This window comes from Nuphar pumila, chromosome 10, assembly GCF_984573655.1.
Source record: "Nuphar pumila chromosome 10, dmNupPumi1.hap1.1, whole genome shotgun sequence".
NCBI lineage: Eukaryota > Viridiplantae > Streptophyta > Magnoliopsida > Nymphaeales > Nymphaeaceae > Nuphar > Nuphar pumila.
In genome coordinates this window covers 3,093,021-3,165,109 of record NC_143258.1, presented here as the reverse complement: position 1 = coordinate 3,165,109, position 72,089 = coordinate 3,093,021, and the positions used below count along the sequence as shown (strand labels likewise).

The 72,089-nt window shown below is 37.9% G+C and overlaps 2 protein-coding genes, 1 long non-coding RNA gene and 1 pseudogene across 3 annotated transcripts; 3 read left to right on the top strand and 1 right to left on the bottom strand.

Moving 5' to 3' along the window:
* Window positions 1–16,291: 16,291 nt before the first annotated feature.
* Window positions 16,292–19,479, top strand: LOC149823271 (uncharacterized). The gene is made up of 2 exons (XR_016435165.1): window positions 16,292–16,423; window positions 19,292–19,479. It is a non-coding gene; the product is annotated as an uncharacterized LOC149823271 (long non-coding RNA).
* An 11,981-nt stretch (window positions 19,480–31,460) lies between these two features.
* LOC149823270 (pumilio homolog 1-like) lies at window positions 31,461–54,301 on the top strand. Its single transcript, XM_090018740.1, has 9 exons — window positions 31,461–32,375; window positions 33,824–35,388; window positions 35,479–35,620; window positions 35,705–35,812; window positions 46,669–46,881; window positions 47,002–47,112; window positions 50,389–50,583; window positions 52,773–52,947; window positions 53,836–54,301. Exons 1-9 carry the CDS (start codon window positions 31,755–31,757, stop codon window positions 53,871–53,873), a joined length of 3,168 nt encoding a protein of 1,055 aa, XP_089874866.1. The 5' UTR covers window positions 31,461–31,754; the 3' UTR covers window positions 53,874–54,301.
* A 3,168-nt stretch (window positions 54,302–57,469) lies between these two features.
* On the bottom strand, window positions 57,470–61,759 carry LOC149823269 (uncharacterized). Its single transcript, XM_090018743.1, has 3 exons — window positions 61,383–61,759; window positions 61,079–61,267; window positions 57,470–57,978 (listed from the first exon to the last, which is right to left on the bottom strand). The coding sequence occupies exons 1-2, from the start codon at window positions 61,749–61,751 to the stop codon at window positions 61,094–61,096; spliced, it is 543 nt and encodes a 180-aa protein (XP_089874869.1). The 5' UTR covers window positions 61,752–61,759; the 3' UTR covers window positions 57,470–57,978; window positions 61,079–61,093.
* A 948-nt stretch (window positions 61,760–62,707) lies between these two features.
* On the top strand, window positions 62,708–67,031 carry LOC149823268 (uncharacterized; annotated as a pseudogene).
* The last annotated feature ends 5,058 nt before the right edge of the window (window positions 67,032–72,089 follow it).

The following is a 72,089-nucleotide window of genomic DNA, read 5'->3' as shown; positions in this document are numbered from 1 at the left end:
GATCCAACATGCCATATGAAGGATAACCCTAACAAAGTTTTTTCATGATGCAAACAAAATGCATTATTTGAGGTTGGTCACCAAAAACCTTCTCTTCAAAAAAAATATGAAGGATAAACCTCACAAAGTTTTTCATGATGCAAACAAAATGCATTATTTGATGTTGTTGGTCACCAAGAAATTATGCATTTATGTTGCCCAACTGTGAGTGTTAGGTGGCCGATGCCATCTGATTGGATGCCCATTTTCATTTTCTGTCAAAAAAATAATAATAAATTAACATGCATTCCCAAGTCACCAAGTGATATTCTCCCATCAGTCGAGTTTGGCTGGTCCTGGAATTTCATAAAATTGACAAGTTTGATTTTTTTTTTTTAGGATTTTTTGCAAAATGGTCCTCACCTTGTTGGCCATTTGCAAAAATAGCTCCTGCCTTATGACATTTTGTAAATTGGTCCCTACCTTTTCTACCGTTGGTGCAGAATAGTCCCTTAGTTAAGTTGCTGTCAACTTAACTGTGGTTAGTTCTTGGCCATGGTTAAATTTATGGTAAAAGGTCGATAATTCCCTCAATAAACTGATTTAGGGCATAATACTCCTAATGCCCTAACCTTCTCCCTTCCATCTAACAACTCTCAGCCACACTTCGGCAGCTCTCAGGCATCATTTTCGGGTAGGTCCTCGACACTTCTTGATAGCTCTAAGGTAGAGCTGGTAAAGGAGCCAATTGAGCCAAGCTTGGGCTGCTAGGGCTAAGCTCATTAAGGTATACCCCTGCTCGAACTAGGCTCATAAGCTCGCCATGAGTCGAACCAAGCCCGAGCTCATTACAAGCCAATCACGAGCTGGCTTGTTTTTCAAAAAAAATGATTTTAAGTTATTTTTATAGATTGATAATACAATACATATTATACATGTATAATACATATATAATATTGCATATTGTATATATAATTTATGTATAAAATATATAGTACATACATATATAATATGTAAAACAAGCCTATACCAGCCGAGCTGAGCCTGTCATTTACCTAAACGAGCTGGCTCATAGCTGGGCTCGCCGTGCTCAATTTCTGAGAAGAGCCAAGCTGAGACGGGCTGAGGGCTGTGCTTTAAAGGAGTAATTATGATTTAGCTTTACTTATCACTGGGACTTGTAAACATGTTAAATGGGCTGTGCTTGAATGTTCGAGCTCAGCTTCTTTAGGCTGAACCTCAGCTTGAGCTCATGGCAAGCTGAGCCAAGGATGGTTCAAGTAATTGGCTCTTTTCTTTTGAAATTATATTATATATATGCTTCGGGTGTACCTACTCCCACATACTAGAATGTACTCAACATAGTTTATTTGATAGGAATCATGCTTTGGATAATGTTTTTTGGAATTTTTACATCATGAAAGTTTGATACATTGTGAGCCGTCCATTTTTAAAGGCCTTAAAAAACATACATGTATGTTATAATCACATGATCCAAAACTTGTTTTCTACTAAATAATGCTTATAGATCATATCTATAGGCTGATCAACAAAAAAAAGTCTAAAAAAATTGAAAATCTAAAGCTTTTATTAGGTGGGAGTAGGTACCCAGGAGCACTTTATCATTTACCAATATATATATATATATATATATGTGAAGAGAGAGAGAAATTGGTTGGTGTGCATCAGATAATATGTGCACTCGTGCACCGGGGTCAGAAAGCATCTCTCACTCAATTCAACCCTATGATATGTTGAGCATACTTTGTTTGCAAGGAATCAAACTTCCAATTATGCTTTTCATAAATAAAATCATGGTTTCTTCAAGGTGTGAAATTTTGACAAATTATAATCTGTTGATACCTTTGAAAATCCTGCCTAAGCATTGCAATGATATGGTCCAAAGCTTGTTTTTTATTAAACAAAACGTGTAAATCACACATGTAGGGTTGGATTTGGTGAGCGAAATGTTGTTCTTTGTCCCGGTGCACGATGAGTGTGCACGTCTAGTCAGCTAAATTAAACAGGAAAATATTTTCTCACTTTATTTTTTTTTTCAATTTTTTACTGTTTTTTTTAAGAAACTATCCTTTCACATGTTTTACTTAATGGAGTTAGCTTTTGAATCATCCGATTATGACAGGTAGGTAGATTTTTATAACTTCTACATTTGAATCCCTTTTTTTTTACAACAGCTGACGATGTAAATCAACAGCTGTTTAAATCAACAGCTGACGATGCATGATAACTTCTCAACTCATAAAATCCCTTTTTTTTTACAGAAAAAACACCTTTAAAAAGCTGATTCTAAACATTTGAATACTCTAAGCACATCAATAAGACTCAATTGGTTCAAACCAACCTGTGCCTATGACTTATAAAAGCAGATAACGAGAGTGGGTCCTGTAAAAAGTTGGGTGAGATTAAGCAATCTCATCTAGCGTTTACAACCACAAAACCCACCCCCATTGTACTGTAGCTCAGTACAAGTGAGCCGAAAGTAATTCAACATTACTACTCATGAAGATCAACAAAATGTTGAACCCATGAACTGAACAAGAGCAAAAGCCAAAACAAGTAAATTGGAGCCGCTTGCCCAGATTGCGACAAAAGATAGGTAGCATCAGCAGAAGGGAGTGGAAGATCACTAAGATGCATACTCAAGATCACATAAACATCTACCAAGATTTTATGCACCAGGTTTTGAATGTTAACTGGAATATGACGAAAATGAACATCGTTTTGCGCCATCCAAACAAACCACCAAGAAGTAAGCAACCACGTCCACCAGATGAACCTCCACCTCTTGTTGCGCCTAATACAAACCGACCCCAAGATCAGATCTAGCGCAAAGGACTCATCCTTAATAAGTGAGACCCACAGAAGGGTGGGGTTTGTGGTTGTAAATACAATCTCAATAATAACATGGTGTCATTGTCTAATGAACCCTAATTGAATTGATTCTTGAGCTGCTCATCACATATCCCATCGCTACTTATCACACCAACCGGGGGGGGGGCACTCCGTGTTGGATCATATTTCGGATCACACAGTTTCACAATCGTCAACATGATATAAAACACGAAATAAATCAAGAAATAGATCAGTGTAATTAACATGATTAACAGGCGACCGAAACAGTAACAGGGAGCAAGCATGGCATTTACCGCATCAGACCAAAATCCAGACGGCAGCATAACAAACATATGCACAGAACATAAAGCAAACAACAGGAACATGTTTAGTTTATGTATCAGGCTAAGGCGTACGAAAGTACTCCCCTTAGAGAAGATTCGCCTCCACATACTGTGCAGATCAGGGTCCGGCATCCTTCCCCCAGGATACAATAGCCACGACGAACCGAACGGTGCACTCCGACGGATCGTCCTTCGAAAACAGCCTCTTCGAACCACAGTTGCAGAACAACCCCTTTCGGGATAACTCACAGGAAAAAGAGAGAGAGAGAAGGGAAATCGCAGAATGCTTCTTCAGAAATCGTCTGTCTCAGTCTCTCCGTAACCCCACCCCTGACCACGCTTTTATAACCCACGAACGGTTATGAAACGTGGAAGGAGCCCGTTACGGAATCCGAGGGGACGTGATCCGTTAACGGTCTTCAAAAGATCGAGACCCGTTACGGAATCCGAAGCGTCATAACGGGCACGGAGTACGAGGAGTCGTGACCCGTTATCCATTCCCATAACTCGTTACTGAATCCAAATCCAAAGAAACTTTGGGTAAAAAGATACTTGTCTTGATTGGATATGGCCCTAAAGAACCCGAACCCGGCACGGCACGGCGGGCGGGCGCGCGCGCGTGTGTGGTGGTCATCCCACTCTATTGTTCTCAAGAACAAGTGTATGAGTTCTCAAGTGGCTTATAAATCCCACAGAAAACTCAAGCACAAGCAATGTGGGACTATTCCACCTTATCAAAACCACTTCTTTCAAAACAGCCCAGTTTCTCCTTTGAATTCTCTCTACCATCCTTCTTACACCTAACACTCCGCTTGTTTGGTAGGAGGAGTTTTTGCATGTCAGCTTGTGTTGGCGATGTTGCAAGTTCAAAACCCAATGATATGGTTGTATAACTGATGGGGGTCTGCCTAACCCTAGCTTGCCTATAGAAAAAAAACACTAGTTAGACCACCCGTCCTAACAAACGGGATCCATGATCCAATACTCGAAAACCTGAAGAACCAAAAGAGGACACAACATCCACGATCCAATATTCTAATCCAATAATGAAGCTAAAAAAAAGAAGAAAACACTATATAACCCTGTCTCAAAAGCCACAAGATATAAATAAATCCAAGAAATAAGCAATAGTCATCAGTCTGAGAAGGGGAGGGTGACTGATTGTAATACCATCCATAAAACTCAAAAAGAGAGTATGTAGGATTTTAAAAAAAAATGCAAGAACAGAGCTCATCTGAAAACTTCCAGTCAAGGGGGTTTATGTTTGGTACAAACGATTGTACCTACAATCTAGTTTGAATCTCTCCATGCGCGTTGTTTCCATACAATCTAATCTCATAGATATGTTCAACATACTTTATTTAGTAGGAACCGACTCTTGGATCATGTTTTTTTCTGACGAAAAAACATGTTTTTTATGAGACAGTAAAATTGATGCCTTCATAGCAGTTAATGTTTGGATCTCTGAAAAAACCTGTATACAAATCGGATTCCAGTGATCTAAAAGTCAGTTCCCACTAAACAAAAACTGTAGCACATTTATGGTGTTAGTTGTAAGAAAAAAACTCAGGCATAAGATTCCACCTCCATTTACTAAGTAGTTTGCACATACAAACGACTGTAGCAAATATTAACCCATATAGGCCACTGCAACTCTAGCACGTTATGGCAACCATGACAAATGCAATTAAATCCAAAAAAATAGTACAAAAGGTTGTCATGGCTCCTCAACGAGAGACCTACTTCAACATTTAAAATAATAAAACATAATAATTTGGATTGTACTACCAAAATACCATAAAAGTTGCACCAAAAACTTTATCTTATATTATAGATCACAAAAAAATGAACAATTGCAAAATCATACATGGGCAACAGTAATTTTATACAGCAAAAGAGCACCACCATTTTAAAAGCCATCATCTTTATATAACACAGTCGTTGTAATCTTCAGACTGGTTTGAAATCAACATAGTCCCAAGCACAGCGTAAAGATGAGGGAAGTGCTGCAGTTTTTGATGCCCAAGGTTGAAAGTTCTTGGCACTGTTCACTTACTGTGATCAAATGAATGCACAAGAAAGTAGGACTGTAGATATAAAGTTTTTGTTGGGTTTTTCTCCTTATTCTGATTGGCCGCACTCCAAGCCCTATTTGTTGCAGTCTCTTTCAAGTGTGTCGCCCGATCTTGTTGAGGATGGTTTTGTATTCGTTGGACAACGATTTGTAAAAGTCCTTCTCAGCTGAATGACGATTCGGCTGTTCAGAGTTTTGTAGATCAGCGATTTGTGGTTTGGGTTTGAAGTTGGGTAAGTCGACTTCGTATTCGCTAGAATAGCGATTTGTGGTTATCGCTGGAGATAGCGATTTATAGTTATCGCTGGAATAGCGATTTGTGGTTATCACTGGAATATCGATTTGTCATATTCGCTGGAATAATGATTTGTGGTATCACTGGATAGTGATTTGGTTATCGCGGGATAGCGATCTGTGCTATCAGCAGGACAGCGATTTGGAGTATCGCTGGAATTCGGATCGTGAAATCACCGCATGGCGATTTGTGGTCATCGCTGGATAGCGATTTGTGGTCATCGCTGGATAGCGAATTGTGGCATCGCTGGATAGCGATTTGTGGCATCGCAGCATGGTGATTTGCGAGTATTGCTGAAATAGCAATTGACGCTCCTGGCGCTTCGTAAGTTGTGCACGATGTTTAGCCTTTTCGCATTTATTGTTGGTCTCATCCTCTACTTAAGGGATGAATGAGCGAGAAAACAGAGCATCGTCGGGTGCACGCAGAACATTAGAGAGAAAGTGTGAGGAACACTTTTAGGGCACCGAAAGGGTGCGGAGAGAGCAAGGGTAAGAAGTGTTGTTACACTTCTTTCAGGACAACTTCGTCAAGTTGGTTCTTCAGATCATTTGTTCTTTATTCTTCAGTGAGGTATATCATCTTGTTTATTTGTTACACCTCGTGTGTTTATAAGGCTTATGTTTTTTGGTCACCTTGTAATATTTGCAAGAAGATAGTGGAAGGTGCTGACCTATCGGTCACCGTGGACGTACCTCAGTTGAGAGGGAACCACGTAAATCGTTGTATGTTGTTTTTGTTTCCGCTGTTGGTTTGGATTCTTTTCTCTTCCACTGTCATTATCGTTTTGTTTTCATCGATTCACACTTGTGGGGAAGACTCGATCCGTCAGTTTGTTTCCGCTTATATCCCCAATAGTTTTCACACTACATCAAAAAAAAGTGCAAATATCCCACTGTTTGTTCCAATCTTTTTCTCTAATGAAAATAGTAAATCAACATTACTGACTTGCAAAAAAGAAAATGATGGTGTTAACCTCTATAACAAATATAGCGAGATTTATAAAAAATATCGCGATAATATCATGAGAAATTGCCTGGAAGTTTAAAATGGCAATTTCTCCCGAGATTTTAAAACCATGACAAATATCGCGATATTTACGATTTTAGCATATATTTATCATGAGATTTTTATTTTCAAATGTGTTTTATTTATATTTTCTTATAAAAAATATTTTTTATATTTTTTAATTTATTTTTTATTGCCGAGATTTTGCCAGTAAAAGTGTGAGATTTATGAAAATTTCAAAATCTCGCGAGTTTTTGACTCCAGAGATTTTGCCATTTTTAACTTTTGTCACTATGGTGTCAACCAAGTAGGGATGTAAACGGTTTGGGTGCAATCGAAATCTGAGTTTATGAAGAGGGTTTGTAGCTAAATCTGAATTCCGGATTTGGTATTAAGTTTTGCATTCAAACTGAACCCGAATTCGACTAAAGACCCGATTAAGTGTAAATACTGAGTTTTAAGTTAGTTGGATCCAGGTTTGGTTTTATCTTTTTCCATTCCAATTTGAATCATGCTTTTAACCTGATTAGGCCAAACCCTATTAAGTTGGATTTGGTAATGCCTAGATCTGACCCGAACCCGAACCCGAACCGTTTACATTCCTACAACCAAGTGGCTTGAATTATTACCCACGTACATATTTTGATGCAAAAAAAATGAGAAAGTTGCATTATCAGGTTGGTCAGGGGTAGGGGTGGCAATCGTGTCGGGTTGGCGGGTCAGCATACCTCAACCCGACCCGTTTAATAAATGGGTAACCCGACACGACCCGCCAACCCATTTAATAAATGGGTTGGGTCGGGTAAACGGGTTCTCAGGTTCGCGGGTCTGGTTGGCGGGTTGGCAGACTGGTTGGCGGGTTGGTGGGTCGTCCCACCCGCCTAACCCGTTTATTAAACGGGTCAGCCGGGTTGGCGGGTTGGCATACCCCCAACCCGAACCCGACCTGTTTAATAAACAGGTTACGCGGGTCGACCCGTTTATTAAACGGGTTGGCTTAAGCCCAACCCGAACCCGCCTAAGAGGCGGGTTGGCGGGTCGTGTCAGGTTTTGCCACCCCTAGTCAGGGGTCCTAACTTCCGTGTTTTACGTTGTGCCGGCAGAACGACCGTAGGTAGGATAGACTGAGACAGCGCAACCAGGTCTTTGTGTCGGGTGCGGTTTTTTCGGGTTATGAATAAAAAAAAAGTTGCATTACACCCTCCATACTCAAGATATCCAACAATTTTGAAAAGGACAGACCAACCCTTTAGAAACATGAAGGAATTTTTTAAAAGTTTTCAACTCTCTCAGTCCTTAAGAAGTAGTATATAGGTTAGAATTGAATCAGGGTGGTTCGGCCCAAAAAAGTTAGGCCCAACATAACGTACATTGCATTGACTGTGAAGAAGAAGCAACGTACCTATGGCTAGGTCCATTTCCAGAAATGGATATTGATTATAGAATGCAGATTTTGATCTAAATCAGAATGTTACAGAATTACCTATAAAATATATTTAATTAACTGAATCGGGTTTGACATTGCCTTTTTTTTCCATCCAACACCGTCCAAACCAAGTTCGATCCATTGACATCCCTACAGTGACCTTGGAGAAGGGATTTAGACAGACGAAACTTGGGTCAGCTGGGGCAGGTTCGGATCCATGAAGGCTTCGGGGATCTTACATGGATCGGTGTTTCCTGATTTAATTGAGCGAATCCGGAGTTAAGCTAATTCATTGAGTTCAATCCACTTTTTCTGATATAGATGCAGGCCTAGGTCCAGGTGAGCTGTGGATCCAACTTGAACTGAATCAATAAAATAACTTATTGCACCCACCAGCCGTATCCAGCTGCAAAGTTATGGGTTTGGTCTGGGAACATGGTCCAATCCACTGACTCTCCCACCCTCAGAATAAGTTGATCTTGGATCTGGACACCCCTGGACCTGGCCTGAACCAAACCCGTTTCCTAGGCCATGACATCAACATGACCAATTGCCACTGACTCGGCCAAGTCATACCAGTCTTGACCAAGCTAACCCTGTGCAGACCTTATGGGTGTCAGGATACAGCCACATCCAGAAAAGAGGGATATATCCAGATATTGCATTTGTCTCCAAAATTCAATATCTCATCTCCTCCCACTTATGTGGATAAGTAGCCATCCAAACCCCAAAAGCATATTTCAAAGACATTGAAATGTACAGATTCCATTAAAAAAACAAGAAGAAAAAGAAACTGCTAGTTTCAACAACTCTCGTTCCTTACACTTCTTCCCAGATGCTTAGCCTGTTGTAAGTGCCTTATTCACTGCATTAGCTATCAACCTTGTGTCTAGGGATGGCAGTGGACCGGGGGAAAGCGGGGCCCCGCCCCGCCTTGTTTGGACCGGGGATGAAGGGTATGAAACGGTGATGGAGGCGGGGACGAAGGTTAAAATCCATCCCCGTCCGGGGGTGGAGGCGGGGATGGATGTGCAATTTTCCCCGCCCCGCCCCGTCCCCGCCACGATCCCCGCCCCAACCCCGCCCAGACCACTTTTCTCCACAATATCCCTGCCCCGCCCCGCCTCATCCCCGTTTGAACCGGGGATGGAGGACATGAAACGGGGATGAAGGCGGGGGTGGAGGATAAAATCCATCCCCGCCAGGGAGGCGGGGCGGGGGTGGAGGATAAAATCTTGAGGCGGGGCGGGGGTGGAGACCTTGTCCCCCTCCCCGCCCCCATCCCTACTTGTGTCAGAAAATAGGCTGATTTTTTTCTTCTTTTTACAGGTTTGAATTGGAAAATAGGGATCCAAACTAGGGATGGCAGGGGACAGGGGCGGAGGCCGGGGACAAGGTCTCCACCCCAGTCCTGTCTCAAAATTTTGCCCTTCATCCAGCCTTCATCACTACACGGGTTTTGATTTTAACCTCCATCTCCGCTTCCATCCCTGTTTCATGTCCTCCACCCCTGGCCCAAACGAGGTGGGGTCCTGTTTCTCCCCAGTCCACTGCCATCCATAAAGGTATTTTAGTTATTTTACTAACAGGGATCGTGGATGGGGATGGGATGGGATGGGGTGGGGTGGGGCGGGGCGAGTGAAAGTGTAAGTCCATCCCTGCCTCCATCCCCGCATGGGTTGTGATTTTAACCTTCATCCCCGCTTCCATCCCCTTTTCATGTCCTCCATCACCCGTCCAAATGGAGTGAGGCACGGCGGGGCCCCGGTCCACTGCCATCCCTAAACCAACCATGCATTGAACAGAAAGTAAGATGGAAGATCAAGTAATATTGTATATAATTTGATTCATTGATCATATTCAATCCCCATGAGTCAGGATTAAATGCAAACACGATGTCCAGTGGGATTTCACTACAAGAAAATTGTTAATTAGCGACGGAAATTAGCGACGGATTTTTTCCGTTGCTAATTAGCGACAGATTAGCTATAGATAGAATCTGTCGTTAATTCGCGACGGATTAGCGAGGAAACAAATTTTATCGCTAATCTGTCGCTACTTAGCGACGGATTAGCGACTAAATTTTTTGTCGCTGCTTTTTATTACAAGAACACCATTTTAGCGATGGATTTAGAGAGGGAACTCTGTCATCGCTAATCCGTCACTAATTAGCGACGGAGTAGCGACAGAATATATTCCGTCGCGGTTTTTGTATTTTGATTTAGCGACGGCTTAGCGACGGAATGTTTCCGTCGCTAAATATCGCGTAAATCCCTAATCCCATCCCTCTTTCTCTTTTTCCTGTTTCGCTGTATTGCGCCCGCCCGCCGTCCTCTCCCTCCCGCCGCCCGTCGGCTCTCGCCACCGTCCGGCCGCCGCCGCCTCGCCGACGATCCTCGCTGTCGACCTCCCTGCTTGGCTAGCGGCTGCGCCAGGGACCCCGAGCACCGGCGACCCGCCGCCGACCTCTTCTGTTCCTCCCTGTGGCTGCTGCCGGGAGGTGTTGTCTCCCCTTCGCCGGCGACTCGCAACCGGCGTCCTCAGCCGCCGACGACCGACGATCCTCCCTGCAGCCACCTCTTCGCCTCCGCTCTGAGTTCCGGCGACCCAGTGGCCCCCGAGCTTCGCTCCAGGTCTCCCCCTCTCTGCTGTCGACTGCGCCGGCCACCGGCGACCTCGCCAGCCGCCGCTCCCCGTGCTTTCCGGCAGGGGGGTCGACCCCCTGCGTTTCCGGCAGGGGGGTCGACCCCCTGCCGGAAAGGCATGGCAGGGGGTCAACCCCCCATGCCGGAACTGCCTTTCCGGCAGGGGGTTTAACCCCCTTCCCTGCCGGAAAGGCAGGTGGTTTAACTGGCTAGGTTGAGATTTAAAATTCAAAAAAAAAATTTAATTATAAAAAAAAAATTCAAATCGAAATCAACTGGCTAGGTTGAGATTTAATCAACTGTGGTTAGTTAGAGTATTTCATAAATTTTTATCAATTTGTTAGTTTGTTCTAGTTAGAGTAGTTCATAAATTTTTATCAATTTGTTAGTTTGTTAATGTCTACTGGTAGTTAGTTTTACTTCAATTTGTTTTCTTGAAATCTGGTTAGTTAGAGTATTTCAATCTATTAGTCTTTTATAATTATATTTTTCTTAGATAGATTGGTATTTAATGTTCTCACAATCAGTTAGTTAGATTAGGGCTATTTGAATTCTTTATGATAGTGGTGGTTAAACGGAGTTCACATCTTTTCTAGTAAACTAATTGATTGATTTACTATTCCTTTGCTAAGTAGTTCAGATTAGAAATTGTCTATGACTTTATATTAGTCGACTGGTTCAACATGTTATAGCTGGTTTGTTAAATTAGCATCTTCTAGTTAGATTTGGCTTAACATATATACTATTTTTCTTTTCTCTTCTTTCAATTAGTTAGAGTTGTTTTAATTTGTTTTAATTTTTTTAGTTAGTGTTTCATCTTGTTTCATGATTAGTTAGTTTGTTACTTAATTTGTTTTGTTTTTTTGCAGATTTTTCAACGGAACCAACTCGTGTTCGGCCACCTGTGGTAAGTAAATGACAAAAACAATGCAAATCGGGTAAATACCCGTGGTGAGTAAGTGATGCAAACGTATCACATGTTATTTAATTTATTGAATGCAGCACTTTATTGTTCACACACTCACTTAGTTGTTGATATCTAGGACTGCTTTGTTGGAGTTCGGAGATCATGCTGAGCATGATTTTAATGTAGAAATATGGAAGTGTTCTTATTTTTGGAGTACGGAGTCCATGCTAAGCATGGTAGTAGTTAGTGAGATATTGAAGTGTGTTTGCTGCAGGTACATGTTTGCCATTTATTTGATATGAATGATTATGATGTATTGCAATGTTTGATGTAATTGTATTTATGCTTGCATGTAGTTACTTTCAATTTGATTTTGACTTTCATGTGAAATTTTATAATAAAAGCATGCTTCAAATGATTGTATCATGTCATTAATAGTTTGCACATGAAAATATTAAGTTATCAATGCATGCATCAAAATTCTTGTTATTGTTTGACATAGTATATTGCATGATAAATTTGATATTTTCTTCATCGTAGCATTCTGATTGTTTTTTTCTTAATTCGTTAGGATACTATTCGTAACATCATACGACAGAATGACTGCAAACCGTGAATGGATGTACCGTAGGATAGTGGACAATGAGTTATCGCATGAATATATGGATGGTGTCGATAGTTTTATTGAATTTGCAACGGCGAGTGTCAGTACGGTAGATCCCACAGGTCGGATTAGGTGTCCCTGCAAGATTTGTAAGAATAATCGATTTGTAGAACCTCATGGCGTTAGACATCACCTATACAGGAAGGGTTTTGTGAGTGATTATCAGAACTGGATGTTTCATGGAGAAGAATTTAGAAACGATTTTGATGCACGGGTGAATGTGGTGCACAATAATCCATATACGAATTTGATATTTGATGCTGCAGGAACAGAACTGGGTTCTGCTATGAGTTCTAGTGATGTAAGAACTGTCGTAGAGGAAGAATCACCAAACGATGCAGCTAGTAGATTTTATGATTTACTTAAAGATGCTGATGAGCCACTTTGGAACGGTTGTGAGAGTCACACTATCTTGTCTGCAGTTCTTCAACTAATGAATTTGAAGTCCGAGTATAATTTGAGTCAATCATGTTTTGACCGTTTGTGCATGATTGTGAAGAGTATGTTGCCTAAAGATGAGAAATTGCCATAAAATTTCTATTGTGCGAAAGTTATGGTCAACGCTCTAGGTATGGGTTACAAAAAGATTGATGCTTGTCCAAATCACTGCATGTTGTATTTCAAGGAGCAGGAAAACGACATATCATGCCCGTCATGTGGGCATCCTCGGTTCAAGCCAAAGACAAGAGGCAATGGTAGCACGAGATCAAAGGAAGTTTCATACAAGTCGCTCCGCTACTTTCCTATCACTCCTAGATTGCAGCGATTGTATATGTCTTCAAAGACAGCTAAACACATGAGATGGCATGCAAATAAAGTTCAACACGATGAAAACAAGATCACGCATCCTGTTGACGCTGAAGCTTGGAAGCACTTTGATCGTACTCATCAGAACTTCGCAATGGAAGTGCGAAATGTTAGACTCGGTCTATATACAGATGGATTTAATCCATTTGGGGGTAGATCAACTCCATACTCATGCTGGCCAGTATTTGTAACTCCATACAACCTTCCACCAAGCTTGTGTATGAAACGTCCAAATCTTTTCTTGTCTCTGTTGATCCCTGGTCCGACCTCACCTGGCCAAAATCTTGATGTATATCTAAGGCCATTGATTGATGAATTAAAAGTACTGTGGGATGACGGTGTTACCACGTATGATGCCCACAAAAAACAAAATTTCAACATGAAGGCCGCTGTTCTATGGACAATCAGTGACTTCCCTGCATATGGTATGTTATCTGGTTGGAGCACACATGGGAGGTTGGCTTGTCCGTACTGCATGGAGGATTCCAAAGCTTTTAGATTGAGGCATGGAAGGAAGCCTTGCTGGTTTGATTGCCATCGTCGATTTCTACCCAGCGATCATCCATTCCGACGTCAAAAGAATGCATTTACAGCAGGCACAACTGAAATGGAAGGTTCATCCTCAAGATTGTCTGGCATAAAGATTTTAAGAAGATTGCGATACTTTCCAGATGTATTAACAGATGCCCGCAGTCCTACACCCTTCCGTGGATTTGGAAAGGAACACAATTGGACGAAAAAATCTATTTTTTGGGAACTACTGTATTGGCCGACCCTATTGATACGACATAATTTGGATGTGATGCATGTAGAGAAAAATGTGTTTGATAATGTGTTCAATACAGTAATGAATATTAAAGGAAAAACGAAGGATAATCCGAAGGCCCGTATGAATTTAAAATTAATATGTAAAAGACCAGAATTGAAACTCAAAGAGTATAATGGCAAAGTACTGAAACCAAAGGCGAAGTACGTGCTCGGACCTGATCAAATAAAACATGTATGTCAATGGTTGAGACAACTGAGATTTCCAGATGGATATGTCTCTAACATTGCTCGGGCTGTGAAGATTGACGATGGACAGTTATATGGGTTGAAGAGCCATGATTGTCATATCTTTATGCAACGATTGATACCCCTAGCATTCCATGATATGTTAGACAAACCTATATGGGGGGTATTGTCTGAGTTGAGCGGATTTTTCAGAACATTGTGCGCATCGGAGGTCATTGTATCAGATGTAAAGAATCTCGAGGACTCTGTCATCACCACTGTTTGTCTGTTAGAAAAGATATTTACGCCAGCATTTTTCGATGTTATGGAACATTTGATCATACATTTGCCATATGAACTAAGGGTTGGTGGCCCTGTGCAATATCGATGGATGTACCCATTTGAAAGGTATATGTTTTTTTATATTTGTCTCTTTAATGACAGATATTTAAAATTTGAAATGTATATTCTTGTCAGATGCATGTTCGACCTAAAAAAAAAGGTTCGTAATAAAGCAAGAGTAGAAGGCTCTATTTGTGAGGCGTACACTTTAGAAGAGATTTCAAATTTCTCATCTATGTACTTCGAACCTCATATTTCAACACGTTACACATGCCCGCCCCGTAACGATGATGGAGAACAAGTAACTGTAGCTGACAAGCTGTCGATATTTCAACGACTTGGGCATGCATTTGGTAGTTGTCGATCAAGGCTATTGACAGATCGAGAGCAAGATGCAGCACACATCTATATTCTTTTTAATTGCTCAGCGATCGACCCATACATCGAGTAAGTATATGTATATGCAACTCAATTATAAATCCTTTTATGTTCTATATGTGGATACATGACTCGGTAATATAAGTATTTGTGGTTTGCAGACGATTTGATCTAGAGTTGCGAAACGAAGTTTCACATCTCACTGATGCAGAAGTACAAAAAAAAAGTGAAACTAAGTTTATGGAGTGGTTGAAACAGTTGGTAAAGAAGCTAACATAAATTTTGTACTTATAAACAACACTAAGTTACTTAATTGATCGTGATCACAATCATTGTTTATGTTTGTGCGTAGGTTCGCAATGGTGATGTTAAAGATCAAGGAATATGTGATTTAGAAAATGGTCCGACCAAAGTTGTGCAATGCTACAACGGGTATATCGTAAATGGTTATCGATTCCATACAAAAGACTACGGTATAAACAAATCAACGATAAATAGTGGTGTGTGTGTCAAGGGTAGCAGCTACGGTGAAAATGAACATGATTACTACGGTGTTATAGAGAAAATAATGGAGTTGACTTACTTAGGCATGAATAACAGGGTTACAGTATTCAAGTGTCATTGGTTTGATCCAACTGCAACAAGACTCGACAAAGCTTCAGGCATTGTGGAGGTGAATCATAAATCCAGGTTTGGAACATATGAACCATTCATATTAGCCTCGCAAGCTCAACAAGTTTATTATACTTCATATCCGAGTATAAAAAAGTCAGATAGAAATGAATGGTGGGCAGTTTGCAAGGTGAAATCCAAACTATACCCCGAGTATGATCAGTTACAGGAAGACGAGTTAGCTGAAGACAGTGATTACTATCAATCAGATGATGTCTGTGACTTCGCTTATGGTCACGATGTTGCGCATGATATGCATGTCATATCTCCATTGGCTGATGAAACATTCATAGAGGAATGTGATCCAAATGATGTACCAAGTGGATGGGCAAACAATAAAGAAGAAGAAGAAGAAGAAGAAGAAGAAAGTCAAACTAGTGACGAGGAAGAATTCTCAAGCTAGTGAGCAAAATCTTATACTACAAACCTCTATTTAAATGCATTGTAATACTTGATGTGAGTTGTATTGCAATACTTGGTGTGAATGATTAAAAGTTTTATTTCAATGTATTGTAATACTTGATACGAATGATTCGAATGCATTGTAATACTTGATGTGAATGATTTCAATTATCTGAATGTATTATAATTTATGCAATTAACGAATGATTTGAATTAGTGCAATACTTGATGTCAATGATTTGAATTATTTGAATGCATTGCAATGCTTGATGTGAATGACTTGAATGCATTGTAATACTTGATGTGAATTATTTGAATGTATTGTATGACATATGTTATTTGTTAGAATATGGTTCGTGGAGGTTATAGTGGTCGCTCATCCAGTAGTAGCCAGGCTCAACCTTCATCTTCACGGGCTCCTGTGATAGGTATATCATATAACTAATTAGATGCTTGATTAGTTCAAATGCACATTCTGAGAACTTGGTGTGTATTTTTTTACAGATGATGTTGCGCCTGTACACGACCCACCTACACCAGTTGATCGCACAAGTCAACAGCCAACACAGGAAACAGGGTCTTCTCAGGCTGGCACAAGAAGACTCATTCGAATAGTGTATATCGATAATCGACCGTAAGTATTTTGTTTTCAATTATTGCATATCTTTTAAATATTTTATATTGATATTTACTGTGTAACAATTCATGTGCAGCACGAGGTTTGAGCCACAAGAAGTAGTACGGAAGATTAAGAATTCACTTCTTCAACATCTACCAGGACCAGTTGCTCAATGGAAATAGTACCCAAAGGAGGTGTTAGACAGATTGTGGTCCTCATTTATGGTATACAGTTGTTCCTCATAGTTAATGTGTTTTATATTTAATTTATTTAAGCAATGTCTACTAACTTTCTGAAAATATTTGTAGGCTTCGAATCGCTTTGCAACTACGGTGGAAGAAAATGATGCAAGGAAGGTGTGGCAGAAGGTGGCTGCCAATCGATTTGCAGACATGCTGCACACTATGAAGACTGCAGCAAAAAAAGCATCTGGCGTAGTAGATGATCCATTACTGTGGAAGGGCCATGGTCCTATTACTATCAGGAGAGATTACTGGGATGAAATGTGCGATATGTGGGCGGGAGATGCATTTAAAAATTGCTCTACGAAGGCTTCACAAAATCGATCGAAGATGCCCGAAGCCCATCTACACATAGGTGGATCTAAGACATTTGGGAGCCACCTAAAGAAAATGGTAACTCATCAATATATAATATTAATTTTATAAGTATTGTTGCAAATTTGTGTACTAAATCTTTTGTCATTTAACTTCGCAGGAAGCAGAAAAAGGAGGCAGTGTACCATATAAGGATGTGTTTGTAGAAACACATAAACGGAAGACCACGGGAGTCTTCATATCAGAGAAGGCGAGAACGACAACGGTATGTATTAATTCTATTAATAATCATTGCAATATATATGCAAGTCATCATAATGTTATCATTAATTATTAATGAATACTTTAAACATTATTTTGTAGGAGGCATATGAGCAACAGATGGTAGAGCGATATGGCGAAGACGCTACTCAGCATCCATCATTTGATCCTACAGCATGGGTGACTGCAGCAGGTGAACCCAAAAAAGGTCGCGTGTTCGGGTTTGGGAGTAATATGAACACTTCACCAGTTATTGGTTCTTCTAGTTACGGCTCACCGACTTCTTGCGCCGACATAAGCTCCAAGCAGCCGACTATTCTTTCCGGTGATGATGTACGCGAGATCATTAATGAATCACTGAATAACTACTTCCAATACACCGTCGCCCCCTTTCTCCGAAATGAGATCAAGGCCGCTGTTCAGGATAGGAGATCTTCGATTCCAGGTCCCTCTCAGGTATAATCACATATATAGTTTTTTTGACTGTCTTAAAGCACATCTGAGCATGGTAGAATCACATATAGAGTTTTTCTAGATGCCTTAGAACACATATGAACATGCTATAATCACATATTCAATTTTTTTACTGCCTTAGCACACATATGAGCATGATAGAATCACATATAAAGTTGTTTTGCCTGCCTTAGAGCACATATGAGCATGCTATATTCACATATTCAATTTTTTTACTGCCTTAGCACACATACGAGCATGATCGAATCACATATATAGTTTTTTGCCTGCCTTAAAGCACATCTGAGCATGGTAGAATCACATATAGAGTTTTTTTATATGCCTTAGAACACATATTTAGTTTTTTATTGCATTAGAACACATAAGCATGCTATAATCACATATTCAGTTTTTTTACTGCCTAAGAACACATATGAGCATATTATAATCACATATTCTGATTTTTGACTGCCTTAGCACACATATGAGCATGCTATAATAACATATAGAGTTTTTTAACTGCCTTAGAACACATATGAACATGTTATATATCATTTATGATAGAATCACATATAAAATTTTTGGTTTTGCCTGCCTTAGAGCACATATGAGCATGCTATATTCACATATTCAATTTTTTTACTGCCTTAGCACACATACGAGCATGATCGAATCACATATATAGTTTTTTGCTTGCCTTAAAGCACATCTGAGCATGGTAGAATCACATATAAAGTTTTTTTATATGCCTTAGAACACATATGAACATGCTATAATCACATATTCAATTTTTTTACTGCCTTAGCACAAATATGAGCATGATAGAATCACATATAAAGTTGCTTTGCCTGCCTTAGAGCACATATGAGCATGCTATATTCACATATTCAATTTTTTTACTGCCTTAGCACACATACGAGCATGATCGAATCACATATATAGTTTTTTGCCTGCCTTAAAGCACATCTGAGCATGGTAGAATCACATATAGAGTTTTTTTATATGCCTTAGAACACATATTTAGTTTTTTATTGCATTAGAACACATAAGCATGCTATAATCACATATTCAGTTTTTTTACTGCCTAAGAACACATATGAGCATATTATAATCACATATTCTGATTTTTGACTGCCTTAGCACACATATGAGCATGCTATAATAACATATAGAGTTTTTTAACTGCCTTAGAACACATATGAACATGTTATATATCATTTATGATAGAATCACATATAAAATTTTTGGCTTTGCCTGCCTTAGAGCACATATGAGCATGCTATATTCACATATTCAATTTTTTTACTACCTTAGCACACATACGAGCATGATCGAATCACATATATAGTTTTTTGCTTGCCTTAAAGCACATCTGAGCATGGTAGAATCACATATAAAGTTTTTTTATATGCCTTAGAACACATATGAACATGCTATAATCACATATTCAATTTTTTGCCTGCCTTAGCACACATATGAGCATGATAGAATCACATATAGAGTTTTTTTATTGCCTTAGATCACACATGAGCACATGATAGAATCACATATAGTGTGTAATTTATTTCATTATATTTTGTTTATCAATACTGACTGTTCTTTTCTTGTGTAGGCTGCTAGCGATAATCAGGGTAGTGGAGCTGAAGGGACAGATAAAGACAATGAACAAGAAGACGCACAAAATCTTGGCGATGATTAGAGGACTGTGTTGAAGAAGTTCTATTTTTTTTATTTTTCCTAATTGTAATTGTTGAATTGTAAATAATTAAACTTCTTAGTTTTAAGGTGGAACGATTAATTATTATAGATACTTGTTATATGAATTTTTTTGTGTGGTTTGTTTTTTATTTACAAGAAATATAAATTGTACAGGAAATATAAATTGTACAGTTCTTGGTAATTAATTTTTAAATAATTTTTTTTGATTTTTTTTCGTTTTTGCGACGGATTAGCGACGGAATTATTCCGTCGCCAGTTAGCGTCGAAATATTCGCGACGTAAGCATACTGTCGCCACGTTGTCGCTAATCCGTCGCTAACATGGTTAGCGACGAAATGTGGTCGTCGCTAATCTACTGCTTTGTTGTAGTGTTTAGATCAGGTCATTTGTCACATGATTTAAGAGCTGGTTCTTATAAAACCAAGTATGTTGATCACATCAGGACTATCAGATTTAAATGAAAAGAATAAAAAAAAAATCATCAAATACTCAGCTCATACAATAGTTCTCACATTATATATATATATATATATATAGAGAGAGAGAGAGAGAGAGTAATGTGTTCCTTAAGCCCCTTCTTTCGTTAGGTCTCGCTAGGCCCCTTCAAAAATCATAGTTTTAAGTTTTTTTTTTCACACGCCTAACCCCCCAGATGTGATCTATAGGTTTGGTTTAGTGGGAACCAACTTTTGGATCGCCAAAATCTGGCCTGTATACAGGTTTTTCCAGTGATCCAAAATCAATGGCTATGAAGGTACCAATTTTTCATAGCTCATAAAAACATGTATTTTCGTTGAAAAAACATGATCCAAGAGTCGATTCTAACTAAATCGATCATGCTAAACACATCTAATAGTTCAGATCTATCATAAAACTTTTAAAACCTACAGGGCAGAACAAGAAATGGGGCCTAATATATTGAGTTCTCATATAGAGATATATATGTGTGTGAGAAACTCGTAACTTGAATTAAATGTTGGATGTCGAAAGCACGTCCAATGTTGATCTCAGACGACCGCCACTAATTGTCTGAGTGAAAAAATGACAATTAGTGGTGGTTGACCGCTGCTAATTGTCATGTTTCAATTAAAAAAAAACGTCATTGATCTGCCAGTGATCAACGATAGATATTTGTTTGATAACATTGGACAATTTGCTCGTCTACTGTTATATACCCATAAAAGTGGACGGGCTTATTATCAAAGGATGCTTGTTAGTTGATTTTCAACAAATTAGGATCATTAGTGATGGTCACGGTGCTAATGACCTGTGCAAAAAAACAAGAATTAATGACGGTCATGAAACAGGTTAAAAAAAGTAACCATTGTTCCGTGTGGGATTAGTGGTAGAGAAGCGTTCAACAACAATGAACACTATGCATCCACTGTTAATATATATATATATATATATATATATATATATATATATATATATATATATATATATATATATATATAGATAGATAGATAGATATAGAGAGAGAGAGAGAGTAGGTACCTAGCAAAGTTAGGAACTTACCATGAGTGAATGAGGGTTTTCGGGGAATTTTTCATAAATTTGACCCTGCAGATGTGTTAGACATGATCGATTTGCTAGAAAATGACACTTAGATCATGTTTTTCAATGAATATGCAATTTTTTTTAGCTTGAATTTTTATATAAATTATAAATTATTGATTTTAAAACCTTATAAAAGCCTACCCACATGTCAATCTAAAAGTCCATTCCTATTAAATCAATCATGTACAACACATCTGTATGGTTAGATTTGAGGGAAAAAACAAGTGAAACAACACATTGGTTTTGTGCAATGTGATTCTTTCTGATCCAATTTCCTATATGAGATGTTCGATGAGGTGGAATATAAAAGATAATCTTTGGATGATTTCACACGATACTTCCATTCCAAATATGGTCTGTCGGGCCCACCTTCGGAATGGGTTCCCGGAAGCCTTGTCGTGCTAGCAGGAATTCATATCTCATAATTTTGCCTCCGATGGATGCAGATGTGGATTATATTTTAGTTTCGAAACTTGTTTCAATTTATCTCTCAAAAATAAAAATAAAAATAAAAACAACAATAAATAATCAATTGTATACAATATGACCAGAGGCTGAGCCATGTTAAGTAGAGAGTAAGGGCAGTGCCCACCCTGTCCAGCAAAAGAGTAAGGGCAGTGCCCACCCCAACCGGATCAGGGTGCACATTGATGCCTCTCTCTCTCTCTCTCTCTCTCTCTCTCTCTCTCTCTCTCTCTGCGGCCCCATTGTGTTCCCCTCCTTGCCACAACCCCATAACCATCTAGCCCAAGCCCCCTCTCTCTCTCTATTCAACGGATTTGCCCTTCGTGTGACCTGGGTTGTGGGTTTGTAGTCCCCTCTCCGTGGCTATGCCCCTACTCGTGAGGACACAACCCAATAGTTGAGCCCTCACGCAGCCACTCTTTCTCTCTTTATCTCTTTATTAGCTCCCACAATCCCACCTGTGGCAGTGGCTCTCTTTTCGCAGCTTTGCCCCTACTACCCCACAATCGGCCCCCCACCTCTCTCTCTCTCTCTCTCTCTCTCTCTCTCTCTCTCTATATATATATATATATATATATATATATATATATATATATATATATATCAACCTTATGAGTTTCTATATAGCGCCCTCCCCCTATGGCCCAACCATCTAGCGCACCACGCATGCCACTATTGTAGCGTGCACCTCTCTCTTGTATTTAGTGCATAAATGTCTAATTGATGATGTAAGAAATAGGGTTTCAAATATAATTTATGTTTAGAGATTTTTTTGTGTTTTTTTTTCACAATTAGCATTTAGGCATTTGATGAGATGAAAATTAATTTTAAAATTTTTTAAATCAACATTGTACATGATCCACATGCCTGGTTTTAGTTAAAAATTTGAGGGTTTTGATATTTTTTGTTTCAATTGGTTTAAGTATGAAAACTATGAATGGTGTTTGCTAGGATTGATGCTTTTATTTAGTTTTTTTTTAATAGCGTGAATATTTAATTAGATTTTAGAGTTTTTTCTTTTTTTGAATAACATTTAGAGTTTTATTTTATTTTTAAATAAGATAAATATTTAATTTAGATGTTTTTTGTTTTTTAAATAGCATTAAGCATGATTCTACGCGCTTGAATATCATATAAGTGCATAATTGATTATATGAAAATTATTGCTTCGACTAGCATTCAGATTTAAAACTTTTTGTGTTTTTTTAATTAGCATTTAGGTTTTTAATGAGATAAATATTAATTAGTTACTTCTCTAGTTTTTAATCAACATTATACATGTTCTACATGCTTGATTTTAGTTAGAAAGTTGGGGGTTTGTTATTTTTTTGTTCCAATTAGTTTATGTATAAAAACTATGATTGATGTTTGTTAGGATTGAAGTTTTTATTTAGTTTTTTTTAAAATAGCATGAATATTTAATTAGGTTTTAGTGCATTTTGTATTTTTGAATAGCATTAAGATTTTATTTTATTTTATTTTGTAAATAAGATAAGTATTTAATTTAGGTAGTTTTATAGTTTTTAATTAACATTAAACATACATCTACGTGTTTTGTATTTGCTAGTATAGAGTTTTTTTTTTGTTTTTTTAAATAGCATGAGCATTTAATTAGGTTTTAGAGTTTTTATATTTTTTAACAGAATTTAGATTTTTTATTTTGTTTTTAAATAAGATAAATTTTAAATTTAGGTAATTTTATATTTTTAATTAACATTAAACATGATTATGTATACTTGAATATTATAAAGCTTAATTAATGATGTAAGAACTAGGGTTTCAAATTTGTATTTGTTTAAATGACATGATTTTGGATTATGCTTTTAGGGTATCATGTATTTTTTTTTAATTCTTGATTTTGGTTAGAACTTATTTTAATAAAATTTAAGTTTTTTTTCCAATTAGCATAGATAAAAAATTTAGTTTTTTTTTCAATTAGTATGCATTTGTTTTTTTGTTTCAATTAGCATAAAAGTTACTTAATATGTATTATGTTCTTCTTTGTTTTGAGTGGCTTATTCTTTTTTAATTATTTATAAATCATTTATGATGTCTTTTGTAGATTTTTTGGTAGATTAACTAATTAAAGTTTTGTTTATTTGCAGGATATTTATGTTTCTTTGTCATACCTTGTTCAATGCATTTCAAGATCGAAGCTTGAGCTTAATCACTCACAGCTCATGGAATGTATTTTTTTTAATGAATGAGTTTGTGTTTGAATGATATATGTTTGTGTTTGAACTTTGAATGTTTAAAGAAATATATGAGAAGAGAATAAATTTATATTTTTGAATGAATTGATGGGCAGGTTATGAAGTTACATTTTTTAATATTTGATGGGCAGGTTAAAATATGTTTGAATATATTTACATTTGTCTTTAAACATTAGAAGAAATTTATTATTTGTATTTGAATGGTATATATTTGTGTTTGAACGAATGTTTGAAAGAATTTATGAGCAGTGAATAAATTTATATTATGTTAGAATGTTTTTGAATGAATTTATGTTTGTGTTTAAATGTTAGTAGAAGGAATTTATGTTTATGATTGAATGATATAAGTTTGTTTTTGAACTTTGATTGTTTAAAGGAATTTATGAGCAAGAAATAAATTTATAATTTTAAATGAATTGATGAACAGATTATAAAGTTATATGTTTGAATATTTAATGGGCAAGTTAAAATATCTTATGGGTATATTAAATTGGTCCAAGTCAAAGTGGGTTCGAGTCTTGTCTGGTACGGGTTCATATCTTATGACTTCGACACAAGTGTTTTATTCCTCCAGGTAAGGTAGGAAACAGCTGAGTTTGAGCAACACGCTTACTATAATACTTATTCAAGCTTGGCTGGAGCTCAAGCTCGAGCAGCCTCTGTTCAAGCTCATCTTGGGTCAAGCTTAAAGTTGCTCGTCTCGGGTCGAGCCCAGCTGATGTAACAAAAAAAATCGAATTGAGTTGTGGAGAAGGCAGGATTCATGACCCACCACCTCTTACCTGCATGGCAAACTTTTTTTTTTTTTTTTTTGCCCTATACTCAACATATGCTAACCCTAAACCCTTATAAAATTAATCATTATATGAGTCAAGTTTAAACAGGCTAATCAAACTTAAACATGCTCAAATGTATGGTCAAGCTACACGTAACAAGCCTGAGCTCTTGCTTAAGCTTGGCTCATTTACTTTATTGAACGAGTCCGAGCTGGGCTTAAATGAGCCGAGCCAAGCTAAACTTTTCATATATTCAACATATGCTAGCCCTAAACCCTTGTATAATTAATAATTATATTAGTCAAGTTTAATCAGGCTAATCGTGCTTAAACGCTCAAGCTTCGTTTGTTTACATGTAACGAGCCTGAGCTCTTGCACGTGCTTGACTCATTTACTTAATTGAACGAGTTTGAGCTGGGCTTAAACGAGCTAAGCCAAGCCAAGCCAAGCCAAGCCAAGCCAAGCTTGAGCTAGTGCAGCCTTACCTCCAGCTATAGGTTCTGCTAGGTTTGGATCTGGGCCTTGGAATGCTTGATTCTGGTTTTGGTACATCCAAGAGTTGCACGCTTGGCATGATAACCTTGGTTTCAATCATTTGGATTCAGATAGAAAAGGGTAGCCCAAATCCATATACGATTGACATAAAATAGCTTAATTGGATACATATTTACATATAATCAGGTTCAATTATCTATTGGGTTTGGATTCGGATAGGACTCAGATTCAGATTTGGATGTAACTCCAAACTGAGTCCGGATGGTATTGTTAATTGGACACCCTTTTCTTTACAAATCTGACTAAACGTGTTTGGATTGATCAGATATCCAAACCATTGACATTCTTGATAAGTTGAGGAGAAAAATAAATCACTAATTATGTGGATGGTTTTGTGTAGGGATGTACAACTCGCCAAGCTAGCTTGGGTGGGCTCGGGCTCGAATCGTTTAAGCTTGGCTCGAACTCGTTTAAAAAATAAATGAGCTGAGCTTGAAAAAGGTTTCAGGCTCGGAACACATAAATGAGCCGAGCTTGAATAAGGTTTCAGGCTCTGAATACATAAACGAGCCAAGCTTGAACCGGCAATCCAGCTCGATAAGGCTTAGTTAGTATAGTTATATAAAAAAATTAGATTTATATATCTATATATTTTGTTCACATTCTTAACGCAAAGATGTGAATTCAAATCTCACTGTTTGGATCTCTTTCAAATTAACATTTTACACAAGTTAAAAAAAATAAAAATATTTTTAAATTAAAGGTTTTTAGCTCGGAACGAACTGAGCCATGCTTGAGCTCGACTCGAGCCAATCCTGAACCTGGAACAACTTGTTTTCCTTCATGAGCAGAGCCAGCCCAAGCTCGGCTTGAACTCAGCTTGTGTGCATCCCTAGTTTTGGGTTAGATATCCAATGGCTTGTTGTTTATACAGATAATTAATGGATCTCGTTTTGGGTTTTCAATTCCAAAATAAATTACGATCCATATGCAATTTACTTATGAAGTCTAAGGGTAAACAGAAAACAGACTTAAGGAGTTTCCCCATCCTAGACCAGATCCAAACCATTTTTAAAATCCCAAACCATTAGATTGGATATGGTAAACATATTTCAAAACTGAACTCAAACCGTTTCATCCCCAGTGTTCAGATTCGTACAAGGCCCTAATATTAGGACAATCTGGCACATAACTAACAATAGAACCACCTTGACAAGAGTTTGGACCTTAACTTTCGAGTTCTGATGAGATCCGGTACAACATCCGGCCCAATTAGGGGTGGCAATCGTGTCGGGTTGGCGGGTCAGCATACCTCAACCCGAACCCGACCCGTTTATTAAACGGGTCGGCTGTGGCAAACACGAACCCGACCCATTTAATAAACGGGTAACCCGACACGACCCGCCAACCCATTTAATAAATGGGTTGGGTAAACGGGTTCTCAGGTTCTCGGGTCAGGTTGGCGGGTTGGCGGGTTGGCGGGTCGGGTTGGCAGGTGGGTTGGCGGGTTGACCCACCCGCCTAACCCGTTTATTAAACGGATCAGCCGGGTTGGCGGGTTGGCATACCCCGAACCCGACCTGTTTAATAAACGGGTTACGCGGGTCGACCCGTTTATTAAACGGGTTGGCTTAAGCCCAACCCGAACCCGCCTAAGAGGCGGGTCGGGTTGGCGGGTTGTGTCAGGTTTTGCCACCCCTACGCCCAATAGTCAACAAGACCTAAATCTCATGCCCAATATCATCATTGATACGTGAGACTTAAATATGCAAAAAGGGTCGCTAAAAGCTGAAATACATTTATCTATTCAAAACAAGGAATCAATCACATGAAAGAATGAATAAACTTGGAAAACCATATGCATCTAATAATCTGCAATTTGCAAAGAGGACTGAAGGAGCAAATTGTATTTTTAATCATCATGGGTTATGACCTCCATGAAAGATTCAAAATGAAAAATAAACATGGTTGTATATTTCATATTCCAAAAAAAAGAATACTTGAAATGGGACATGAATGTCTTTAAGATGCCATGCATTCATAGAGATATTTGCAGAGCAATTTTCGATAATCTGTTTTGCAAAAAATTCAACAAATCAATGGTTTGGTGTTTATGTCTGGTTTTTGCATTATATGTATAAAACTAAAAAAATAAAAAAAATGAGTTTTTTTTTCTCTGAAACCAGAGTCTCACACAGGTCATGTAAAATGCAGGATTTTGCAGAAAATCTGAATCTAAAACTATTGTGGTCCTTATTTGATTGTTTTAAAGAAAGTATAGTATATATCTAAAATTTTAGAAAAGTGAGGCTCATTTTTTAAATTAAGGTTAAAATGATTGACTCTTAAAGTAAAATCTTGCGAGATTTATGAAAATATCGTGAGAAATTACTTGAAAGTTAAAAATGATAATTTCTTGCGAGTTTTCATCAAAAACATAAATATTGTGGTTTAAATGAAATATTTATGTTTTTCAGTTATTTATCATGAAAAACCCGTGTGGGTTTTATTTTTAAATGATTTTTTAAATTTTATTATTACAAATATTTTATATAATTTTAATTTATTTTTTATTGACAAGATTTTGCTGAAAAACTGAGATTTAAACAAAAAAATCAAATTCTTGCAAATTTTGGCCGTTTTTTAAACTTTTGTCACTATGATTGCAACATCGTACATTTTGCCAAATGCTGACGCCCTTAGGCTGTGTTTGGAAGCTGGGAGTACCAAGGAGTGTGCGTTTGGAAATTGGGAAAACTATCAATTCCAGGAATTGACAGCTACCACTCTAGCCCAGTCAAGTTCTATTATATTTGAATTTAGAAAATATATTTTCTTTCTTAATGTGCCAACTCAAGCTTTTCATGACTTCAACTCCCCACAAGAATAAGATGAGTTTGAACATCCTCTGTTTGGTTAGTTTGGCTCGTTTACCAACCCTATTCACCAAGTTTGACCAAATTAAAAAAAAAATACTCAACTTCAATCTTAGCTGCCAAGTAGGGGTGGCAATCGGGTCGGGTTGGCGGGTTGGCGTGTCAGCATACCTCAACCCGAACCGACCCGTTTATTAAACGGGTCGGCTGTGGCAAACACGAACCCGACCCATTTAATAAACGGGTAACCCGACACGACCCGCCAACCCATTTAATAAATGGGTTGGGTCGGGTAAACGGGTTTTCAGGTTCGCGAGTCAGGTTGGCGGGTCGGGTTGGCAGGTTGACGGATCGGGTTGGCAGGTATGCAGGTTGGCGGGTCGGGTTGGCGGGTCGGGTTGACGTGTTGACTGGTCGGGCGGGTCGGGTTGGCATACCCCCAACCCGAACCCGATCTGTTTAATAAACGGGTTACACGGGTCGACCCGTTTATTAAACGGGTTGGCTTAAGCCCAACCCGAACCCGCCTAAGAGGCGGGTTGGCGGGTCGTGTCAGAAATTGCCACCCCTACTGCCAAGTGCCATCTCTCAAACCAAGCCTTAAATAAGTCTTAGATTTAGGTGGGATTTATTGTTTATTGTGGGAACCTAAATCCCACATTCAACTTTTCATCTCCCATTTCAAGTGTTATAACAAGAGTCTTGGGCCTAGATTACACCAAATTTAATGTTTTGACTGTGGGCTTGTTATAGCATTTGGTGTAATCTACTCCATTTCCACAAAGTATAGCATTTGGTAACTAGGGATGGCAGTGGGGCGGGGCGGGGACAAGGTCTCCACCCCCGCCCCGCCTCAAGATTAGAACCTCCATCCCCGGCGGGGATGGATTTTAACCTCCACCCCTGCCTTCATCCTGGTTTCATGTCCTCCATCCCCGGTTAAAACGTGAATGAGGCGGGGAAAAGTGGCAGGGATGGGGTGGGAAAAAGGGTACGTCCATCCCCGCCTCCATCCCCGAATGGGAAAGGATTTTAACCTTCGTCCCCGCCTCCATCCCCATTTCATACCCTTCATCCCCGGTCCAAATGGGGCGAGGCGGGGCGGGGCTCCACTTTCCGCGGTCCACTGCCATCCCTATTGGTAACCGTCTTGGCTTAGAAATACAAAATGTTTTGAATTTCTTGTGATTTATCCAATTTTCATGGCCTAAATAAGTTCAATATCTGTGATATTTGTGTACTATTATTTGGATTCTTTTTATAATATGACAAAGTTCCACAAGTTATTTGCCAAAAAAAAAAGTGATCAACTAAAGGCAGTGCTTGGATACCCTCACCACCCACAAAAGTGGGATAAGAGAAAAGATTGGCTTATCCTCACTTCCCCTTTCCTGGATAAGTAGGTACTCAAACACCCCTCAAAGGTATGTTTCGTTCCCTCTAGAAATGCAAATTTAATTGTACTTTTTTCATTTTCCCTAATTCCCACTTTTCCTTGATAAGTAGGTTACTCAAACACCCCTTAAAGGCATGTTTGGTTTCCTCTAGAAATGCAGATTTAATTGTGCTTTTTTTTATTTTTCCTAGTTCCCACTTCTATTGTGCTATGAAAACCAATATGATGCTCCAAAGGTCCAAACCTTTCTTTAATTTTGGTGTTCTATTACTATCTACACGACAAAACTATTAAAATTAAGAAACATTCAAAATCATACTCATAAAGGGTCATGTGGAAATATTAAAATTAAGAAAGATACAAAATCATACTCATAAAGGGTCATGTGGTGGCTTCTTGTCCGCGGGACGACCCTGAATGGCGTGTCCTTGTGATTAGGGTTGGTAAATGAGTTGAACAATCCGAGCTTGAAGTGTTCAAGCTTGGCTCATTCTTGTGGCGAGCCAATCCGAGTTTGAACTTATAATGAGCCCGAGTTAAACGAGCCAAGTTCGAGGTGGCTTGTACATAGAAAAAATGCATTAAGATTACAAAATAATATATGTAAAATTGATTTTTTAATAGTTAATGAGCTTGTAAAAATCAAACCGAACCAAGTACTTATTGTTCATATTGAGCTTGTCAAGCCTATTTTACGAGTTTGAACGAACTTTTTACGAGCCTAACATGAGCTGAGCCACGAGCGCAGCTCGGCTTGTTTCACAATCCTACTTGTGATATAGCCTATCATTGTCTGGTGTCTCAAAAATCTATAAAAAAGAACAGTTTTTTGGGTAATCGCAAACTTAAAAACTCTAATTTAACATTGAAGTTTAGCATCATAGTTCATGAACTTGTCACATGGCAAATGTACTTAATGTGTTGTATGGTCCCAACAAGTATGACCAAGTTCATGAACTCCAACATGACATATCAGCAAATCCTGGTTGATGAAACACAACAACATAACCAAGTTTGTGAACACATAGAAACATAAGTTTGAATTTCTGCTCAAGCTTCTAACCAATGTAGTGTGTATCGGCCGATACGCATCATATTGCACAGAAAATCGCTATGCTGCAGACCTGAATTAGTTATTTTTTAATAAATGTAAAAATTACCAAAAAATAAAATTTAATATTATTTTACAATTATTTTAATAGTTTTAACACGATGTCACATTATGATCGACACACAATTATTATTATTATTATTGGGCCGATATAAAACAATTCACTTGAATATCGGTATCGGCCGATACAACTGAATCGGTGGCCAAATGATTAAGGGTCGATACCGATACTGACAACCTAAGCAATGTTATCAGTATCGATAACTGTATCGGCCGATATGCATCGTATCGCAGAATATTGATACGCTTTCACTCCTGAATCGGCTATTTTTAAATAAATACAAAAAATACTAAAAACTAATTTTTATTTTAATATTATTTTAATGGTTTCAACATGTGTCACGTTGTGATTGATACATAATCTTGTTTTATTATTTTATGGCCGATACAGAACGATTCACTTGAGTATCGGTATCGGCGGTGGCCCAACGATTCACGGCTGATACCGATACTGACAACATTGCTCCAAAGACCTAAGTAAAAAAAAGAAAATTTAAAAAAGAGGGGCAATTCCGTCAAACCCACAAAGAGTCTTACTTTCACCGTTATACCCAAGGACCATGCCGCACGTGTGTGGACATCAGACACGTGTGTAGACCCCGGGCCCAATAGGGGAAGAAAATACCAAGCGGGCCCCACGCAGTATCGAATGACGTGGCAGTTATGCGAAAGGGTGCATGATGTATCTGTCCCTATCCGCTAGGTATTGAAAAATTCCTTTCACAGAGAAAGAAGAGAAACCCCTGCATATACTAATGTCAAGCCAAAAAGTTTTTCAGGTAAACAAAGGGTATTATGGGGTAAAATGTGTAAATATTTACACGTTGAAGATTTGAATTAAAAGTCTTCATGTGAAAGTGTGTAATTGAGTCAGAAGAATATAATGTTATCGTATAGACGGTGATGTGGGGATTCGATATGGCAATCTATTGCATTTATTTTAAGCTGAAAATAAAACCCTAAAGAGTGGCCTTAAAAGAAGCCGGCAACCACGAGGGGAGATCAGAGCCGTCCGTAGGGACGATCGGACGGTCTTCGTCATCCGAGCCTCGTACTTATCATCCCCTTCGCACAAGACCGTTTTCCCTCTTCTTTTTCGTACGCTCAACACAGAGAGCGAAAAAGAGAAACCGCAGAGAAGAAGAAGAAGAAGAAGAAGGAAGAATGGGAATCTTGCCGATCATCCCGATCGTGACCGGAAAATCTCGGCTGATTCTCCTCCAATGGAGATTCCCGGGAGAGATCAGCTCTCGTTGGTAAATGATCCTGGTTTCTCGCCGTCGGCGTAGAAATTACGGTTTTTTCTTGTTATTTCGCGTTTTTTACGGGGTTTTCCGGGAGGAGATTGAGGGATAACGGCGTGTGTGATGGGTTGCTGAGTGTCGCGTTCGGACGCTGTCCGAAATGGGGATGAGGCCGGGGATTCTCGGGGAGAATCGGGGAGAGGGGTCATTCGGTGAGGATTTGGGGAAGGAGATAGGGTTCCTCATGAGGGAGCAGCGGAGGCAGCAGGTGAGCGAGCGGGAGAGGGAGCTCGGCCTCTTCCGGAGTGGGAGCGCGCCGCCAACGGTCGAGGGCTCGCTCGCGGCCGTCGGCGGGCTCTTCAGCGAGGGTGGCGCCTCTGCTGTGGCGGCCAGTGGGCTTGCCGGCTCCGATGAGGAGATTAGGAAGGATCCGGCGTACCTCTCCTATTACTACTCTCACGTCAACCTCAACCCGAGGCTGCCGCCACCGGCGCTGTCCAAGGAGGACTGGCGGTTCGCGCAGCGGTTGCAGGCGGCCTCCGGCGACAGCTCGCTGCTCGGAGGTATCGGGGATAGGCGGAAGGTGAACCGCTCCGGTGGAGCGGAGGGTGGCGGGGGAAACAGGTCGTTGTTCTCGTCGCACCCTAGGTTTAATTCACCGGCAGAGGAGGCAAGGCAGCCGTCCACTGCCGAGTGGCTTGAGCGCAGCGGGGATGGACTCATCGGGCTCTCTGGGTTGGGGTTGGGACCTAGGCAGAAGAGCTTTGTGGATATCCTACAGGTGAACTTTCCTTCCATTGCTTATGAAAAATTTGTTCTTTTATAAATTTTCTGACTGTGGTTTCTTATGGATTAAGTGATTCAAAGTTGGTATACTTTTGTTCACTTGAGTAATTGCGTATTCTTGAGTGGTTCATGTTCTTTTGTGGTTGGTGTTCGATCTAACTAATAGCGAAAGTTCACAGGCTCTGTATCGTGAGAATTGTATATAGTGTTGTTGCATTGTTGGGATGGTTTTGACCTATCTACTTCATCGTTTACGTCATCATTGTTGCACCGAAATCGTGTGAACGATCATTTTGAGGTTCGTGAGGATAATGAAGGATAGAGATATTTTTAATATCTCTATCTTTCGAATCAGTTTGGTTGTAAATTGTTTTGGGCATCAATCCTGCTGTAGAGGCCGTTATTTAGATGATTTCACATCAGAGTCTGGTAAGTGTGTCGTGGGTGTCTTTTGGATCTCGATAACAGGGAAGAGCAGGGAAGTGATAGATAGTCTGTACAGTACTTGCATAAAAATGCTTAGTACTTTTTTCTTTTGTCTTTTTATCTTATTGTTGCTTTAAACAATGTTTCTTTTTAATATGGTACTCTTCTGTAATATATTTTTTTATTGGGGAATAACAAAAGAATATGTATTTTAGACAATATTTCTGTTGACTGTGGCATTCTTCAATAATAAGGTTTTGCTTTGTTGCAAAATATTAAAAATAATAAATGTTTTCCTTTGAAACCATTAAGGTTCTAATTGCTTAATCTATGAAGGCATTCTGCGTTTGAAAGAGGGTTATCGAATTAGTTTCTGGGGAAGCAATTTTTCTTTTGTTTTGGGTTGTCACACACACACACACAAGTTTCCAACTTTTTGTTCTTTTTCCTGTTAGAAAAATTTGCACCACTTTATAAGATACTTTTTTCTATGTCAAGCATAAGTCATCCAAGTTTCCAGGCTTCAGATTGAAGTTTACATTAGCCATTTGGTATTTGTTTCTTTTATTACTTAAGTACACAACCATATATTATTAGAGGTTTCTTCTATGATCCTTTATCTAAATGCGTCTGCAAGCAAGAGGATTTAGACGTTTCATGACTGTTTTCCTATTGACCTGGAGCATCTCTGGGAGTATGCTAGGAAAAGTGCCTGAGGGTTCATTCTCTAAACTTATATGGTACAGAGAAATTAAATCAATCTACAGAAGCCGTGATTGTGTGGTATATATTTTCAAATATATTTATTTGTTCTATAATATCTCTATTGCAAACACATAAATGTATTGTCCAATGGCATTGTGCTTGGTGAAAAGTTTCATCATGTGAATAAGTATACCATGTGAATATAAGTCTGTTTGTGAGCTGAACAATTTACAGGCTTTTCAATTTTTTCGATATTCAAAGGCCTTTAATTGCTCTCTCTCTCTCTCTCTAAGTTTTGGCTTATGATTGCAGGAGGACCTGGACCGCTCTAGCCCTGCCCCAGGTCATCCATCTCGTCCAGCAAGCCGCAATGCTTTTGGTGATGGTAATGATCCATTAGGCTCAAATGAACCAACATTTGGACATCTTCATCATGAGAGAGCATCTCTGGATAGTTTGCAGCCTGGTACAACCATGCAAGGCCCAGGTGGGATACAGAGCCTTGGTTCATCGGCATCTGATGCTTTTGCGTCTGCCCTAGGTGCATCACTTTCAAGAAGTGCCACTCCAGATCCCCAGCATGTTGCAAGTTCTAGCAATGCCGGCCTTCTGCATGTGGGAGGACGTTTTGTTTCTCGTGATAAAAAAACTATTGGAGGTCCAAGCTCATTAAGTCGTGCTCCATCAAATATGGCAGAATCAGCAGACCTTGCAAATGCTCTATCAGGAATGAGTCTTTCCAAGAATGATATGGTAGATGAGGATCGTTACTTGCACTCACAGCTTCATCAGGAAATTGAAGGTCACTCAAGTTTCCTGTTTGATTTGCAAAGCAGTCAAAGCAATGGTAAGCAGCACTCCTACTTGAAAAGTTCAGAATCTGAAGCTTTAAATCTGCCTGTTGCTCCTAAACCTGGAAAAGCTTCATATGCGGATTTGGCTAGAAGCAGTGGAGCTGTTGTAGACATAAACAATTCGTCACTGACATCCAATGGGCAGGTTGACTTGCCTAAACGAACTGCTGCTTCTGGTAATTCATACAGGAAATTAGCAACTTCTGATTCTGCTGCCAGTCCAGTGGGTTCTTCTGCTCTTTATCAGAACATGGATCTTTCAAATGATGCCTTTGCAGGTTATGGTCTGAGTGCATATGCTGTTAATCCATTGTTGTCGACAATGATGACAAATCAGCTTAGTGCTGGCAATTTTCCTCCTTTATATGATAGTGCTGCATCAATGTTAGCCCCTGGAATGGATTCAAGATTAATTGGTGCAGGCATTCCTTCAGGTGCAACTTTTACAGGAGCACCAGATATACAAAATCTCGGTCGACTTGGAAGCCATGCTGCAACTGGCCTCCAGGTGCCTGCAATGGACCCTTTGTATATACAGTCTTTGCAGAGGAACTCAGAATATGCTGCGCAGGTTGCTGCCAATTTTAATGAACCTTCTTTAGATAGAAATTATATGGGGAATTCTTATGTGGATTTACTGCAGAAGGCCTACCTTGGAGCATTGCTTGCACAAAAATCACAGTATAATGTGCCATTTTTAGGCAAGACCGGTGGTTTGAATCATGCATACTACGGGAGTCCTCCCTATGGGCTTGGTATGCCATATCCCACAAGCTCATTAGCTAGTTCTGTCCCACCTGGTTCTCCTGGGGGGCCAGGAAGTCCTCTCAGGCAGAATGAAAGGAATCTACGTTTTCCTTCTGTTATAAGGGGTTTGGGTGCAGGTGTCATGGGATCCTGGCACCCGGACAATGGAGGTAACATTGAAGAAGGTTTTGCAGCCTCCTTGCTAGAGGAATTTAAGAGCAACAAGACTAGATATTTTGAGCTGTCGGAAATTGCTGGCCATGTTGTTGAATTCAGGTATTCACTTTCAATTCAAGTCACTTTTAGCCGTAGTTTAGTGGCAGGTATGTGGAAATATATTAAAGTGTTTGTGCCTGTATAAAACAGTGCTGATCAGTACGGGAGCAGGTTCATTCAACAAAAATTAGAAACTGCAACAATTGAGGAGAAAAACACGGTGTTCCAAGAAATAATCCCTCAAGCTCTTTCCTTGATGACTGATGTCTTTGGGAATTATGTAATCCAGAAGGTACTATGTTAGCTGCTTTTATTTTACCTTGATTGGATGTTTGCACCATTTCAACATCTTGACGTAGCATTTATGATACATCAGTTTTTTGAGCATGGGACCACAGCCCAGAGAAGGGAACTAGCTGACAAAGTCACTGGTCATGTATTGACCCTGAGCCTTCAGATGTATGGTTGCAGAGTAATCCAGAAGGTAGTTCTATCTCTTCTATGATCAAGATTAAAATCATATATATCTCATAGTTCATAGTTCTTTTAGGTTGTTTTCTTGTTTCTGGTGACAAGAATATTTAGTGGGATGTCCCTGTGCTTTCATGTGTTCTTTTATGGAGATGATGAAAGTAACTGCTTTACATACAACTAATACAGATCGGATAAAGAACTTATGTGGCCTAGTTTTCAAATTTAAAGGAACAGTAGTCTGTTGTGTTGGTTCAGAGATGATATGTAGATACCATGAAAAAGATCTGGAACTCTTGGAAGATTTTCGAGGCTTCTTATTCTTGTGAACGTAGGAATCTGAATTTCTGCAATGTGATTAATGTATTTAGAAATTGGCACTGAGAAGGTTTTGGTTCATTTACAATGTACCTCTTGTCATAAGATGAAAGATTTCAAAACCTCTTTATGTGTAGTTTCTTTCCTTAATCTAATTGGATTGAAGATTCTATTTCCGAAAGGGTTTTTTCCATGTTTCCATTTCTCTTTGTTGGTTGGAATAGTCACAAATATTGGTATCTCGCGATATTATAGGTTTGGTGATAAATCTTGAAAAAATCTCGGGGCATAAAAAAATAAAAATATATATATATAATAACAAAAATAAGTAAGAAAATATCATGTTTAGTTAATAAAATACATATATACTAAAAGAAATAAGTTAAAATACATAATAAAGAAGAAAATCACCTTTAAGATGTAGAAAATAAGTAAAAACAGTAACAATAATTGGCGATATTTTCAAAATATCATGATATTTTACCTAAAATATTGTTTGATGAACATAACATGATATTATCATGTTTTTTTCAAAAATATTGCTGATATAGGTTAGAATAATTGATGACAATTTGTTCTTTATATGAAGTTTTTGGTTTCTATAAGGATTTTCTTATGTATTGGAGCTTGCTTTGTTTCTCTTCCCTATATGCTAGTCTGTCTGTAGGGCCTCAAATATACGTTTGCAATATTCAACAAAGCTAATTCCATTGATTACTACCAAATCCTGGCAACTTATTCACTACAAAGCTTCATATTCAATCTCATGCTTTCAACAATCAAGCTTCTTTTTATAATGTAGTTGTCATACTTCTGCAACCACTGTGCATGTGCGAGCCCATGCATGAGTAGAAGCCCCCTGCAACATTAATAGTCATGCTTCTTGGAAAGCACTCTTTGGAAGTGGGAACCAACCTGCTTCCAAAACAAAGAGGGATCAATGATCCTTTTCCCATTTGCGTGACCATCTATTTGGGTTGGATCCATGTGCGCCAAATGGGTCGGTATGCATTCTAATTACATCCCATTGTAGGATTTAGATATGCTGAACTTTTAGGTTTTCTCAAATTTAGAGATATCTAATGAGGTTAAGATATGAGAGGGTTTTCTCAAATTTAGAGAGATATTAAATGAGGTTAAGATATGAGAGAGAGGGTACATTTTAAAATTAACTGGTCATCGACAATGATTAATTTGATGACAGCTATGGGTGTGTGTGCATTTGGATAAGAGTTTAAAAAGAGACCCTTTCATTTTTTGGTGTCCAAAGTAAGATTAAATGTCATTCGTATTTGAAAATATGCATTAGTAATTGTTATTTTTGAATGTTCTATTGCATTTATACTTTTGTTATTCTTTAAATTATGTGATGTAGAGATTTTCTAGTAGGATAACATGGTTTACTGACTACGATCTTCACTTGTAAAAAATTTTCTTGTTGTATTCTCAATATGTAACATGAAATTCTTACATGGCTTCATAAATGATTCAATATATATCGATTTTCAAATGATTCATCACGCTTCTCACTTAATCTTATTAAAGCTTAAAATTTTTTGGCTTTTGGTTTCACCTTGCACTTCGGCAACATCATTAGATCTTCATTTCTAAAGTACAAAACTTTCATGAACATGCTTCATTTTTTAATGCAGAAAACACACATAAGCAACCACTTTGTGTGTGTGTGTGTGTGTGTGTGTGTGTGTGTTCTGTAAAACTAGGACATGGAGACACACACACACACACGCATACATATATATATATATATATATATATATATATAGAGAGAGAGAGAGAGAGAGAGAGAGAGAGAGAGAGAGAGAGAGAGAGAGAGAGAGAGAGAGAGAGTAATGCATTCCTCATGCCCCTTTTTCGTTAGGTCTCATTAGGCCCCTTCAAAAATCGTAGTTTTAAGTATTTTTTCTCATGTCTAACACCGTAGATGTGATCTATAGGTTTTGTTTAGTGGGGACCGGCTTTTTGATCGCTGGAATTTGACCTGCGTACAGGTTTTTTTGGTGATCCAAAATCAATGGCTATGAAGGTACCAATTTTTTCTGGCTCATAAAAATATGTTTTTTCATCGAAAAAACATGATCCAAGAGTCGATTCCTACTAAATTGAGCATGTTAAACACATCTAATGGTTCAGATCTGTCATAAAACATTTAAAACCTATGGGGCAGAACCAGAAATGGGGCCTAATATGTTCAGTTCTCATATATATATATATATACAGAGAGAGAGAGAGAGAGAGAGAGAGAGAGAGAGAGAGAGAGAGAGAGAGAGAGAGAGAGAGAGAGAGAATCCCATTTTTGTTAGGTCCATTCAAAAAATCATAGTTGTAGGTGTTAAATTTTAGATGCCTTTTATCATGATCTTTTAGTGGAAAACATGTGCTAGACTGGGTATGTTTCGTGTTTCAGATGTGTTTGTAAATAAATAGAAAAAACAAGGTCTTGTATTGCACTCAAAATTGATGATAAAATAGTCAATTTCTTCATGAAGTCAACTCAAGTCAAATGTTTTTTAGCTAAGCAATGTGTTTTTCATATTGTTTCAAATATGTTTTTAGAGAGATTAAAATTCAAGGGCTCGTATTGAAGTAAGTTTTCTCACTAAATCAATTTGATCCAAAGGATATATATGAGTAGGTGCATACTAAAGTTCCTAATGCGAGTTTCAGGGTGTTTTATGCAAATCTTGTTAGAAAGTAGCTTTGAATACATTAGGTTCAATAATGAACCCATACACAAGCACATGAAGTGCGAATAAACCCATTAAAGAGAACAACACAAGCACATAATGTGCTAACACATAAACCCACACAAGGGGCAAAAATATGACATAAAGTCATAAGTTGAATATTATTGAAGAAGAGGAAGAAGAGGGTAAAAACCCCTTACAATGGAGCAAGAGCTCCTCCAAGTCTTAAAGAATACAAAGGGGCAAGCCCCTATTTATAAGCACAAAAGGGACCACCTTGGGGGCTCCCAAAGGGGACGTTGGAGAGCCCCCAACGGTCACATTTGTGACCGTTGGGGGCTCCCAAAGTCTCTATTGGGAGGCCCCCAATATGGTACGAATTACGAAAACTAAAAATTAAAAACAGAAAATTAAAGGAAAAATTACAATGCATATTCCAATTGGAATATGCGTAAAATGACAAATTACAAGAATACCCTTGAGGGTATTTTAGGAAGATAATATATATATATATATATATATAAATAGAGATACATATTATATATATACAAACAAACAACAACAACTACGCCTTCATCCCAAAACAATTGGGGTCGGCGATATGAACCAACAAAGAAAATCATTCTGGGTCTTCCACATGAATCCTTCTCCTCTATTCATTTCTATCCAATGCCATGTCCTCGGTGAGGTTCAAAGCATTCATATCCTTTCCTATCACTTCCATCGACGTCTTCCTAGGCCTACCCCGACCTCTTTCAACTAATATATTTTCCCATTTCTCCATCCTTCTAACTGGAGCATCATTAGGCCTTCGTCGAATATGTCCAAACCACCGTAAACGATTCTCACTCATCTTATTTTCAATGGGTGCAACGCCTACTTTCTTACGTATCTCCTCGTTCCGAATCTTATCTTTTATTGTATTTCCACACATCCATCTCAGCATACGCATCTCAGCTACACTCATGTCTCTTGGCAGCCCAACATTCCGTACCATATAGTAAAGCGGGCCTAATAGTCGTCCTATAAAACTTTCCCTTCAACCGCAATGGCATTCTACGATCGCACAACACTCCAGTTGCACTCTTCCATTTCATCCACCCAACCTTTATCCTATGATTTACATCTCCATCAATTTCTCCATACTTTTGAATGATAGATCCCAAATATTTGAAAGAATCATCTACCGGTATTTCTTGCTCACCAAGCTTCACTACACTCCCATCTCTATTTCGTTGCTTACTAAATCGACATTCCATGTATTCTGTCTTACTCTTACTCAACTTAAAACCTCTTGCTTCCAATGTCTGTCTCCATAATTCTAACTTAACATTAACCCCAGCTCAAGACTCATCAATCAAAACAATATCATCAGCAAACAACATACACCACAGCACATTTTCTTGGATTGATCTCGTAAGCTCATCCATCACTATAACAAATAGGAAAGGGCTTAAAGCAGATCCTTGATGTAACCCAACCGTTATAGGAAAATTGGTTGTCACCCCTCCACAAGTGCAGACATTGGTTACTACTCCTTCATACATATCTTTAATTATACTAATGTACTTGAGAGAAACACCTTTCTTCATCATTGTCCACCAGAGAACGTCCCTAGGTACTCTATCATAAGCCTTCTCCAAATCAATAAAAACCATATGCAAATCTTTGTTCCTCTCTCTATTTCTCTCAATAAGTTGTCTAAGAAGATGTATAGCTTTCATAGTAGATCTTCCAGGCATAAAACCAAATTGATTCTCCGATATCATGACAACCTTCCTCAACCTAGACTCAATCACCCTCTCCCAAAGTTTCATAGTATGACTCATAAATATATATATGTACATTTAAGGATTACATTTCAACATATATGTGTACGAGTACACATATTTTAACACCCCCCCTCAATCTTTGCGGGGAAACGAAAAGATTGAAAAAAAGGGGAAGACTCCAAGAGGCTTCGGCAAGGATGCAATTGAAACTTGAAAATGCCTTCCTCCAATTGTCTTCTAATGGTGAGCACATTTGTCGAACCATCCAGGGTACTTATCTTTGTCCTATCTCCAAGATCCTGTGGAATAACAACAAAGAACAAGTAAAAAATATCTTTGCACTTTACTCAAATGGAACATTCCTAACAAGGTGCAAAATTACTTTAATATGAAAAGAAAATTTAGAAATTCAAAGATTAAAAAAACAAATATCATGTTAAAGAGTGAGCGGAAACGAATTACAAGAATGCATAATGCATTCATAAGGTCCAACATTGGACAATCACAACCCCATAATGGGGAATAACAAAATGGTCCACTAAGAGACACCCCAATAAGCCTACGAAGAGGCATACGCTACATATGTTTTATTGAATGAGGGCCTAAAAGGCCATAGTGAGCATATGCATATACTATCAAAAAAATGAATTAACGCTTAAAGAAATCATCAATGAACATGCTCCAAACATACTTTAGTCAAAATGAACACAAGAGTCCAAAAAGTTTTAAATGAACATGGATACTAATGTCCAAAGGCATGTCGAATATGATCTTCAATAAGAGAGGCTTTATAAAGCTATATTTAACATGCATAGATCAACAATAGAGTTTTTCACATCTTTAGGAAGAAGATCTATGTCAAACAAATGTCATAAATATGAAGCATGATTTGACTAAATATGTTAAAGCATCCACCCAAGATTCAAAAAAGAATGTCATTTGAGACAAAAGACTTATTTTGCATATCAAATACAAAAGTCGTCGAAGAACTGTAAGCACTTAATATATAGATTAAATGCTAAAATATCAATTTGATTTAAAAACATATCATAGATATGATTCACTTGTATAAAAAACACAATAAATTTTGTAATTTTCAAAAATAGTTTATCCACTACAAGCAACTACCTCATTAGTCCTCCAAAACCCGTAAATCAAGTGTATAAGCTACTAGATCAAGAATATAAATATAATGTCATTAAAGGCCAAATGACACACACTAAGGTGTGTAAAAATACCTCTTGCCTATATATAATAATACTTGAAATGAGTGCATCAACGACAAGAACAAGAGAATACACGCCAACATGGACAAAAAGCATCTCTTGTCTACGTAAAAATACACTCAAGATCAAGTATGTTCAGCTACTAGAACAAGAGTATTAAGCCAACCATGGTCTAAAAACACAATACATATCTTGTCTACATAAAATGTCACTTGAATTGAGTGAAAGAAGCCAACCATGGGCATATAACTCAGCGACTAGAACAAAGACACAAATGCCAACATGGACTAAAGATCACACACCATGGTGTGAATCAACGTGCCTTGTCTACATATGATAACACTCAAGACAAGTGTGTTTAGCTACTAGAACAAGAGAAACAAAGTCAACAAAGGGCTATCAACACACAAAGGTGTAATAAAATTCTTGTCTACATATGATGACACTTAGATAAGAGTTATAAAAGGAGAAGACTTTTGAGGTAATAAAACTTGTAATGACAAACATATATATAAATCAAACCTTGAATCAATAGAACAATATTCTTCAAAAAGAATACCCATAAAAATAACATTTTGGAATAAACTATGTAAAAGTATCTTCAACAAGATACAACAACCGATAGAACAATATTCTTGAAAATAAATGTGTGAACATACGCACACCAAGAACATATGGAACACTTGTGCACAAAAGCACGAAATCACAAATGTGCAAATGCATTTTCATAAACAATAAAAGGTTGGGCAATAATCCCTAAAACCTTGATTTTAATATACCTTAAAACATTTTAAGGTTTCAAACATCATATATCCATCACATTTATATACAAATAAGAGCATCCATAAGATCAATGACCAACATCAAACTAGTGACATACTCATATACCAAATCATTCTAGAGTCTCAAGGTGCCCATAACTCACCTCAACCACAATCTATAATATGGTAAGTGAACAATCTAAAATGACATAACAACCAGTAACACACTCATAATTAGAGTTCATATACCAAATCATTCTATAGTCCCAAGGTGCCCATAACTCACCTCAACCACCATCTATAATATGGCAAGTGGACAATCTAAAATGACATAACACAAGATGCCCATAACTCACCTCAAAAGTCTCTAATATAACAATAGCGCCATAAAAGAATTGATGCATCATATAACTTGTGATGGATAAGATAAGTACCATAAAAAAACTTTTTCAAAGAACATAATGACATAAAGAAATCATCTTGGGATAATCAAGAGAAGAAAATCAAGTTTTTAACAAAGAAATCACAAGAACCGTAATGGTTCACAAGGAGAGCTTTAAAACAATACCCAAGAAAAGATATTCAAAAATACTTGAAAAATTATAGAATTGGGATTAAATCCCATACACCAAGTTTTAATATTCTTTGATTAAGATATGCGGAAACGTACAAAGTGCTATAAGCACTTACAATGGTTTATAATGATTCAACAAAAGAATCAATATCTAAATTCATTACACTTTCACCAAAAGAAATGTGCACAAAAGCTCCACAATGTAAAAATGTCTACGAAGAGACAATACGTATATGAGTACAAATACTTTAGAAAAGATGTGCACGAAGGCACTCTCACAACACTTGAACAAAGAATACGCAAAAAGCGTAATAATATCAAACATGCAATAATGCATGTATTTCATAAAAGATGCAAATGCTTGAGACTCTCAAGCTTCAATTATGCAATTTTATGCTTGATAATTGCAATTTAAAAGAAGACCATATTATGGCCAATGTAGGCATCCTTAGAGATACAATCAAGAGGTTTTGAAATCTTATGTGAAAAATACAAACCAACAAGTTTGTAAAGTTGCATCAGTAAATTTAATGAAATCTTTTATACCAAAAAGATGTAATAGATACACTATGCATTCTATATAGTGTGAGAAATTCTTTTAAAAGATCTTTTACAACGGTTCAAACAATCTATTTATCACAAACAATTTTTCAAAAAACCTTTAAATAAACCAAAATCATTGAAACATCTTTAGGAGTTCTCATAAATAGTTATCATTAACGAGAACTACTTAGGATTCATAACAAGGATTTAGATGTGAGAGATTCTTATACAAGAATTATATCAAGATTTTCCATAAAAAGCACTAAAATCCATAAACAAGAGAGAAACTCAAAACAAATTAGACTTTATATGAGATTAAAGAGTTTTTAAACAAAGATCATTAATCTAGCAAGAAATCGTATTTAAAAAGTTAACTTATAGGTTAATCACGAAATTCTTATGAAAAATCATAAATCTCACATAATTGAAAAACAATTTTGCAAAACATAAATTACTATTATATGTGATGAGAAATCGATAACTATATAACCAAGAATTATATATTTGAACAATAAACAAATTTACCAAATTTAAAAGTAGATATTTTAAAATATACGAACACGCGAAATGTGAAAGGAAATGATTCAACTATCAAAAACACTAAATGTGCAAGAAAAATAGTTTCATAATGCATAATATGTTAAAAAAGAGATACATACCGAAAACTTCTAAAAAAAGAGAGGAACAACGAATACTTCACCATTTCTTGAGCACCACGCTTTCCGTTGCGCCAAGAGACAACCCCATCGTAACCGGACTATGATACCATGTTAGAAAGTAGCTTTGAATACATTAGGTTCAATAATGAACCCATACACAAGCACATGAAGTGCTAATAAACCCATTAAAGAGAACAACACAAGCACATAATGTGCTAACACATAAACCCACACAAGGGGCAAAAATATGACATAAAGTCATAAGTTGAATATTATTGAAGAAGAGGAAGAAAAGGGTAAAAACCCCTTACAATGGAGCAAGAGCTCCTCCAAGTCTTAAAGAATACAAAGGGGCAAGCCCCTATTTATAAGCACAAAAGGGACCACCTTGGGGGCTCCCAAAGGGGACGTTGCAGAGCCCCCAACGGTCACATTTGTGACGGTTGGGGGCTCCCAACGTCTCTATTGGGAGGCCCCCAATATGGTACGAATTACGAAAATTAAAAATTAAAAACAGAAAATTAAAGGAAAAATTACAATGCATATTCCAATTGGAATATGCGTAAAATGACAAATTACAAGAATACCCTTGAGGGTATTTTAGGAAGATAAAATATATATATATATATATATATAAATAGAGATACATATACATATATATATATGTATACGTATCTTTATATATATATATGTATACATATCTTTATATATATATATATATATAAATATATATATGTACATTTAAGGATTATATTTCAACATATATGTGTACGAGTACACATATTTTAACAAATCTGACCCTGCGGATGCATTCGACATGGTCTATTTGCTAGAAAACAACACTTGGATTGTGTTTTTGATAAAAAAACATGAATTTTTGAGCTTGAATATTTATGAAAATTATAGACCATCGATTTTCAAACTTTATAAAATCCTGCCCACATATCGGAATCAAGCATGTAGAACACATCTGTAAGGTCTGATTCGAGAAAAACATGAAAAAATTCCTTTCAGAAGCATGGTAGGCTGGTGGTAGACACTGATCGGAGTAGGCAGCTACCCCCCTACTCACTATATATATATAGAGTAATGCTACGGTGCTTTGGGAGTACCTACTCCCACATACTAGAAATATGGTTGTAGGTTGTATCTTCTCGATTAAACCTTATGGATGTACTCTACATAGTTTATTTGATAGGAATCATGCTTTGGATCATGTTTTTTGGACATAAAAATAAGACATAAAAATAAGACTTTTAAAGTCATGAAATTTTGATACATTGTGAGCTGTTGATTTTTAAATGTATTAAAAAACATACGTGTATGCTATAATTACATGATCCAAAACTTATTTTCTACTAAATAATTCTTATAGTTCATATTTATAAGGTCTTGTCAACAAAAAAAGTTAAAGAAATCTGAAATTTTAAAGCTTCTATTAGGCGGGAGTAGGTACTCCGGGAGCACCTTATCATTACCTTCCAAATTCTTAAAAATTCTCGGCCACTATAATTAGTAAAAAATTGACATAAACATTGGCGAATTATAAAAGGAAAAGGGTACAGCTAGTAGAAAGCAAAGAATGAAGACCTTAATTGAAAGAAAGAAAAGGAATGAAGCTAGGAACATGGTTTTGAAACCCAGTGACTTGTCCCTTGGCTTGTCTTTGAGTGACTCGTGACTCTCCCGGGTCAACTCGGCGACTCGGCCGGGTCACGTTAAATTTATATTTTATATAAAACATATAAATATATGTATATATTATCTATATTTTATAGTATTTTATCAATATATTATATATAATATACATTATATGATATTTTTATAATATATTTAATGTATAATTTTATTAATACATGTATAATTATTTTTTATATATGTATAGATATGCATGACTCCCCATGACTCGCCCGTGACTCGGCCGAGTTTTGTAAAAGCCAAGTTACACCTGTTTTTTGACCTGGTGACTGGGTGAGGCCGAGTCATCGGGTCAACCCGGCAAGTTTTTAAACTATGGTTAGGAACACAATGTTGACCTTATCCGACATGTTCATGAAGTGTGTTGCTGTGTCTAGTGTTGTTTCCTGTGTAATGTCATGTTGACATTGAATTTACTTTTTTTTTATTATATTAAAGGAAAAAAATTACAAAAGATCTCCCTCAGAGGGTAGCCAATCCGGTGACATTGGATACACTTGCTAAGTGATGTATATGTGTGAAGTAGGTTCTTCTTGATTGACATGTTGCATTGGTTTTTGTGTGATGAGCACAGTGTAGTCCTTCACCTTTACACTTAAACTGTGGTATGCAGGCCATTGAAGTGGTGGATTTGGACCATCAGATTAAAATGGTCTCAGAGCTTGATGGCCATGTCATGCGATGTGTACGGGACCAGAATGGGAACCATGTTATCCAAAAGTGCATCGAATGCATCCCTCAAGATGCAATTCAGTTTATTATCTCTTCATTTTATGATCAAGTAGTGACATTATCAACACATCCATATGGTTGCCGTGTCATCCAGGTTGAGACATTCTTTTTTATTTGATCATTTAATACCCTCTAACTAGAAAAAATTCCTTATTATTGTACTATTGTTTCTTGTTCCATCTTTGAAGACTAAATGCTTCTGTTTGTGTAACAGAGAGTGCTAGAGCATTGCAGTGATAAAAAAACACAGTGTATCATGATGGATGAGATTCTGCAGTCCCTATGCATGCTAGCACAGGACCAGTATGGAAATTATGTTGTTCAGGTGTGTGTATGAGACATTTTCCCATTTGTCAAGTCCCAACATGGTGACATTTTTTAAAGAAGTCCTCTGAATCATCCTTCTGTGATGATGATGATACTGTGAAGGTGATGCAGAACAAATTGGCTTTGCCATAGAAGTCTTAATTGTATTTGTTGATGGGAACTTTCTTTTCCAGATAATGAATAATTTTTGAAGTGCATACTGTTGCCATGGGTAAATGGAGTTCTTTTATTAGCTAGCTGTTGCCCTAGTCCACTTTGATTTCCCTTTGGGTCATGACTTTTTTGTTGTTAATAAATGTTGGGTTGGCAATAGTCTTTTCTTACAAGATTGGGCTTTTTCAGGGTTTGCAAGCTTTTATTCCTCTAAGGCTCCAAACTAGGACTTATGTTAGACACATACAATGAGTCATTTGGTTGCTGCCTAATAATACTGTTAATGAATTTAGGTACTGCCTGTAATACATTATTACACTTTATTATTTAAATACATGAACTTACTGCAGTTGATCATATGGTGTGCAGCTTTTTATTGAATTAGAAAGGGTTCCTTGTTCATACTTTGCTTCTCATGGTGGACCATCATTGGCTTCCATGACTGTAACCAACTAGCTTGCTAAAATTTAGCCATTTTTTATTATCATTTTATTAAATCAATCGTATCAAGTGTAAGCAAGTTGTGATCTCTCTCTCTCTCTCTCTCACACACACACACACACACACACACACACGGACAAATGCACAAGGATGTCCATGCACTCATATACACACCCTGTTTAAGTATGCAACATCATCCAATGCATATGATGTATGGCTGCTACATTGAATTTTCTGTAGCCCCCAAATTGTGGATTCTAGACCACGAATTGGCAAGAAATAGAATTTTGAGATGTGGGAGCTACTGTAAGAACTAAAGCTTGCTTCATTTTCCATCAGTTTCTACTTTGTTTATAGCCTTCAAGACATTAGGGTGATATTACATCTTTGTCCACATTGTGTGTGGTTGGAGCCTTGAAGGACAAAGTCACCTTCTTAGCGCTTTATTTGAGCTTCAATTTTGGTAAAAGTAGAATATCCAGCAAGAGCAGTTCTTGTGTGAGCAACTATGTCACATAGGTGAGGGTGCGGGTGCGGGTGCGGTGATAGTATACAGCACTTAAAAAACTTGGGTGCGGAGGTGCCGGGGTGCGGGAGGGTATATATATATATATAGTAATGATAAGGTGCTCCCTGAGTACCTACTCCCACTTAATAAACGCTTCAAAACTTTAAAAAAATTGAGCATTTTTTGTTGATTATGTTAGGTACATCTATAAGGTCAGATTGAGAAGATGCAACCTACAACTACGATTTCTAGTAGGTGGGAGTAGGGCGTAGCATGACTCTCTCTCTCTCTCTCACTATATATATATATATATATATATATAACTTTTAACAGTTTAGGACTTGGAATCAGATCTAAGCCCAGATCTAGATCTGAATTAGTTGAAATCAGATCTGATTTAATCAAATCAGACCTGAACCCAAACCCAGATCATGGAATGAGACCTGGATTCAAACCCCTAGGTCTCATTTCATTCATTCTGAGGCATGAATCAGACCAGATCTGATTCATGTCAAACAAAACCGACACCTGAGAGCCAGGTGTTTGTGTTAAGTCAAGCCCAAGAAGCACCTGGCTTTAGTAACAAAACGAGAGAGAGAGAGAGAGAGAGAGAGAGAGAGAGAGAGAGAGAGAGAGAGAGAGAGAGAGAGAGAGAGAGAGAGAGAGAGAGAGAGAGAGAGCCCCACCCACCTACCCACCCAACCTGGATGAGTTCGTCTGCGCCCCAGTCGAGGCCACCTGGGTTCCTTCAAACCCAGATGCGGAAGGAAGGAGGAGAAAGAATAAGTATGGAGAGAGAGATACCTTTGTGGGTTGTAGCCGTTGCTGCCGTCGGAAGAGGAGGAGAGTAGGGGTCGGGGGAGGTGGGAGATGGTTTCGTTCCCTAACCACCACGACCCCCTTAATTTTTTAGGTCCAAAATGGACTCGGTCAGATTTGATCAAGCTAGATAGGACAAATATAACCCTAGGTGTGGTTGACCACACCTAGGGTTATGTTGACCACACCGGGTGCACACCTAGGGTTATGTTGACCACACCGGGTGCCACACCCGCATTGCGTTGATGCGGGTGCGGCACCCGGTTAGCCGAGTCCCTGTGACATAGGTGAGCAATGAGATATTTTAATGTAGCAGGCGAAGCTGCTATTTCTGCTAGTACAATTGCGGATTCCATGTCCAAGTTCCTTAAAAATTGGTACTTAAATAAAACATTCTTTTTGGTCAATATCTATATAAACATGTGTTACATTTTGTTCTGTTAGAGTCAAGGTTGCCAGACTAGGAAGTGGAAGTGAGAAGCGATGAATAAAATAAAGCAATATAAGAATTAAGTGAGAATTAAAATGGAACACAAATAAAAACTAAAATAAAAGTGACTTCTTAAATTTCATGATTTTTAGTTTAAAAATTAAATTTTTAACAAAATCTAAAAGTGATAATTGCTAATTTAGAGAAAGCACATGGAAGTGAGTGAGAAGCGTGATTGGAAACACATAAAAAACATAAAATGTGGAGTCAGAGAACATATAAGAAGAATAGATGAACCATGCGGAAAACATGGAAGAAGCGTGGGAGAATTGAGATTCTCATCAAGTTTCGGAAGCGAGCAATATCACGCTTCTGAAGCGAGTTTCTTCCGGGAAGCAGGCTTCCCACCTATCTAAGAAGCTTCAGGTAACTCTGGTTAGAATAGTACATATTTTTACTGGTCTATCCATCCTTTATAATTAATTATTTCTGATTGCATCCTACAGGGATCATCTAACTATTAACAGACTTTTTTATGCTTTTTTTTCCTTATTTTACAAAGCAGATGGGAACATAAGGAAACTTATCTAATACAAAAAGCGATGACAACCTAAGATTTCTGCTTCTTAAAATTCATGAATCAGATATTCTATTGACTGTTTTATACTACACTCGAATAAATGCTTTCGTTCTCCGGATGAATTATAGGTTAGCTCTGATGTCTGATTATATGAGTTTCCAGATGTTTTTATAACTACTCTAAATTGTCTTCATGCACGACTTTCTGTATATCCTATCGTAGTTTTGGCTTGTGCAATTCTATATTATTTCTCTCATTTGTATGTGGTGTTTGTGTTTTCTGAGGCTCTTACATTCTGGTGTCAGATGTCTTATATTATTTCTCTCAATTGTATTGGAAACAGCATGTTCTGGAGCATGGAAAACCACATGAACGTTCAGCTATAATCAAGAAATTAGCTGGACAGATAGTTCAAATGAGTCAACAGAAGTTTGCTTCTAATGTGGTTGAGAAATGTTTGACATTCGGTGGGCCAGCAGAGCGGCAGATTTTGGTCAGTGAGATGCTTGGTTCCACTGATGAAAATGAGCCCTTGCAGGTTTGTAGTTTTATGTTCTCTAACTTGGTATTTGTATTTAATTTTGATCTGAAAATTAAGCAACAAATTTTATAAAAAAAATCATAAAAGAAATCACCAATTTGTGCATACAAAATATTATGGTAATTAAGGAATTCAATATGAAATGGGAGAACAATTTGTGCAAAGATCTGTTGTGCATTTACACATGGCAGCATATGTTGCAGGCTTGATTTTGGATGCAACAAATGTCAGATCACAGTCCCCGTTAACAATATTATTGATATCATTTTATGAGCAGTTGTATTTTTCCCGCTCTTGGTTGGGCAGTCTGATATATCTGGTTCTTTGATGTCATTGGTAAGGTCTGTACATTTCCTAGGTCTGCTCTGTTTAGTTTATAATGGTTCCTAGTTCGTGTGGCAATGTTAAGATGACACATCTCAACTGAAGATTTTTCGTGAAAAACTGAAATGATTGCTAGTCTTCTAATTGACAAGTTTTTCTTCTCCTACATTAATAAGGCATAGGTAAATGGCTGACTGAACTTTAATACATGAAGTTGTAATGAAACATGGAGTCTTCACACCTCACTCAAGATGCACAATTCACACTCACGAATGGTCCAAATCTCAGCAACCACTAAGGGCTTATGAAGAACACAATCACAAAGTGCACATGCACAAGTCCAGTATGGGACAATCCAAAAAGCACTAATGCTTACACAAGCACAAGAGTGCATACCTATGTCACAGGGATTCGGCTAGACAGGTGCTGCACCCGTGTCGATGCTACGCGGGTGCAGCACCCGGTGCGGTCAACCCGACCCTGGGTGCGGTCAACGCACCCAGGGTCATTTTGGTCCATTTTTTGGATTAAAAAAAAATCTGCCCGAAGAAATGGGCTGCGGAATTTAAAAAAAAACTGCGCTGGGGGGAACCCCCGGACCCTCTCTCTCTCTCTCTCTATATATATATATTGTTTTTTTTTGCTGCACCCCCGCATCCAAGGTTTTTGAAACTGCCGCAACCCCGCACCCGCACCCATGTGACATAGGTGCATACAATATCAAAAGTGAGACCACTTAAAAATAATGAATTTATTTATCAAGGAGCTTCAAATACAAGGGACCTTAAGCCCTTATTTTATTGACAAGAAGCAACCAAGAGGGAGCCTCCAAAATAAACATTGAGAGGCTCCCAATGATCATATTTATGACCGTTGGGAGTACTTCTAATGAGTATGTGGAGGCATATTACACTACTGCCCTTACACATAAAAAATACAAAAAATAAAAAGAAAATAAAGGAAAACCTATTTTCTAACTTGTACAAAATAACCAAAATGCCCGTTGTGGGCAACCTAAATTACATTATTCATTATAGTTACATATATCTTGAATTTATATAACTATATTTGAAGTTATGCATATAACTTAAGAGTTAAAATACTGCATGACCATTGTGTCTAGAAGTACGCAGTCTTCCTTCTTTGAATTAAATGGTTTGAAACTATATGCTTGGCATCTGTCCATGAAAATAAAGATGATACAATAAAAGCTTAGTGGATTGAAGGAATTTTGGACAGATCAAATATGCACTACCATGCTTGCTGACCTTTATTTTGTGTCCTTTCTGATTGATTTTCATTTCATGCCAAAGACAAGTTTTTGGACTCTTCTTTTATCCAAAACATTTTTATCTGAAAAACATTACTTGTAACTATCTTTTTTTACAAGATTGGGAGAGTTGACAATATACCATTCCAGAATTTGATGTTTGATATGGAATCAAGTTGCCACTCCAGTTGTTGAATCCTTATTCTGCATGCTTGTCTCTTGGCAATCTCTAAAATCTCAAATTGAGTAACTGCGTATGGGTTCAACCTGTGAGTAGTGGCACCGACTTAGTTGACTAAGCTCACCAGCTACAACTTCTGCCACTTCATTTGGCCTATGCAATGATTTTCTGTTGCTGTAGTCATAGCCCAGCTTGGATAGCAGCATGGCATAACTTGCTTATGCTGCAGCTATTGTACATAGCTGGCTGCACACTGACCCGAGCAGTTCCTATCATGAGACATGTCTGGATTATAGCCTGCAAATGCTAGTCTCAACTGTTAAACAGTTGATATTTGATATACTTTTTCTATGACTAGTCTGATATTTCTCTAGTACTGATGTGCTTTGTTTTGATTGTGTTTGGCTTCAGGCAATGATGAAAGATCAGTTTGCAAACTATGTCGTGCAGAAAGTTTTAGAAACCTGTGATGATCAACAACGGGAGCTAATCCTCTTGAGGATTAAGGTTCACTTGAATGCCTTGAAGAAGTACACATATGGAAAGCATATTGTGGCACGTGTAGAGAAACTTGTAACTGCCGGAGGTATGTGGGTTTTATATTTCCAAGTTCTTTTTCTCCCCTGCATTGCTTTGTGGTGGCTATGCCAACTCTGCAGTTTGGCTTCAATAAAATATTTACAATGCAGACGTGATTCCAGATTTGTACTGGCAAACTTATTCTGGTCAAAGTATGGGGATAATTGGTAAATTGTGTAGGCAATGATCAAGTCTGATTTGATGATTCCTCCTCATCGCCTGTCACATGGAGCTAATTAGGGTTTGTATCCCTGAGCTGACACTTTGACAGAGATTAGATGTCTCGTTCCACATTGGAATCCTTTTGTTTGTTATGTCTTGGATGGACTTGGGTGTATCCATCAGGTGCAACATATTTAGTTGGAAGAACCTCCTCAGGCTTGAAGATGACTTGTCTTGGGTCCGAAATCTTTTGAGATTGAGATCGATGCAGCCAATCAACTTAAGTCTAATATGCGGCTTAACGAGCCCAAGTAACAAAGTTCGGACCAAAACCTGTTAGCCTATGCCATGCCCAAGTTGGGTCGACTTGTTTCTTTGAATAGCATGCCATATATCCCGATACATGTTTGAAGACTGCAATACTACCGTTTTATGTTTTGAGAAAGTCCATACCAGTTGGTGCTTTAATTAACCTGAGATCATCTTCATCATTATTGCGAATATGGGTTGAAATGACTTTGATGTCTCTTAAAATGACAGGTGAGCCTGTTGAATTCTCTTGCTTAGACTCCAATTAAGATTCCACATCTTGGTCGAGTAAAATGTCATAAATGCCATGAACTGGGGAGAATGTGCTGAGTAGCATTAGTCTTGCACTGGCTTAACTGGTCTCTATAGCCTTTTAATGTTTTTTAAGTGTAATGGTTGACTCTATGTTTGATCTGAATTGCAGAAAGGCGAATTGGAGTTCAAGCTTCACATTCAGCTTGAGATGAATTGTGAAGGATGTTGTACAGCTAACCGAGGCTTGGAGCGTGTACAAGCTTAATTTGGAAATATAGGTGTTTGTTTGTACTGAAACTTGTACATTGTGTAGTTTGAGACGAGGGTGTTTATTACTAAAAACAGAGCTTAGGAGATGCTGAGAGGCCCAGATGGTGAAATGCCCATGCCCCTGCAAAAATGCATTGTAGCAGAGAAGATAAAAAGAGACTGTACAAGTTCTTTGTTGTAAATGTGAGGGAGGTGATAATTAGTAGTGAATTAAAGTAACGTTACTGTACAAATGTTGCCATGTGGAGAGCCATCATGTTATTTAGGTTAACTAAAAATTTCCCCCGAGGGATTATTTACTTATTCTTCTCTGTCTTATAAGTATGGATTAGCCTGAATATTTGATGGTTAATTTCATCATTAAATTTGCTGTGCCATCTTTGTTTACATGTCTCTTTGACCTTCTTGTGGATTATCCGTCTCTCTGGTGTATTTCTTGTAGATTCCTGTAATTATGTGCTGTTATGGTATGTAATGATTTCAATTTAAAAGTATTTCTTGTACTTGGTAGATCGAGTGAATGAAGTACTTGTGAAGATCTGTTAATGTAATACCACCCCAGAATTGTAGGAATTACCAAGAAGGGATCATTATGTTATTTCTTTTCCTAATAAATCCTAAATGCCATGATGTAATAAGAATACCAGCTGTTGTCATGAGACACTTTCACGCTCTTTGCACTTTCTAAAGTCATCTTTGAGAGTGTGATTCATATGGTATCCAACCTAAAAACTATTACGTGTCTTGAATATACTGTGAGCTCTACTTTTCCAATATCTTTTGATGCAGGTTTTTTTAGGTCTCATTAGTTACGCTATTTGGGGATTCTTTATCCATTCAATAACCTTGTCCCACCTGGGTCTCTTGGCCACGTTTGGAAGCAAAAAAAAAAAACTTCATATGAAAATGTTGCCTATGAAAAGTTTTGATGTGAGAACTTTTTCAAATGAAATTTTTTTGCTTGTTTGTATGATCTCTCCGTCCCTTTATTGGAGGAAGATAGGGAGAAGGGGATCGGCCCGACCCCCTTTTCAGAGAGAGAGAGAGAGGGAGAGAGAGAGAGACTACATGGTGGCTCTGCCGATAGAATGAAATGCTTAAAAGGTGAGGAGTTGCTCTAATGCAAAAGTAAAACTTTTGATGTTAAAAATTCCTCCAGCCCCCTTAGGTGGAGGAAGATTTTTTATAAAAAAGTCGGTTTTTAGAAAAACTTTTCTTTCAAAAATTCTTTCGTTCGTGACAAGGAAAAATTGCCCCCTTTTCTTTCCTACTTGCATTCTTCCTGCTATTTTCTCATGTGGGGTTAAACTCATTTTTTGAAAAAAAAAAACACCAAACCCCCTCTAAGAACAATAGGTTTGTCCTTGTCTAACAATTTTCTTCACGTTCACCTTTAAAACCGTCATCACCAATCTAGCCTTTCCAAAGGTCAGTCAGTTTAAGGCGTCACAAAAAAAAAAGATTAGTTAAGGGAAACCTTGTAGATCTATTATAGATAAGGTCCCAACGGTTGAAACAAAATCATGAAATTTTGTTTGATGTTTGGAATAGGCATATTGAGAGAGAAATGGGAAGAGGCTCGATTGAAAGAGGAATGACTTATTGTCTTAAATAATGCACATCTATAGTCTATTTGATATAAAACTTTACTTTTTATTTATAATTTTGGTGCATCTTCGGCTATTGATTTTCGGTTTTCTCTAAACTTACAAAATATCAAAAATACCTCGATTTTAATACTACTCCATCAAAAAACTATGGAGATCATACATATCTACATCCAACCTTGCTGTGGTCCAAAAATGTTAGGATGTTTTTCGCATGTAAAAGCAAGGAGGATTTTATTTTCCTGTTTCCCAGTATCATAGATGCTATACTTTGTCTTTGTACCATATTTCCTCATATACCAGTATTGGAAAGCTTCATAAACATGGCCGTGTCCCTGCATCTATAACCGTATCCATGTGACAGACCTGCTCCATCTAATGAAACTTGCTGCAAGAAAAAGGTACCACCCAATGCTAAGCTTGAAACCTGATGCCAACAATTCTAAACTTGACAACAAGTGGGACGACATGATTTTGTTAGAATCAAACTAGTATGAGAACTTATAATCCCAACAATGCCATTTTATTCCACTCATACTTGACAGGCATTAATAGAACCTCCCTGGAAGGCTGGATCTATCAGACTTGTCAGGTATAGATGGACTTGATGAGCCTCTCTAGGAATTTACGTTGAAAGTGGTCATTTTAGCATGTTTGGTTGAGTCTCATGAGATTTTGATGCACCCTTGATATCGAGGAGGCAGAAGATGGACGTTACTTCTATGCAAATTAAACTTTGAAAAAACAAGAAAAATTCAACAATAAAATAATTTATAGCATTAAAAAAATAACTGGAATCTCAATCAATCAAACCTCCCCACAAGATCCCTATAATGAGTATTTATAAGTGAACATGTGAAACCCTAAGTTTATTCTTGATTTGAGATGGATCCATTACATTAAAAACATCCAAAGCTAAATAGAAGCCTAATAAAATTCCTAAGCTAGAACTAGATCTAAACCAATCTCTTAGACTTAGATTGCAGGCTGCTCCATTGCTGCATCAAATTTGAACTCATGTAAATGAGAGAACGAATCTCATTGGCATTGGTTAAACAATCAGCAGAAAATGAGTGGTGAGAAATGGACTCTCATTTGCCTTTACAAATTAGTTGCTTTTTCATTTAAGCGAGAATCATAATCACAAGGAGCCTCACATGATTCTGATTCATATGACTCCACATGTGGCCAGCAAACCGAACTTGGGTGCCTTGTTGAAACTCTGGCTAAAATAAATTGTGAAGAACAAGATACCATGCATGTATAAGTCGGTACATGGGCTACCTGATAGGATCAATTTGATAGATGGCATCTAAGGTGCAAGCCATGGTCCTCTGCAATCTATCATGCATACTATTGAGTTATAAGTTCCATATAGTCAATCTGATCCCACAGATGCATTCAACATCGTTTGTTTGTTACTTGTTAGTCATCACATATTGGAGTGAGTCATTTTAACGTAAAAACATGAGTCATGAAATTTTGGTTGATCGTGAACGGTTGCTTTTTTCAAGTCCTTGTAGAACATACTTGGCAGAATTACAAGATCCAAAATATGTTTTCCACTAAACAAACAATGTAGATCACATCTGTAAACTATGTAACATGGATATGGCTGTGGATAGGGTGATGATGCAATCATTTTTATGCAATTTCCAATATGACCAACATAGAAGGAGATACAGAACCAAGGTCAAAGGAGAGTGTCCATGTGAAAGAAGTGAAGGCTAGATTCACAAAAAAAGTGAAAAAACATGGTGTTTTCTATTAGATTGCACATCCAACCCATTGTAGCAAATATTTATCCACAATCCAGGGGGTATAAAATTGCCACCAGCAAAAATTAGAACGACCTAAAACACTGATTTAAATACTGGATTAGACAATTAGGCCTGAAGCTGGAGACTCAAATATCTTTCTGTGCCTAATGGAAACAGATTTCTTGAGGACCTCCATCCTTGTAAAGCTTACAAAGTTCAGTGGACAACCAATCATAGCAAATGCATTCTACAGAGGTATGCGTTCTACATACATAAGACTTGATTGGGTATGCCGCTAATTTGCACTTATCAAATTTACACCTTGGTGCGTAGAGCTCCTTTCAAAGAACCAGCCATACAATGACCACAAGGAAGGGGCTGATTCGAGAGTAAACTGAAAAACATTCAACAGAATACAATTACATTTGCCAAGTTACATACCTAGAATAAAAGCTGCTTCCTGGAAATGAAATAGATATGCATCCAAGAAGGAGATGAACTTTGAATTGAGATGACAAACAAAAGAGAGCAGCCCAGCTATTCCACTCAAGAACAGGGGATTGAACCCTTTGAAACTTGTCCAGCCGGAAAATCTTCAATGGCAATATCCAGTTCAACCATCTGAACTTGGATCTCCTACATCTGCAGTCGCTGCCTTACTCTTTCGAGACAAATCTGTAAGAGATTAAATAAGAACAGTGCGCTGGCTATAGAAAGAGGGAGGAAAGTCGTTGAAAGAAAGATCCCTACAATGCATTCACGAAATTGAATTTTACAACCAGGAACAAAGCAGTCATGGCTCAAACATTTCCTCTTTTTTTACAAGTTCTCATTTCCATGCCACATTTTAACTAATTCTCATCCTCTCAGATCTTGTCCAAGAACTCTTTGTAGACAGAATGAGTGAGCGTGATAAGGCAATAGAATAGTTATTGGACGGCATGAAGAGTTATAGTTCAATATTTTCAGATTTTTGCATGTAGAAAGAGATGTGATTTTATTTTCTATAATTTTGTTGTTTCTTCCTTCTATTTTTTCGCTAAAGAGAAACAAGATAATGTGATACGAGTCAGATTTTAGATGTTTACTTGTTCTACAAATGATTTAAAACCTGGATGAGATTGTAAGTTTAATTGCATATTACTACAACAGCTTAATTTGGGCAAAGTTGTAGGGTGCCGACTGCTTTTTTTCATAGCAAGGAAAAAGCAGTTATCTCATTGCAATCACCTGGTCAGGAAGGAAAATTAGACCTTGACTGCTTCAAGGAGTTCTGTAACCATTGCTAACATCTGATGGTAGTATTAGTTTGAAAAGAACTGAACAGTCTAAAAGAATGAGGCACTAAAATGTCTCTAAATGTCCTTTAATCTGAAGATTGAGCACCACAAGTTTCCTTTGGTCTCAAGCTCATAAAGGAAGCTATCTAACAATTGATATGATCGATGACTAGCTGCTACAAGTTACATTTAGTTTATTGTGCAGCGTGTTGAGATGTTCTTCAGCCCATATCACAGATCAAGAACATGAATCCATATATTGCGCGTTCCAAAGAAAGGGGTTCAAGTTCAAGGAAAGGGGTTCAAGTTCAAGGCTTTCTCATGCAGCTGCTCCAGAGCCAGCGAAGCAACAACCAAGGCAATGCACTTGACCTGAATTTGCGGATTCAGGTCTAGCCGTCTAGGCTATCAACCACATTTTTGGAGGTTGTAGTAGTAATCTCAATCCTGGATTTCAGTGATCTTATTGAGATGTGTATCAGTTTTTCTGGATTAGGACTTCAGGTTCCATTACAAGGTAAACATGGTGGCATTTCCAAAATCTACATCAGAATTATAGACCATCACAGGTAGTCTTCTTTCTTGAGCTTCCAAAGTGTACATGATTTATGCGTCAACCTCTATCCCCTCACAGGTAGTTTTCTTTCTTTCCCACTGTTAGTGGCCAGCTCCGAAAGCGTGTGCACTTACACACACACACATAAAGCATCCGATTATCAATTTGGCAAAGTAAAAATAGATGATGTGAATCAATTTAAAGCGCCATGGAATTGTAACTTGTTTTCTGCATTTTTTTAATATTTTATATACACTTATTTCAGCATTTGGCCAGATTTTTCCATTTTTTGTTTCATTGTTTCCTCTTTTTGAACCAATGAATTGACTTGGGAGTTCCTTATTGCATCAAGCCTTTCAATGGTTCACAAATTTTTATTCAAACTATGTATCACATAAAGGTGTAAACATGGCATCCATATAAGAACTTTCCATCACAGATTTAACATTTCTCTCAATCCAGTGTTGGCCAATATCAAGAACAAGTACAATCTTGGAACAAGCCCCAGTAACTGGCATTTTTTTTTATAATCAACGGACGGCTTTTCTCGTGAATGGGAAGTCCTTGATGCTCAGTCACCTAGTACTTCCAACTAATTTCATTCTAGAATTGGAATCTAAATCACATGCAATGAAGTGATCTTTAAAAGTCAAAGACTGCCGTATGAGCTTAAAATTTCTTGATGCAGGAGCGGAGCAGAACTGGGTCCATAAGGATTCATTTTTATGTTTTAGATTCTATTTAGTTTGTATTAGGATATTGGGCCCAAATGATGGATCCATACTCAATTAGAAAATTAAATAGATTTAGGAAACTATCTTAGATGGGGTTTATCAAGATTAGAAATTTCTCATTTATATAAATCATAGTCACAGTTATTGGTGATATTTTCAAAATATCATGATATTATCACTGTATTTTCAGCAAACGATATTATAGGAAAAATATCACGATACTTTAAAAATATCGCCAATTGATAATATCCCAATATTATCAAGGGAATATTATGATATTCTAGTGATAAAATCACTATATTATCAATTATTGTTACTGTTTTTACGTATTTTCTACATATTAAATGTGTTTTATTTATTTATTTTGTATTTTTCACTTATGTATTTTACTATCTAAACATGACATTTTTTTTGCTTATTTTTATATAGTTTTTTTATTTTTTTTAAGCCCTGAGATTTTCCCGAGATTTATCACCGAACCTATAATATCCAGAGAAATAGCCTTGCCCAGATATAGCCGATACAGATATTTGTGACTATGATATAAATAGATGAGAAATCTGGGAGTGTAATCTGAGTTTGAGATGGGATAAATTCAGTTATTACAATTTCTTATTAATCCCTGTTTCTTTCCTGCTTTTCTAGATATTGGTAACTTTTTCTTAGATAATTGATAGCGGTAACCGTAGCTAGTAATTTCTTGGTAAATCCGGCAATGGATTTACATCATTTCACATTCTAAGTAATGAAGCTACTCACAAGCTTAAGAATGCCTAATTTCCCAGTGACACTTTCAGAACAAGGTTCCAGTATTGAGAAAAAAACAGAAAAAGAAGGTAAGCTCAAATTCCTCCCAGATGATGGAAACAAAAAAAAAACACTAGAATGGAGTTCCTAGATGTTGTAATAACTACCGTAACACTAAGAACATATAGTACAAAGGCATGTTTAATACAAACTGAACGAGCACAATTGACTTCAAATGAGCACCTTAACTCATTTTCCCACTTAGTGGATTGAATTATAAGAGAACAATTAGAAGTCCAAGCCTTAGTCCCTCTAATATACTCATTACAAATTGAAAACATCCTCCCATTTACAGAGAGAGAGAGAGAGAGAGAGAGAGAGAGAGAGAGAGAGAGAGAGAGAGAGAGAGAGAGAGAGAGAGAGAGAGAGAGAGAGAGAGAGAGAGAGAGGTGCCTTACTCATTCCACATTAGCTCATCCATCATCTTCTTCTTCTTCTTCTTCAATTTTCTGCCCAAACCCTCTCGGTCCAGTCTTAGCTCTCACCACCCGCTTCTTCCCACCCTTCTTCTTCTTGGCTGCCTCTTCCTTCTGGAACTTCTCCCTCTCTCTCTTTTGCAAGAAATCCGACACAGCTATGTAGATAACCTGAACAACCAAAATAATTACTCAACCAGAAACCAAAATTAAAAAACGAATGAGAATCTTTCTCCAACCACTACAAATCCCCCCCAAAAGTGGAAAGATGAAATTCTGAACTCACCCCAATTGTGAGAATAGTGAGACCAACCAAAGCAACACCAAGAAGAAACGCTACTATTGATGACCCAATATCGTTATTCGCCGAAACAACTTGTTGGGCATCTTGAACTACGGCTTCTGAGGGTATTTCTCCTTCTGTGAGGGCACTGAGCCTCAAATCTAGCCTGTTTCTCCATGAACGTCTGCGGGAATGCTCAGAAAAGGATGAGCTCAAAGAACTATGGAAATTGGGAATCGAGATCGTTGATTCTGGGAATTGAGTGACTGAATTTATGATGGAAAGATGGGGTTTCGAAGAGGAAACGAAGATGGGTCGCATTCTTGGGTGGAGATTCGGTAGCGGCAGCAATGGTGATAGAGATATCGCCATAGTTTGGCTTGGTAATTTCGAGATTTCATTTTTTCCGGGGAGCAGCCAACTTCCAAATAGAGGATGAGGCTTCTCATTGTTTCGGATCCGGTATGACCAATCCGATTTGGAATCAGCACATTCTGGATCAGACATGACCCGATCCCATTTGTGAGCAGTTCACTAATTGTTCGCCGTTTGCCGAGTTTGTCCTATGGGTTCGGATCGGGTTTCATCAGACCCGATTCTAAATCAGGTCTAAAAGTTAGTCCCAAACCCCACACAATATAAGAAACTTGACATTCCCCCACATTCATATGACACGAACATGCTTATGTGTTGCATACTATGTCACAAAGACAAGTGGACACGTGACATGAATTGGATGCACAAGCTTGATTTTTTTTTTGAAAAATAGGACGCAGAATTTTTTTAATTTTAAATAAAAAAAGTCATTTGATATTATTAAAAAAATACTTAAGATTATTAAAAAAATTAAAATATTATTTAAATAGTAATCATATGTGTTGGTGTTCGTGTCTACATGTCCAAGTGAGGCCGATCGTGTCATGAGGGTCACACGACCGAAATTGTGTGTCCCTGTGACATAGGTTGCATGTAGGGCTCGACGACGTGTTGGATACTAGGGATGCTATTTGAATGCCTATTTTTATGTTGATTTGATGATATTTTAGTATGAACTATAAATTAAGAAATTTTACCCTCTTTTTGAAGCCGGTTTATGTACATCTTTCCTTTTGCAGTTTTTGATTTTCCATGATATGTGGTGCTATGGGATACTGTCCAACTTTGTGCTTATGGTGTTGGAAGTTTGAGAGAATGAAAACTTGAAAAACCAAAGCTTTTTAATAATATCTAGATTAATTATGGAAAACCACACAACTTTTATTGTTTTAGCTGAAGTTTGTCAGTAAGCTTTCAGCCGGCTGATTAGCGTTATTGCCTGCAGTGAGGAGGATAGAAGATGGTTCATGGAAGCTAAAACAGTTGAGTTATCAAGCGAATGAAGGAGATTACTGTTATGCAAACTCAAGGGCAGGTTTTGGAGGCTCAAGGTGTCAAAGCCACTGACATTGAAGGTCATTTGGTCTCTCAGTTGTGAATGTTGTTTAAGCATAATTTACTTTTTACCAATTTCCTGACATTTTTTTTTACACCGCACATGTTTTACTCTGCAGATATGTTAGATGAGCTACAAGAACATGTTGAATCTATTGATATGGCCAATGGTAAGTTTCTTTATTAGCTTTATGTATGATAGCTTTTGAAACGATGATTTGGACTCTTGTATATTGCATAAATAGCTTTAAAACATAAAGAACTTTTCACAAATCTTCGAACAGGGAAAAGGTAAGAAAACCCAAAAAAAAAGTGGAATAAATATCCATGTTAATTCCTAATTCGAGAGAACAAGTATTGAAAACCATGTTTCCTTGTGTAAGAAAATGACAAAGAAAAACATCAAAAAAGGAAAAGACAAAAGGCACTTCTTCCTGCTTAAAATCTGCCATGCAAGTTTTGGATTATCCCATTTTGGGATGGTTTGGGCCTAAATCAAGTTACTCGTGTTTTTGAAAAATTCTAGAATCGTTTCTTTTGTGAATAGTTTTCAGATGTAGTGACAAATCAGATTGCTCAACAGTTTCTTCTATGCAATGGCAAAATCATAGTAACCGTAAGTTTCTTGCTACAGAGAATCATAGTTACTGGAAGCTTATTGCTACAGAGAGAAGCTAGCTTTGAGCTTCCCATAAGCTCACTTCAGAAGTGGGAATTGGGAAAGTCTTCGCTTTCTCCAACTGAGAAGAAGCTTTGAGAAACTCACTTCTAAAATATGGGAAACTTGATTCGTTTTAGTGGGAAGCCTGCTTTCTCCTCGTTTAAGAAATGATTCTTTTTTGTTTCCTTACCATTTCTCTCTTACTTCTTGTCACTTTTCACTCGTTTTTTCATAACTTTCTATGTTTTTCTATTAAAAAATAATACATTCTTTTATAACAAGTTGGCTTTTATGATTTTAAACTTTTGTTAATGTCCTTTTTTGTGTTTTTGTCTTGTTCATATTGCTTTCTATGTGTTTCCTTTTTATTTTTCATGCACTTACATAATTACTTCACAACTGTATCCCGCTTTGCGCTTCACACTACTTTTTTTAGCACTAGCTTCTCCGCTTCTGCTTAATGTATCGCTTCTCGTATCCATTTCGTTTCCTAGTAACTATGGGAAAAACATCTCCTCAGCCTCCCTGACTTTTTCAGAGAGAGAGAGAGATGAACTCATTGACACGCTGTTCCTCAGTTTGGCCAGTCTTTTTCAGTGGCCATGTTCCCTTTTCCAGACCTCTCTAAACATAAGTTTATGGCATGGATGGTATTTGCTATTGCTGTGTGATATTGTATACTGCATCCATTTAGATTATTTTTGTATTTTATTTGTATTTTGTTCGGCCGTGTTCATGGAATTTTGTGTCTGATTTGTGTAATGCTTTTGTATGACAAACTGTTTATACTTTTATTTCTGTTTTCTAGCTTACAGGTAGTGTTTTTTATTGCACTGTGATGTTGGATAAGAAGTCTATTTATATTATTTTTATAATTTATTTGTATTTTGGTCCATTTGTACACTTAAATGCAATATAACTGATCATAGTTATTTCGTCTTTTTGGTGAAACTATAGATTTACATGCAATAGGTGGGCTTGGTGGTGAGTTTACTCGGTTACCTGATGAATTCAGGTGCTGGAATTCGAGCAAAAGCAGCTGAGGTACTAACCACTATTGTGCAAAACAATCCGAGAAGCCAACAACTTGTGATGGAAGCAAATGGCTTTGGGCCTCTTATGCTAAACTTTAGTTCAGACCCGCATGTAACTGTTCGAACCAAAGCACTTGGTGCAATATCCTGTTAAGTATCTAAACAATATCAAGAATTGTTCTGCTTTTTTTCTGTTACATAGTAGATGAGCCTATCGTCTTCTGCAGCCATTCTTTGGGTGGTAAACTGTTCGATTTGACCTCTCTTGATTCAGCTCTGATTCATCACAACAATCGTGGACTTGCTGAATTTCGGTTGACCAGTGGTTACACTGCACTAAAGGATGCGCTTAGCTCGAATAACGTGAGATTTCAGAGGTAAAGATTTGACCTGTTTCTGGAATTGAAGGACAAGAATTTTTTTCATTGCTGATTCGCCAGTGAAATGCTTGTACTGTTTGTCAGAAATGAGTGATCTCTTCAATACAAGTACTTGGAAGGAAACATTAGTTTCTGGAATTAGAATGTGGGAAAATCTTGGCATTTAAAAGAACAAAAAAAATAATACAAAGATGAAAAATCACATTCAATATATGAAAAACAAAATACAAATTTCAAAAAAAATGCAACGTCACAATATGTTTAATTAATTATTGATATTTGGTTAAAGCTATACATCTTCTTAGACAACTTATTGAGAGAAATAGAGAGAGGAACAAAGATTTGCATAAGATTTTTATTGATTTGGAGAAGGCATACGATAGAGTACCTAGGGACATTCTCTGTTGGACAATGACGAAGAAAGGTATTTCTCTCAAGTACATTAGTATAATTAAAGATATGTATGAAGGAGTAGTAATAAATGTCCGCACTTGTGGAGGGGTGACAACCAATTTTCCTATAACGGTTGGGTTACATCAAGGATCTGCTTTAAGCCCTTTCTTATTTGCTATAGTGATGAATGAACTTACGAGATCAATTCAAGAAAATGTATGTGTTGTGGTGTATATTGTTTGCTGATGATATTGTTTTGATTGATGAGTCTAGAGTTGGGGTTAATGCTAAGTTAGAATTATGGAGACAGACATTGGAAGCAAGAGGTTTTAAGTTGAGTAAGAGTAAGACATAATATATGGAATGTCGGTTTAGTAAGCAACGAAGTAGTGATGAAAGTGTAGTGAAGTTTGGTGAGCAAGAAATACCAGTGGATGATTGTTTCAAATATTTGAGATTTATCATTTAAAAGTATGGAGAAATTGATGGAGATGTAAATCATAGGATAAAGGTTGGGTGGATGAAATGAAAAAGTGCAACTGGAGTGTTGTGCGACCGTAGAATGCCATTGCAGTTGAAGGAAAAGTTTTATAGGACGATTATTAGGCCTGCTTTATTATATGGTACAGAATGTTGGGCTGTCAAGAGACATCATATTAAAAAAAAATGAGTGTAGCTGAGATGCGTATGCTTAGATGGATGTGTAAAAATACAATAAAAGATAAGATTCGAAACGAGGAGATACGTAAGAAGGTAGGCGTTGCACCCATTGAAAATAAGATGAGAGAGAATCGTTTACGGTGGTTTAGACATATTCGGCGAAGGTCTAATGATGCTCTAGTTAGAAGGATGGAGAAATGGGAAAATATATTAGTTAAAAGAGGTCGGGGTAGGCCTAGGAAGACATGCATAGAGATGATAGGAAAGGATATGAATGCTTTGAACCTCACCGAGGACATGACATTGGATAGAAATGATTGGAGGAGAAGGATTCATGTGGAAGACCCAGAATGATTTTCTTTTTTGGTTCATATCGCCGACCCCAATTGTTTTGGGATGAAGGCGTTGTTGTTGTTGTTGTTTGTTGGTTTACATACTCCTTCATGACATGCATACACTATATTAATCTTGTCAGGAGGGAGAAATGTATGTAGTTCTGTGTTCCTTCAAGCTGATTTTCAGGTTGATGCTAATGCCAACGACTTTTGCAAGGAGTCCCTTAACTTGATCCAGTACTTGCTACAAGAAAACAAAGAAGAGTACTCTGGTATCATAGCTTAGGTTTCCACGCATCATCATGCACCTAACATCTAGTGAAGATGCAGGTGTACGAGAAGGTGCACTTACGCAGCCTTTTGGAGCTTATTAAAGGTGGTGGCATGGCTGCAATTGGAGGTGGTACTGCTGATGAGGATGAGAAGTTGAAACAGATCCTCCAACATCGTATTGATGGAATCAACTTAATGGCAGCATACCATCTTGGGGCTGCCAAGGAAGAGAGAGGCAGCCGGTGGATATGCTTTGGAAAGAATTCTATAATGAACCATCATCACTGCAAGGGAAAGGGCTGGTTATGCTTGCTGAAGAAGATGAACCGCCACCTGATGTTGCAAGCAAGATTTTTGAACTGCGGCTTGGGGCTTGGGCGGCCAATCGAACTGCAAGTGATAAGAGCGATAATCCTCTTCTCTTAGGCTACACACCTTCAGCAGAGTCTCATAGCAGAGTCTCATACCGAGGTTTTAAACTGTGAGAAAATGATGCCACAGATCGAAAATAAACACCAACAGAAGATCAGAAAAAAAGATGACTTTTTTTGGTTTTCAAGTTCTTTGTACAAAGGCTTCCATGGGTTGCTAGAGCAGATTATAATGTTGCACGCTTCTGTTGTAAGTTGCAGCGTGAAGTGCATTTGGAGGTAAGGATGGAAGCCCTCATCCTGTTTGGACTGGGGATGGAGGTTAAAATCAAAACCCTTGCCAGGATAGAGGTGGGGATGAACTTACACTTTCCTCCGCTCTGCCTTGCTCCGCCCCCACTCAATCTCCGATCATTGTTAGTAAAATGCTAAAATACTTTTTAGGGATGACAGTGGACTGTGGGGAAACGAGACCCGCCTTGACTCACCCTCATTTGAACCAGAGATGGAGGACATGAAACAAGGATGAAGGTTGGGATGAAAGTCAAAATCAAAACCTGTATGAGAATGGAGGGCAGAATTTTGAGACTAGGTGGGGGTGGAGACCTTGTCTCCTACCCCGGTCCACTGTCATCTCTATTTGGAGGGCAGATCAGGTCATATTATAACTAATCATTGGTCAGATTCAATCCCCACCACTCATCTCACTTGGGAATTGTGAGCGTGGGGCCCACATGCATCTCCACCAAGTGAGATGTGCAGTGGGGATTGAATATAACCAATGAATTCTTTGTATACCAAGAAAAAAAGGACCTAAAATGGGCGTTTTTGGTTTTAGTTTCGCCGGATGTAAAATAGGGCCTGTATTTGCAGCATATGAATGTTGGTGAGCCTTTTTTTTTAGTTTTCTATCATTAATAATTTTATGGTTTTTTTTGTTTGAAGCAATTAAATGTCTATGAGCTCTCCTTTTTATAGTTTTCTATAATCAATCATTTTAAGATTAGCATTAAAAAAAATAAAGTGTTTATGTAAGAGCATTTGCTCCTTCAGACGTGGGTGCTTATGGGGCTTCTGCTTTGCCATATCATTGAGTATGTCTTATTCTCTTCTTCATTGCCTTCAGTTTTCATATTCTAACACAATCTAAATTTTTAACTATGTAATAAATATAGGGTTCTAATTATTCAATGTTTATCATATGAAATTTTCAAAAATTGATATTATCCAAAGAAAAAAAAGTTGACGTTTTTTGAATGTTTCTTATTTTGACAATAATGCAAATTTGTTGCAGCACCTTTTTCATGTTTTTCTTTATAGTTATTATTATTGTTATTATTTTTATGACAAGGAACCTTCCTAAGGACATGACAGGCTCATTCTTCTAGGAAGTAAACCTGGGTAATTATTTTCTTATATTTATATCTAACGATATTTTCTTGAGATTTTTCTTAAAAAACAATTTGTCTAATTAATGCAAGGTTCTCCTTTTTACCATTTTTGTTATTGTTTTTTTAATGAGAAACCCTAGTCAAGAATCAGGTCACTTAATGGGTTCACCCCTTGCAAGGTAAACCCAGCCAGGTGGGGTCATCGATGCTCAAGCTTTTATGGAGTCCACCAGTTAAAGGCACCCGCAAATCTGGTGAGAGCCGAACCTGAGATTAAGGGATCTGCACCTTCTTTCTAGGCCCACTGCCACTCGGGCAACCCGTTTTTTTTTTTTTTTAACATTGATCTTTGAGCACTATAACGTTATCCATCCGATGTCCTTACCATCCATCCAACCAACGGGTAGGATTAGCTCACATTCTCACATGAGGACAACTCTTAGACATTTAGATGCAACGGTTGGATGGTTAGAATGGTCGTAGGATCCCACAGTGTTGTGTCATAGAATAGAATCCTTTTTCATTGATTTTTAATTAGAAAGTATCAACCTATGAAGTGTGTTATGAAAGTAGATTTTTTAAGAACAGAAATCAACAGCTCCCTTACCTAGTGTTTAGGGATGGCAATGGACGGGGGCGTGGGACAAGGTCTCCACCCCCGCCCCATTTCAAAATCCGAACCTCCACTCCCGCCTCCATCCCCGTTTCATGTCCTCTATCCCCGGTTCAAACGGGGGCAAGGCGGGGCCCCATTTCCCCTTGGGCTATAGTCATCCCTTGAAGGATGGAGAATGGGGCGGGGCAAGGCGGGGATTGGGACGGGGACGGGGTGGGGTGGGGAAAAGTGTAAGTCCATCCCCGTATGGGGATATATTTTAGCCTTCATCCCCGCCTCCATCCCTGTTTCATGCCCGGTCCAAACGGGGTGAGGCGGGCGGGGCCCCATTGTTCCCATGTCCGGATCCCTAGGTTTGATTCCACTTCGAATCCCTTTTCGCTTTCGGTTTGATCCCTAGGTTGCTTCCGATTCAATTTTCGGTTCGATTTCAAGTCGTTTTGTGATTCCCGCTTCCTAAATTCTTATAACTGTTTCGCCTCCCACTTCCGCTTCCCAAATTGCATCCTGCTCCCACTTCCTCGATTGGCAAGCTTGGTCTATGCTGCAACAAAATGAGAGATTTAAAGATGTCACTAATAGGAACAATGTCGATTGGGTTAAGTGGAGACAAGCTAGTGGCGTGTTATTTGATAAAAGAGTACCTTACGATTGAAAGGACATTTCTATAAGATTGCTATAAGACTAACGTTATTATATGGAGATGAATGTTAGACGACTAGAAAGCGACAAGAAGACAAAGTGCATGTTGCAGAGATGCGTATGATAAGATGGATGTTTGGGGTTACAAGAAAAGATAAAATTAGAAATGAATATATTAGAACGCGCTTAGGAGTCCGACCAATCGGTTGGTTCTGCGCACACATGCATTCAGCTGTGATGCGCTGCTATACCGGATCTGAATGATTATGCATAGATGCTTAAGATCCGTTGATCAACACTATCTCACATGAATGATCGGTTAGATCTGCTCAGGCGAGCTAGAGCCTAGATGCTCCTGCAGCTAGCGCACAGATTGCGGATTGTGCTGCGGCAGGCTATGTCGCATCCGACTGCTGAGGCAGAAGCAGCTGGTGTGGCAGTATAGCAGATCGTCGTATTCCATGGCTCAAGATATGCTGCAGACATATTTAACTACTCCAGTGATCTCGTCCAAGCTGTAGATGAGAAGGTGGAAGAAGGAAGTAAAATTTCTTAATGAGGTTTGATCTCCTCAGTAAAAGCCCAATTCCCTAAACTCTAAACTAAAGCTTAATTCAAGACAAGCTTATTTCATTTCTGATCAAGATCTTCAAGATATCATATTTACAAGAGACTTGCACTATTTATAGAGGCTTACAACCCTTTGGCGCCAATTCATTTGGGCAGCTCACAATTCAATTCTCATCAGCGTCACTCTTTAATCCTTTGCTGACACTGCGCCAACCTCCACATTGTTTTCTTATGCGGCACACATGTGTGCTTTAGCGCTGCTGGCGCATGCGTGCTAAGGTGCAATCCTGATGCTGCAGTGATGGGTCGTGCTCATGTGTGGCTTGTGGCTGTTGGCTAGATGCCTGTAGTTGAGTCTGCAACACTAGGGCCACTCTCACCCTTCGTTTTGCTTTGGATGGGAAATTGCCTACGGTGGTTGCCCAGGGCACATTTAGAAGTGATAAAGATGTAGGAAAAGTGATGCAAAATGAAAAAAATTGCACATATTTTGCGATCCTTTCAAATGAGACAAACTTTTTTGTTGAGAGAGATTGTCTAAAAGGTATACTTTTTGATAGGAAACATTCCTCAACAAGAGGGTGGAAAAATGTTTTCTACCAAGAGAAAATTTATTTTACACTCCCCACCGCTCATCTAACCATCATCACCACCCACCATCCATCTTACCACCACCAACGACCATCCTCCTCATTTTTTCGCATTTTTTCACTTCGTTTTTCTCATGCTACACAAACAAGTGAAAAACTTTCTTTTTAGAAAACTTATATAAAAAACACTCCTAGGCAAAACTTTATTTTTTTATAAGAGATTTTCTCTCTCCCAATTGTGCCCAATTAGCAGACAAGCATGGAGGAATGTCACAGAAAGAACATTATGTTTTCAAAGCTGGTCAGTGAGCAAGTTCCAGCAGAAGAATGTCTATACTTACTGAAAGCTTACCTTTCAACCCATCTTTTGGAAGATATGGATGTTGAGGAATATGTGTAGTTTTGAGGGCAAATGGATAGATCCAACCAAAGTTGAGGAAGACACTCTTTTAGGTTTTATGGGAGCATATTATAGCCCCAAAAGGGTTTGACCTAGTGGGATGGGGCCTAGGCCGTTCAGCGGGCAGTCTAGGTTCAAATTTCATGGGCGTGACCCCTTGCGCAAGCTGAAGCGTGATGACTCGAGGCAAAGGGTAAGCTCACAAAATTTTATGCTGTCAGAACAACGACCGTAAGTACAACATGAAGAGCCAGCAGGACTAGGTCTATGATCTTGGGGGCGATTTCTCCACATAAGTATAAAAAAGAAAAGCATGTTATGAAGATTGTGCACAACTCTAACAATCAGATTGTGGTGAGATGGAAAGGCTATAATTTTAGGCTCCCCTTAGACATGGCTGGGGGTGGGAAAAGGTGTAAAGGGAATGGGATCTTGTGGGGGCACAGTAAGTGACAAAAGTTAAAAAAGGCAGAATCTTGGCAGCCAAAAACTCGTAAAAAATACATTTTTTTTGTAAATCTCCATTTGTTAGGCAAAATATCAATAATAAAAATAATTTTAAAATATAAAAATTAAAATTGTATAAAAAATATAAACAGGAATCTAGCAAAGTTGGCTAGAACAGGGATCCAAAAATTCTGAGAGGACTATTCCCGTGACTTAAGGATCGCAGTAGACCGGTGGCAGGGCAGGGGACAAGATCTCCACCCCCGCCCCGTCTTAAAATTCTGCCCTCAATGCCTGCTTCTATCTCTGCACGGGTTTTGATTTTAACCTCCATCCCCGCCTTCATCCCCGATTTACACGGGACAAGGCGAGACGGTGCCCCATTTCTCCCCTGTCCACTGCCATTCCTAAAAGCATTTTATTTATTTTACTAACGGTGATCGAGGATGATGCGGGGCAGGAGAAAGCGTAAGTCCATCCCTGCATGGGTTTTGATTTTAACCTTCATCCCCGTTT

What these genes read in the sequence shown, in the direction of transcription:
- LOC149823270 (XM_090018740.1), top strand. Translation starts at nt 31,755, where the DNA reads ATGGGGATGAGGCCGGGGATTCTCGGGGAGAATCGGGGAGAGGGGTCA. An exon ending in ATGGAAATTATGTTGTTCAG is followed by an intron (nt 47,113 to 50,388) that starts GTGTGTGTATGA and finishes TATTGGAAACAG; the next exon opens with CATGTTCTGGAGCATGGAAA. An exon ending in ATGAAAATGAGCCCTTGCAG is followed by an intron (nt 50,584 to 52,772) that starts GTTTGTAGTTTT and finishes GTTTGGCTTCAG; the next exon opens with GCAATGATGAAAGATCAGTT.
- LOC149823269 (XM_090018743.1), bottom strand. Translation starts at nt 61,751, where the DNA reads ATGGCGATATCTCTATCACCATTGCTGCCGCTACCGAATCTCCACCCA. An exon ending in TCACTATTCTCACAATTGGG is followed by an intron (nt 61,268 to 61,382) that starts GTGAGTTCAGAA and finishes TTGGTTGTTCAG; the next exon opens with GTTATCTACATAGCTGTGTC.